The 61,973-nt window shown below is 39.9% G+C and overlaps 7 protein-coding genes across 9 annotated transcripts in view; 2 read left to right on the forward strand and 5 right to left on the reverse strand.

Annotated features, from left to right (window-relative positions):
- The window catches only part of phldb2a (pleckstrin homology-like domain, family B, member 2a), a 17,034-nt gene extending 13,840 nt beyond the window's left edge, over positions 1-3,194 (forward strand). For both annotated transcript variants that reach the window (XM_080041702.1, XM_080041703.1), the window contains exons 14-17: positions 36-182; positions 653-872; positions 1,054-1,139; positions 1,351-3,194. In XM_080041702.1, coding sequence (XP_079897828.1) covers positions 36-182; positions 653-872; positions 1,054-1,139; positions 1,351-1,491 — 594 coding nt within the window. In that variant the 3' untranslated portion in view covers positions 1,492-3,194. The remainder of the gene's footprint in view (positions 1-35; positions 183-652; positions 873-1,053; positions 1,140-1,350) is intronic.
- A 2,332-nt stretch (positions 3,195-5,526) lies between these two features.
- LOC307260927 (uncharacterized protein) lies at positions 5,527-9,703 on the reverse strand. The gene is made up of 2 exons (XM_080041302.1): positions 8,232-9,703; positions 5,527-7,154 (listed from the first exon to the last, which is right to left on the reverse strand). Exons 1-2 carry the CDS (start codon positions 9,588-9,590, stop codon positions 6,447-6,449), a joined length of 2,067 nt encoding a protein of 688 aa, XP_079897428.1. The 5' UTR covers positions 9,591-9,703; the 3' UTR covers positions 5,527-6,446.
- Positions 9,704-12,172: 2,469 nt separating this feature from the next.
- LOC307260293 (organic solute transporter subunit alpha-like) lies at positions 12,173-15,388 on the reverse strand (the record flags this gene model as incomplete). Its single annotated transcript, XM_080040493.1, has 8 exons — positions 12,173-12,333; positions 12,484-12,589; positions 13,105-13,251; positions 13,337-13,448; positions 13,644-13,802; positions 14,763-14,836; positions 14,924-15,075; positions 15,313-15,388. 8 exons carry the CDS (start codon positions 15,386-15,388, stop codon positions 12,173-12,175), a joined length of 987 nt encoding a protein of 328 aa, XP_079896619.1.
- A 3,296-nt stretch (positions 15,389-18,684) lies between these two features.
- LOC307260437 (palmitoyltransferase ZDHHC20-B-like) lies at positions 18,685-24,891 on the reverse strand. The gene is made up of 13 exons (XM_080040681.1): positions 24,768-24,891; positions 23,590-23,616; positions 23,376-23,470; positions 23,119-23,239; positions 21,805-21,874; positions 21,324-21,356; positions 21,089-21,209; positions 20,339-20,474; positions 20,118-20,244; positions 19,834-19,923; positions 19,635-19,717; positions 19,470-19,516; positions 18,685-19,384 (listed from the first exon to the last, which is right to left on the reverse strand). Exons 1-12 carry the CDS (start codon positions 24,883-24,885, stop codon positions 19,473-19,475), a joined length of 1,065 nt encoding a protein of 354 aa, XP_079896807.1. The 5' UTR covers positions 24,886-24,891; the 3' UTR covers positions 18,685-19,384; positions 19,470-19,472.
- Positions 24,892-26,103: 1,212 nt separating this feature from the next.
- Positions 26,104-30,802, reverse strand: LOC307261228 (choline-phosphate cytidylyltransferase B-like; the record flags this gene model as incomplete). Its single annotated transcript, XM_080041718.1, has 8 exons — positions 30,665-30,802; positions 29,345-29,444; positions 28,782-28,898; positions 28,377-28,528; positions 28,190-28,268; positions 27,948-28,090; positions 27,651-27,839; positions 26,104-26,328 (listed from the first exon to the last, which is right to left on the reverse strand). Exons 1-8 carry the CDS (start codon positions 30,746-30,748, stop codon positions 26,104-26,106), a joined length of 1,089 nt encoding a protein of 362 aa, XP_079897844.1. The 5' UTR covers positions 30,749-30,802.
- Positions 30,803-33,571: 2,769 nt separating this feature from the next.
- On the forward strand, positions 33,572-44,891 carry lipia (lipase, member Ia). The gene is made up of 11 exons (XM_080041615.1): positions 33,572-33,682; positions 34,233-34,319; positions 35,399-35,778; positions 35,869-35,977; positions 39,859-39,960; positions 40,080-40,169; positions 40,345-40,512; positions 40,717-40,806; positions 43,298-43,406; positions 43,524-43,697; positions 43,845-44,891. Exons 2-11 carry the CDS (start codon positions 34,262-34,264, stop codon positions 43,927-43,929), a joined length of 1,365 nt encoding a protein of 454 aa, XP_079897741.1. The 5' UTR covers positions 33,572-33,682; positions 34,233-34,261; the 3' UTR covers positions 43,930-44,891.
- Positions 44,892-48,769: 3,878 nt separating this feature from the next.
- On the reverse strand, positions 48,770-59,952 carry LOC307261200 (uncharacterized protein). 2 transcript variants are annotated; one of them, XM_080041683.1, is made up of 10 exons: positions 59,841-59,952; positions 55,286-55,347; positions 54,413-55,105; positions 53,426-54,064; positions 50,499-50,608; positions 50,274-50,373; positions 50,065-50,137; positions 49,601-49,672; positions 49,371-49,502; positions 48,770-49,263 (listed from the first exon to the last, which is right to left on the reverse strand). In XM_080041683.1, exons 2-9 carry the CDS (start codon positions 55,324-55,326, stop codon positions 49,380-49,382), a joined length of 1,851 nt encoding a protein of 616 aa, XP_079897809.1. In that variant the 5' UTR covers positions 55,327-55,347; positions 59,841-59,952; the 3' UTR covers positions 48,770-49,263; positions 49,371-49,379. The 2 variants fall into 2 exon arrangements, with proteins under 2 accessions (XP_079897809.1, XP_079897810.1); XM_080041684.1 differs by having other exon boundaries at positions 48,770-49,285.
- Between the last annotated feature and the right edge of the window lie 2,021 nt (positions 59,953-61,973).

Here is a 61,973-nt window from a genome sequence, read left to right on the forward strand (position 1 = left end):
TGTAACTTACACTCCATCTACACTGGTATGTGCAGGAGCGTGAGATGGAGATGCGCAGGCAGGCTCTGGAGGAGGAGCGAAGAAGAAGGGAGGATCTGGAGAAACGACTGCAGGAGGAGACGAGCAGGAGACAGAGACTGGTAGAGAGAGAAGTGAAGCTCAGGGAGAAACAACGATCACAGGTATTCACATTGAAGGGTGGAGTCAGCGATTCAGGAGAACGCTTGTTGTTAAAAAATAGTTTTGGTCGAAATCAATGAATATCTCCTCTGGATCAGTTACCTGTCCTTACTGTGTGTGTGCTGAAAATAGAATCCAGTGTTAATACACAGCCTATAGGCTCTGTAAGCGGGCATGTTTTCTAGCTACGGTGGCCCCATTTGTTTAAATACTCCTTATTTATATACCTGTTTACAGAGCCTAGGCTGTGTATTAACACTGGATTAATTTCAGCGCGCACACACAGTACAGACAGATAGCAGATTATTCACTGATTTTGACAAAAAGTGATTTTGTCAACAAGCATTCTCCAGAATGGCCGACTCCAGCTTTAACTGACGATAATTGGTTGAAATCTGATGTGTGTGTTTCATGCAAATCCTTCCTGGACAATGTTTACATTTGTTATTTAATTTCAATGCTGTTTCAATAGTCCCGGCTGTTGACTCGCTACCTCCCTGTAAGAAAAGACGACTTTGATCTTCATGGCCATATCGAGGCAGCCGGACACAATCCAGATGCCTGCTTCCATCTGGCCATCACTGATAAAACCTGTCGAGGCTTCTTGGTCAAAATGGGTGGCAAGATCAAGACGTGGAAGAAACGCTGGTTTGTCTTCGACCAGAATCGCAGGACGCTCACCTACTATGCAGGTGAGTAGCAGCTCTGCCTCGCAGTTCTCTGTTGGAAAATGTGCAGTTCAAAATGGGAGACAAAGTTACTGCAACAGTGATGTCACTTTCAAGCTATGCCGGGATACTTTGAAAGGCCAAGAAGGAGCTTTGATCACAGTGTCGTCATTCCAAACCGTTCTGTTTATATTCACCGCTGCAGACAAACACGAGACCAAGATGAAAGGAGTCATTTACTTCCAAGCCATAGAGGAGGTGTACTATGACCATTTGAAGAATGCACACAAAGTAAGTCATGTTATGTGCGTGTATGTCTGTGATTTTTTTTTGTGCATGTGTCACCGTCAACACATTCCCCATTTTCTTTGAATATTGTTAATATATATTTTCTTTTCTCTCTCTATTTGTCTTTCTCCCTCTCTCACATACACCCCTCTCCCTTCCATTCTCTGTTATTCCACATTTTGTCTGCAAAATTACATTCACCTCTGCACCCAAGAGCCCCAACCCCTCGCTGACCTTCAGTGTGAAGACCCACGATCGGGTGTACTACATGGTGGCTCCGTCGCCTGAGGCCATGCGTATATGGATGGATGTTATGGTTACAGGTGCTGAAGGACACATGCATTTCATGGTGTAACTGATCACAACTGATCAGGGTCCACACAACTACATTTATTTGGTTAACAGTGCGTCGTATTAATGTGTCAGCAAAACGCCCATTGTGTTGGGCTGAGATGGACATTCATCAGGTCAACTAAAAATGTACCTCTGTTTACACTATATAGCCTTAGAGGACAACACATTCTCAAAAGCTCACTTTATGATGTAATCCTGTGTAACAGATCCAAAGAATTTATATGCAAGTCTCATAATTAAGCTATTTTTATTTTGTTTATGAATCGTGACTGGCCGAAGGATCACAAAATATTGCAATATTTTCAATCTTTCAATTCAAACTGTCCCCTTCTTCATACAAAATCTCTGCTTGTCTAAGATAGAACCCTCTCTGTTCTGTTTGGCAACATCTGCTACACTTCTAAACTGCGGTACACTGTGATGCTGATCCTCTAACAGCTTTCACAAACTGTAGTCCTTTGTATCCGACTGTTAGTTATAGATCCACCTCTGTTTCTTTGCCTTCTTCTTCCGGCCTCTCTACTTCTGGTTGGACTTGTTTTCTTATCGTCAGGCTGAAATGCAATTCCTGTGTATCAATGGGTCACACAATCTTGATGCTCTTTTCCCTGGAATGACCATTCCCTCTGTATTTGTAATTTCAAGAGTGCACATTAATCCTTAATATGTCTATATTTTCAGTAATATTCAAATGTAACTGAGTATTATTTTACATTCTTAACTCAAGCATGTTGATTGCTGCTGCCAAACTACCAGCATAAGCTGGTCTTGTCTGTTTATTTAAAGCAGACCTGAATGTCTACCATCAGTATTCCTTCAAAGCGTATACATCTCTCTTTGCATAACATTAATTGCATTGTCTTAATTTAGATTTTTTTTCGTTTTACAAATATGCATTCTTCATTAAAGAAGGAGAGATGTTTATAGGCACTATTTACAGTTAATTGTTTTTGATTTACTTGTAATTGATGGCAAATATACTACTCATTATAGTGAAAATTTGCCCAAACCAAAATGGTACTGTCTGAGGCCTACCACTGTGCGGCTAGCTCCGTCTGTCTGTACTAAAGGCTGCAGGCCTGTTATGATGAGGCCATGTTGTGCAGCAGTGATGCTGAATGTACTGCATCACAGCATTTAATTTCATTATTTCACCAGCAGAGGTCCTCAGTGCAGAGTCATTGCACTAAAAATGACGTAATGGTCTGGCTGGTCCATACTCACTTCAACAAATGAGCATTTACTGAAAATATGGAGCGCCAATGATAAATATCTTCTGATGCTTGTACATCAAATATGAGCATTTGTGCATGTTAACACATTTATATCAAGCTAAAGATTGGGTCTTTTTAAGCAAATCAGAAATCATCCTGTTTATGATCATGAACACAAATAGCTTTAATTAGAGATCTTAGAAGATCTCTTTAACAGTATAGCTGTTGGTTTACAGACGGCAGAGTGCAGATCAGGCTGCAGATCTGAGATTGGTGCAGATGAGTTGTTGCCTTTGATGGATGCTTCTTATGAACAGAGGTCCACAGTAGAAGACAAAAGCCTTGAAACCAAAGAAATTGACACAATTATATACATTTGTAACACATTTTATATTTTGTGAATGAGCAGTGGGTTTTTTATGCTACAATAATTTGTAATGACCAATTTCATGTTTCTATATGATTATGAATAAATCATTTTGATTATGAATCCTATTCGTGAGATGTTATGGTTACTTTGTTGAACATTATGTTTTTGTATGGTAAATATGGGCTTTGCTGAAGTTTTGCTTTGTATGTTGTAGCTCTGAAAAGAAGCATTATGAAGACTGTGGCAAGAGGATGTGTAATGAGTACTGTAGCATTAGTTTTATAGTTAAGTAATGGATCACCATGGTTATCAATAGCCTTATTATATAGGGCTGCAAAAACCCTTGAATAAGTACATCTAGATATTTCCATCAACACTCTTACAAAAGCTGCCCTTTATTTATCTTACAGTGGCTTTCCTATGAGTCAATTCCATCAGTACTCTTGCGTTTTTTTTACTAAGTTGTCAGCTCCCAGTACATCTGAAATGTCTTAGAAACTACCAAAACAATGTAATAATATCTACAGCGCAGTTTGGTGCTGCCTTTTTAAAACAGGCAAGACTGGTAAAACCACATTTTGACTGCATATTCAATAAATACAACTCTGTAGCTATCATTTTTGTAGATGTGTTGGATGAATGTCTTTTGCTTTGATAAACAGTTTCACAGGTCAATGCAAAAACTATGCTAGAAGAAAATTGATAATGTGTGTAAAATATTTTCTAACATTACAGCGAAGCATCATTATGGTATAGTTGTATGACGTTATCACTGCATGGTCTTATTAACATGAGTGAGCAAATTAAGGCACTCATGTTTAAAACTCCTCCTCCTGAAAATCGCAGCCTTTCATTGGTTGACCTAGTGGGGTTGGCATGGAAACACAGAATGAAGCATGCTAAATTAGGTTCTAAAGAGGCACAACATCTCTCCAGAGGCAGAAGCAGACACAAACACATACAGAGCATAAAAAGGCAGGGTGGCCTCAGTGCATTATGGGTGCTGTCATTTGAATAACATATTTTGGGCAAGGGGCTGGCCTTAAAGACAAACAAACAACCTATAAACAGAAGTTCTCTTTAGCAATATTGCTCAGACGTTTATTCCAACATCTTTTCTGGTTGTACTTTGCTCATGGCTGTTGTCACTTTTATTTATAAGCATGAAAGCCACATCTCTGGGAAATCATGTGAATGGATGTTGACAAAAGGCAGCATTCACTGAATGTGCCTGTTTCCTCTTCAAAGCTGCAGAAGTCATATTCATACCAGCAGTTTCTTGTAATGGAGAGCATAATGTTATTGATCACGCTGCGGCCCATTGTAAGCCCTCACAAAAAAGCCAATCTGCTCTAACAGGTGTGATTATAAATCTACACGCTGATAAAGAAAAAGGTTTAATGTTTTAATCCAATATCACAGGAATCGCTAAGGAAGAAAACCTGTGTTGTGTCCGAGCCCCAGGGGGCAATTGCTCTCTTCTCAGCGAGATAGTTTTTTTATAGCCGTATCAACACCTGATGTGAAAATTATGAGTCTCTCTTCTCAGCTTGTAGCCTATGGCTTCCTAGAGTAAACAGAGATCTTTTTGTGTCACCTCCGCAATGCCTTTTTTGTTAAAAAAAAAAAAAACCCTCCTTATTCCTAACTCCAGGCTCCTCTTAACATAACCTCCTGACTCAGATCAGCCTTCCATCCTTAACCTGCAGTTTACCCTCACTGCTGTAAGGTTTTAGATTAGCTTTTTAGTTTTATTTCCTACATTTTGGGCTTTTCTTCTTTAACATTTACTGTAGATTGTTTTATTACTGTAATTTACATCAGTTATTCTGATAGCAAATAAGTATGAACTAACCAACTAACTAACTGCAATGATGTCAAACAAATACTAAATGTCAAAATGAAAGGATCCACTCACTTTCAGGGGCAATATTCAGCACGGTGCATTTCATGCTAAGAATAGCAATGGCACACATTCTCAAACCCTTTTCCTGATAATAAGGCATGCATGTTAAGTGTTTTCCCTTGCAGCTGATTGGCCGGCCTTTGCTGACATTCATGTGCTCACTATTCAGGTCACTGAGCTTGGAGTGTGGATGATGTTGGATTCATGTTCCTGAGGACACTCTGAGCCCAGGCTGTAGTCAGATGGTGTGCCTCTGGGGATTTATCACTGAAAATATAAAATGTTTGTAATTTCTCTTTACTCTGTCTTTTGCTTATTTAACAGTAATGTGATATCATTCCATTTAAGATTTACTCCAAAGAGTATGTTTTCCTACTTAAAACAGAGCCAGTAAGTCTTTTATATGCGCCCACAATTATTTTCCGTCTGCAAACTGCAACAATAAAGAAAAATGGATATAATTCACAACTTAAACAGATCTTATCTTGCTAAGTATTCATATTGTTTATTGATTAAATAGGAAACAGAACAGCATAGATGAGACTTTACACAGAGATAGATATTGATCTCATCTGACTATAAGTGGGATAAGGATAGGGATGTGCCAGTGTACAAGTTGGAAATCTCATCTCAGCATCCTCTCTGTCTCGCTCGAGTGTCAATTGTGCCATTCATAATGGCTGCTGTCCACTGTCCATTTCACTGGAATGAGTTATTTCCATTCCACCATCAAAACCAGTCCTTCCCATAGTTCACAGTGAGATCTGATCATGTTACATATGAGCAGGGAGCGGGTGGACACACGCTGTACAGTTCAACACCTTGTGCAAAAATTAATGGCACATTTTCTTCTACATAACATCCAGAGATAGGTGTGGAATGTGAATTTGGTTCTTGCATTTATTTGAAGAGCTTCTCCAGACATAAATAACACCTAAAGGGACTGGTTATTATCAAAGAGACTTGCTGGAAAGAAAGACAAAAAGGTTTGACGGTTCCTACAAAAAGTGGGAGTAACAAAAGTTAAAAGTACGGTAGAAAAGACGGAACAATTTCTGAGTCTGTAGGAAAAGCACCCTTAATTACAAAGGCACTAGCCCATGTTGTGTGTGTGACTGCGTTCCCAGAAGACCTCTAATCGTGCTTGACCTTTGTTACTGATGCTACTGTGTGTTCAGGTGTGACCCTGAACCTTTCCTGAGTGCATGTCCAGTTGGCTCAGCACCAGAGAGCCAGAATTGTTGCTGTGGCTCCCAGTGGAGATGTTTTGTGCTTGAGGGCTGTCAGCCGCCTTGACTCTGTGAATGTTACTTATAGTGTTGTGAAGCCAAGAGATGACAGAAAAACAAGTCAAGAACTACTGAGATAGAAATATGATTCAAAAAAAGAGTTGCCATGTAGTTATAGTGGAAAGAAGTTGCAGTCAAAGCCATAATCTGTATTGTTGATTCATTCAGTTAGTTGTTTTATTTTCTCATCTGGGGGATGCCACTCGTAGCTACAGGTTTATTACCAGCCCTACGGACAGGAACCTTCGACACTGGAATCTTGGTGCGTGGGGGCCCTACAGCGTGAGGGATTTGTGACGCAGTCTGTGCCCCATGCTTTACTGGTATCTTTGAGTCACGCGGTAAATTGGAGAAGACCTTCGGCTGGGGAAGCTGCTGACTCTCCCCTTGGCTGTGTTTAAAAGCGGGCACATTAGCCTCAACATCACTGATTTTATCTTTTCTGCCTGCGTCATGCGAGTTGAAATGGGGCCTTTCTTCTTCTAGCACAGGAGTAGGTGGGTCCCTGCTGCTTGCCTCTTCATCATCAACGTGATGACTTTCCCGGACAGGTAGCTTGCCTCCTCTGCCCCCTCCAACTATAGGTATTTTGCTAAGACCTGATGATGCCTTTACTGGTGGAGTCTTCCTCTCTATGGGGGTGGTGCCCTGGAGGCTTGTTCTTGACTCATTATGTAGTTCTTCTAATGTGGAATCCACGATCTGGGCCCCCTGGGCAATGTTGCTCCTTGGACTAGCCACTGGCCTGTCCACTGATGCCTGTCCACTTCCTCTTATCTTTGCTGTGGCTGGGGCCTCACTTGGCCAAGGTGAAGAGGGCGGAGAAGTAACAGAGCAAGGTGCAGGGGAAGGTGCAGGAGGGGCTTTAGATTGAGAAACTGGAATCTGAGCAGAAAAAGGAGGGTCTTTAGATACAGTAATTGGGATACGAACAGGGGCAGGAAGGTCAGTAGATACTGAAACAGGGATATGAGCAGGGGCAGGAGGAGCTTTACATGGAGAAACGTGAACTGAAGCAGGAGCAGGCAAATCTTTAGATACAGGAACATGGATTGGAGCAGGTACAAGAGGGGCTTTAGATTCAGGAACTGTGATTGGAGCAGGAACATGGGAGTCTTTAGACCCAGAATCTGGAATTTGAGCGAGGGCTAGGGGACCTTTAGATGGAGGAACTTGCACTGGAGTGGGAAGAGGCAGATCTTTAGCTACAGAAATTGGGATCTGAGGAAGAACATGGGAGTCTTTAGACAAATAAACTGGATTTTGAGCAAGGGTTAGGGGACCTTTAGATTGAGGAACTTGCACTGGAGGAGGTAGAGGCAGATCTTTAGCTAAGGAAATTGGGATAGGAGCAGGAGCAGGAGGGGGCTTCGATTGAGAGACTGGGATCTGACCCAGTGGAGGAGGTGTTGCTGTAGAAACGACAGCATGAGTGATAGGGGCTGGGGCTGAGGTTGGGGTTGGTGTGGGAGCAGGGGGCCTCTTATCTGAAGAAGTTGGAGATAGAATTGGAACAGATGCAGTGCTGGGTTGGGTTGTAGGTGTGTCTCTGGGGGAAGATGAAAGACAAGGATCTGGAAAAGTAACAAGGGATGGAGGGATCTTTTTAAAGTCCATCGGGCTTGAGCTGACTATAGGCTTGGAAAGGGCTGCAGATACCGAGCTGGTAGTTGCGGCTGTTGTGGGAACTGTTGTCATCTTTGAGGGGATAGGTGCAGGAGAGGGTGGTTTGGTTGTAATGGTACAGGCCGGTGATACTGTGCCTGGGGCTTTATAATCTCCTGCGGTTGAAGTTAGGGAAGGTTTGTAGGAAGTGGAAGTTTGAAGGTTCAAACTGCTAGTGGGATCCAATTTAGCAGGTGGATCTGGGGGGGAAACAAAAGGGGTAGGAGGGCTACGGGTTACTGGTGGAGGTTTAACTGGCGCAGGAGGGGGAATAGCTACAGGGCTATATTTACTTACTGAAGCACTAGTTGTAGGAGCCTTGACTACAGCGGCTGGGGTGTTCGGAGGAGCTGCGGTAGCAGCAAAGGTGGGGCTCTGTGTGAATTTAATTTCCACTGAAGGGGAAGACTTTACGGGAGCAGAAAAGCTTGTTAATGTTACAGGGCTAGCTGAAGATTTTGCTGTGGTGGCTGTAGGAGTTGATTGAATCTTAATGCTGGTAAAAGGCTCAGACGCTGGAGTAGAGGATGAGCTTAGTTTGACTGAGTTAGTAGTCAAAGTGGAAGATTTGGTCAACGTTGTGATGATGGAGCTTGGCCTGGCCATGGGAGAAGAGGTTGAAGTTTTCTTTGGAGGAGAAGTAAAGTATTGGGTCGAGGCTGTTGAGGGGACGGTGATGGGAGATGGTTTTGACGCTGCAGCAGTGCTGAAAGAGGTGAAAGTTGACAGAGGGGAAACGGTGGGTCTGGAGAAAAGAGATGTGGATAATGGCGTGGCTTCAGTCTCCACAGCATTGATGGCACTGCTGGCTTTTCCCCACTCGGCCTCCATGTCAGCCATTATGTCTCCTCCCCCTGAGATTGGGTCAAAGGTCAGGATTGATGAGAAGTCCGCCAGCAAGCAGCTCAGGCTATTGTCGCCAGGTATCAAGGATAGTTCAGAGAGGGGTGAAGGCGGCACATTATTCACTGGGGGAGCTACGGTCTCTGAGGGGATTGTGGCTGCACTGTCCGTTGTTGTTGAGCTCCTGACAGGCTCACAGGTATTTGAGCTGTCCAGAGAGCGAGGCTGGGTTTTGGGGGTGAGGGGGAGGTCCTCTTTGATTATTTCCACACTGTTGGCACGGGACGACATGAGGAGTGGGCTCGGAGGGGATCCCTCCTTGTCCTCTTTATCTTTTGAGCGGAACTTAACATTGTTAAAGAGACTCTTCAGCCCACGACGTTGCCGAGCCACCGGCTGGGACACCGTTTGGACTCTGCGGTCCCCTGCTGCTCTCCGGCCGCCCCTCATTAGCGAAAGGAAGCCGAGGGACTTGGCTGAGCAAGCTGAAGAAATGGAGTTGCGTGCAGGGGCAGAAGCAGCCAACACGCCATCTTCCTCAAGCCGTTCCTCCTCTGCCTGCTCGTGCTCTCCTTGACTCTCCTCCCGTCCCTTTTCCTTGTCCGGCTCCTGCTCCGAATCTGGTGAAGCAGTCTCTGATAATCCATCAAGGGTTTTGCTCCTGCTAACAGGTGATTTGTTGTCCCCTTTGCTCCGAATAGAAAATATGTTACCTGACTTGCGTTTTCCAAACAGCTTGAATCCTTTTCTGATTTTTCCACTCGGCTGGGTTTCACAAGGCAGGGGGTCCATGTTGTCCGTTTGTACATCCATCTTCTCTGTTTCCCCCTTTCTCTGTATCCTCCAGTCTCTATATCCTCCAGTCACACAGTGCAGTTATTATTCCCCTCTTCAGCCAATTAGGCATTTATATCCTTATCTTTATCTCCGTCCGTAGCCTTGCTTCACCTCTGCTGCTCACTGCCTTTCTCTATCGGCTGTCTGTATCCCACCCTCTTCCTATCATTCCCATCCAGCCCTTTCTCCTCTATTTCTCCCTTACAAAAGCCCCTCCCATTTGCCTCGTTTTTGTCTGGCTGCGCTCCCTGGTTGCCATAGCAACTGAGGAGCTAAGCAGCTTTCGTCAGCAGTGCAGAGCCAGAGGCTGTCATCAACCCACCCTGAACACAGCTTTCTCTCCGTCTCTCTCTCTCTCTCTCTCTCTCTCTCTCTCTCTCTCTCTCTCTCTCTCTCTCTCTCTCTCTCTCTCTCTCCTTCTATCCATCTGATGACTCTGTTTACATGAACAGTAAAGACAAATAACCCATTTATAAATTCTGAATTCCGGATGATCTGGTTTCAAAATGATCTCATCCAGATTAATGCTATGTACCTTTACATACAGACTAATCTTTTAATGTAGCAGATTTTATTTGATCAAAATAAAAATGGTCTTCATATCAAGTGTGATGTAGTAGCACGGTAACTCACCCAAGGCTGTTAAATGTTATAAAATCCTATACAATTACAATAGTATCAATAGTTATCAATTATGTTATATATTTGTGTGAGCTTTTGGAATTAAATCCCATCATCGAATCTATTAGGGAGATAATGCATGTTTGTGCAGTATTCTCCTCTTTCAATCTACCCATTATTGTGCCTATTACTGCAACAACCTATGATACATCTTGATGTTACTATTTTAAAAAGCAACTAGGGACATGCCCTTTTCAGATCTTAGCAGAGTCAAAAACAGACAATTGAGCCATTGAGAATGATTGCATAACTGTAAGTGAATAAATGAATAGATTTTATTTTAAAGGGTAAACATTTTATTAAAAAATACTGGGTATGCTCCTAGTGTCTGGTTTTGTTAAAATTATTTTAGCTAAATGTTCATTTGAGCATTGCTTCAAATGATAGCATTCTGTATAGAGGGGAGATATGGTGTGTAGGAAAATAACATCAAACACCATTTTTGTATCAACACCATGTTCTAGCCATCATTTATTTTCACACTTTCTCATGGTCATGTTGTTAGGGGATGTTAACAGTCATAATTACATGCTATCAGTGTATTCTATTTGGTACAAAGGAAAATGATTTCAAATTAGATTTACTAAAAAAAACTAAAAAACAACAACAACATTCAAGCTTTATTTTTGGACAAAATGTATTCTCTCTAATAACTGTAAAATGACCGTCAATAAAATCTGTCCTGTGAGTAATGGAGAGGTGAATGCATGTTTATTTTTAATAATGCATTAGTGTCAAACAAGTACGGCCTCTTGTGGTTGCTTACAAAACAACACTGTTGTTGGAAGTAAAAGGTACACTGACACCGAAAATTAAGCTGCTGTCTCCTCTGCATGTGTACTCCCTGGCCTAAATAAGTCTGACTAAGTGGGTCAGTAGGCTAGTATCCAAACAAATCAGTTATCCGCGATGTGATAAGACACTATAGGAGGTTTATACGTAGTCAGTCACACTGTACATTTGTAGAAATATATAATATTAATTATAATTAAAGTGTTATAATATTAAATTTAATTGTATTTCCTCAATCTAATGTATGTAAATATGTTCAATGCACATAAATGATTGCAGCAGCGATGGATGAACACTGTTGCAAAGACCTCCCTCATGCTACAAGAGAGAGAATAGATTATATTTATTAAATGTGTTGGTGGTTCAGTGTTTGGATCTTCATCATAGTTTAATACATGCAACCTAGGCACTGTTATGATGAATACAAATGTCAGTTTCTGCTGTCCAATTTATTACAAAAATACATCGGTTGTCATAGGATTCACCTGAACATCTTAGTCACCATTATTGGGATGACCACACAAACACATCACATGCAACAATACAAATAAATAGATATTATTCCCTGTTCTGTAAGTAAATGTAAAATGTTGTTCTTCCACACATTCTTAAACCTGCATAAATTTTTTACTTTTATAGTATCTACTACCTGTCAAAAGGTATCTGCACAAGTTTTGAGATATCCGTTTTTGACAAGTCTGCCAACACTCTCCAGCACAATAGAAGTGAATGAAATTTCTATTATGGAGCTCAATCCATTGGAAACCACATGAACAACTCCACAGTCAACATCTCTGTTCATTATGAATGTCCCTTTTACTCTGGTCAAATAACTACAGTTTCTCCTAGGGAGAAAGTAGTACTTTGGCTTAACCAACTCTTTAAGTTACCTACAAGATACAGATATTGACAAAGTCACGCAAGTAGGATTGATGAGCTCGCCCAACAGAATGAGGTTAAATGTTATACAAATTGAAAACAGTTTATCAGACTAAAGTCTTACTATTTGAAGATCCCTGCACTAATATGACCTGATGTAGCATTAAAGAGATGTGTTGCCTTGGACTCCTTTGCTGTCTCTTCTCCTAGACATCATGCTCCACAAGAGCGGTTTGCATGGCAACCTGGGCGTTCTTGTCATTGTCACATGCCTCAGAGGGAAGTGGATCATATGTACGACGGTAAAAACAACGAGTGACCAGAGTGATGATGAACATCTCCATGATCATCATCTGCTGACTTAGCACTGCAGGACAGAGAGAGAGAGAGAGAGAGAGAGAGAGAGAGAGAGAGAGAGAGAGAGAGAGATAAAGAAAGTCCATGTTTCAGATGAATTATTACACTTTTCACACACGTCAGCAGTGGATGCAGAGAGACATTACGAGAAGTTTCTTACTGGATCCACGAGCTTGGGACGAGAAGGGAGGAGCACAGGCGATGGTTCCATCCAGTGCCAGGATGTTAATGATTGATGTCTGCAGCTGACTCAATACAAGTACGAGCTAAGAAGAAGAATACTTGATCAGTTACTTACTCAACAAACATTCCATTAAAGGTGCACTGTGTAGAATCTCTAAGTATTAACCTTTTTCAGTGGGAGTTTGGTGGTACAGCCCCAAACAAATGCAACTATAGCCAATGGGATTGAGGTTAGAACTCTATGTCTGATAGGAATTTGTACCCGTAGTTCTTATATTTATTTTATTTAAACTGAGACTACATTTCCCAGAAACCTTGTTGCACATTCTTATTTGCTTCACTAAATAGGATGAACCACTGAACGGGACTCCTCTATCTATTGTTGTTAATCTGATTGGTCTTTGTTTCATTTGTTTTCAACTGTGTGATTGATCTAATGTTCAAGCATCTCATTAATTTAAAAATGCTACACAAAGCAGCTTATTCTCTTATTTTCAAATGTGTGTGTATTTGTTGATAGTACCATTATACTGAGAAGGTTTTGCCTATATGCCAGGTAAAGACATGCAACTGTACTAGTTTATTGCAGTTGACTCACTTGATACATGGCATACTTGGGTATCATTTTGATGCTGCGTAGAAAGCTGTTAGTGTTCATGAAGATGATGGCAACTGGCCAAAGGGAGGTGATAGTGAGAACGCCAATGAATGGGTTAATCCAAATGGCTGTACCAGTGATCTCTAGCTGAAAGAGAAAACAAAGTAATATTTGAAACGTAATGTCATGGTTATTTCCATATTCAGTACAATCAGATGTGTCCTATCCTTACATCAGCGAGATCAAAGTTGCCGTTTGTCCACAATATGATGGAGAGGATAGAGAGCACCGTCTTTAGAATTGCATACTGAAGTGCACCCAACTTCAGCCAGAATAACAATCGCCTGAAAGAACCCACCAAAAATGTATAAAAAACCATTAAACAATGTGCAGTCAGTATAGAAAGAGTATATTATATACAGAATATAAATCAGAGCATGGGGATCTCAATTTATGAGCCATAAAGATCCAAAGGCTTGAATAATTAGAGCCAGAACAATAATACCCAGACTGTATTTGTATGGAACGGGTAGAAATACCGTGACATGGGCACACGGGGTAAACAGGGGCAGCAGCAGCAGCAGGGTCCAGTGCTGACCTTGAAGGTTTTACCAGAAAAGCGCTCCAGAAAATCATTGGTGCCCCCAAACTCTTGAATCATCAGAACCAAGATCTTATACACAACGACCGCAAAATAACTGCAGGGACAAAGAGAAGGAGGTGTTTAAAAAAAAATAATAATAATAACACTCTGAAGTGCTGAATTATTTTGCATACCATGTGATACAAGCTCCTTCAGCAATGGAGACAAAAGTCACATTTAATTGATTTACTACATCAAATTTCACCTACTGTTGTTTTAGGGCAAATCAAAAACAGCCCTTGTAAATGGATTTGGACACACCCCGGTTAGTCATGTTGTACTGTGTGTACTATAAATCACATAAACCAGAAAGCACATAAAATGTATCTCTGCTGGCTGCAACATCCTGTAAAGAGTTCCTGCATTTTATTGGGGTTGAGCAGTTGCTGGTTGGAGATGGTACATCCATTTCTGTGGGATTCATCATGTGGTTTACTGTACACACTTATAGCCTCCACAAGTTGTCAGGGCATGTCATATGTTTAGTCTTTTAGCTGATGCTGAATTCTCGACATAAAGTGTGTGGATGGTTTGTCAAAGAAACCTACATTTTTCATACAGTTTTTTCTGTGACTTTCATGTAGGCTTACTTACAATGACAGCCTGGCTGTTTCAAAGCATGTAAATCTAAATTATAATGAAATAAGTTACTGTACATGGAGTGAAATATAATAAAGTGAGATATGGATTTCTATTATAACCTGGAATCTGATATGTCAATCAAAATAATATGAGTGAGGAGTTCACTGCAAACTGCGACCAAATATGCTGCTATAAAATAACTGACATGATCCAGGCAAAAACTGGTCACTGGTAACTTTTGTTTTTTAAGAAAAAGATAACGAAAAATAAAAGAAAGCAAGTGCAGATAAGAGAGTATCTAGAAATACAGATGCTTTTGTTTGCTTTGACTCCACTCCTACGGAATAAAATATTAATATCAGTGAAAGAAATCCTGTACTCAAATGATTTGCCCTGTTTATTAATTTAGTTGTGTGGTTGAGAGAGAACGTACCAGTTAGACGTCATGTCCGTGAACATGACTGCCCTCGGGATCCACATCCCAAAACAAGACATGGTGGCAATGACCTGAAATATAGATATACAATTAGGTGCTTAATTTTTTTTTTAAATAATCAGCATAATATAAGGTCAAAAAAGAGCCTGAATGCTTACTGGTGCTGCACCATTTATCCAAATGATGGTTGTCTTCTTGGGGTAGGGCACTTTTTTATAAATATAGACACACTGCTCCAGGTACAGTAGCAGGGTCACACAGGACAAGAAGGTGAGAATGGAGTATTGGCAAAATCCAAACAAATCCAGCTCTGATTTAAAAGGGGGGAGGGGGGGAGTGAGAAAGGGGTTCAGATTATTACACCAATTTGTACTATATATATATTAGTCACAGGATATTATCTAAAAAGAAACCAATTTCATATGGCAGATTCAAGACTGTCAGACACACAGACGCACGTTTGAGTGACCTGATAGTGTCATCACCTCAAACTGGTTGATAAGAAAACATTATCAGCGAGCAGGATGTGCTTATGTTGGTCACTTACGCTTTATGATGTCGATAGCCAGCGGGGGCTCTTGTAAACATGCTGGATCAATGGTGCTGTTGATGACTTCCTCCATGGCATGCAGATCCTCCATGGCATGCAGATATTCCTCTAGAGAAAATTCACTAACAGACTTGAATGTTGAAAAGAAATGGTCGAGACAATCACAATAAAAAAAAAATTTAATTACAAACGTCTACTTAAATAATTTGTTTTCCCTTCACATGGCCGTGTGAGCCGTTGGAGTTCAGTAGCAGACTGAACAGCAAGCCTACTTTACCTTTTAGGTGACTTTTAAGGAGTGAAGGTGGGTTGACAGGCTGAGAGCTTACAAGTTTATGAGGAAATTTCAATAAGTGACTGTCACTCATTCATTCACAGAGTCACAGTAATTAAGACAAAACAAAGGTCAGAGTTTATGTTCAAATGCGAGAGCCATGAGTGAGAGGTGAACTTTGACAGGGTGTGTTGGGTCCTTCCTAGTAAATATAAAAGGACATAAAAAGATAAAGGAATGACGTTTAAGCTTGCACTATGAGTATACAATTTATATATCTGTAATTCAGTTTGACCGCCTTTTGAACAAGGGGTTGGTGGGGTAGTTGAAAAAGCTATTAACATCAGTCGACCATACAGTATACAAGAAGAACCACTGACATTAAATAATTTTGTAAAGATGTAATCTTATTTTTAATATAGAATGTATTATTCAAATACATTGAATTATGTTATTATTATTGTTGTTATCACTCTAGTTCTTTATTTGGTGTACTGTGGGGTTCAAATAAAAATGACTAAGCAATAAGCAATCAATAGATTAATACACATTAAAACAGTGCCAGGGGGCATTGTATTGCGTAATGAGTACCATACTTTTACCTTTGTTACTTTAATTGCTGATAATACCTTAATAATTAATGTAAGTACAATTTGGAATCTAGGGCTTTTACTTTTAGAGCAGTATTTCACAGGGTGGTGTTGCCACTTACTTAAGTAAAGGATCTGTAACTACTAAAATTGATACAAATGATATAAGTTGAAATTAATAAAATGTGGTTGGTTGCAGCATTGTTGCATTCATGTAGTTCTTAAAAAAGTTAAAAAAAAAAAGGAAAGAAAAAAGGATTCACTCAATTACATCCAAATCATACACCAAAATGAATTAAAAAATTTAAACAATTGATCATCCAGGATAATTCTAAATTATGTATTTAATGAAGGGTTCAAAGGGTTTACTTTTTCTCATAGTAAAGTGGCGAGTTGAGATTTCATCTGTTGCATTACATAGAGGTGAATGGCACTGAGGTTGTTCACCTCTCCCAGGCTTTCCAGAGCTCATCATGTTCTGGCGCCAGACCAAAACTCACAATGTTCACACAGAGAGTTTAAAACATTCTGTTAAACGTGTACCTGTACATCAACAGCACTTACACCATTTATTGCGACATGCAGACTTTTTAAATGTCAAGTTGAGGGCTATATCCCAAATATGATGGATATAGACTTAGATTGGATTTCCTTCCTTAAAAAGGTAAATTTTCATGGAGCTGAGCTGACGCCTCAAACTACCATTAAAAAGCACAATAACATGTTAATGTGTAGCGGGTGTAATGTATAGCCAACCATGTTCACAATTGTTTTGCATTTGTGCATACTTACATTCAAAATTAGCCAACAAAGGAAAAAAACATATTTTATATATTTCGTTGAGTGTCACAGGAAACACAAAAAAAAACAGATATAACCCCTTGACAACTAATTTTAGATATTGTAAAGGCATCAAACCCATCATTTAACTGGAATTTGGCTAAATCTATAGTTTTGCTACTTATGATAAACATCTGAAGGGATATGGCTGTTCTCCACAATCAGTCTCCTGCAGATTTGTTTTAAAGGCAAGTAACAGTTTAAAATTCCTCTCATTTGTTGCGCATCACAGCACATTACTAGCCTGGTTCTACCAGACCATCGTACTTCATTTCAGGGAAATTAAAATTGAGCGGAAGTAGTAGGCGGGCGGTGCCAGGCTAGCACATTACTGTTTAAGATGAAGAATCACAGCTTACAGTTTGTTTCTTACATTACATTTATTGTTACAGAACAATTGAAATCACCCTGTATGAATCTTTTTGTCTCTTTAAAACAGCAGTTTTAATTGGTTCAGTCAGAGGGGTTAGTTGTCAAACTACTGTTAGGTTCTGGGAGTTCGTTCACCTTTAGGCCACTCAGTAAATCACAGACTCATCATCTACAAATGACTCAGTCACTCCCCACAGTGTGTTGTGCATCGTTTCCTACAACCGGAATGTAATATAATGAAAAAGCTGCCATGAGTACAGAGAGGAGCATTATGATGACACTATCTTATTTTTTTCTATATACATAAAATCCACTTTATCTATCCTGATTTGTGCTCTCAAGGACACAGTGGATCAAATGTCCCTGAGCCATCTAGCAATATCTTTTAATGGTTTTATTGAGGTTTCATTTTGTGCTTACTTTCCAACTTTCAAATGAATCTCATCATCAAACTGAAAAAAACAAAAGAAAAAGAACACATATTTAATCCCTGGGATTAACACTCAACAATGATCAACCTTAAAAAAACAAGTCGACGGTGAGAGCAAAGGATTGATCTTGGTAGTGAAAATGTTCTGTGGACTTATGAAGAAGACAAACATGACACTTTTTTTAAATAATATAAATATATCAAATAAGACATTAAAGTAAAATCAATAAACACTCAAATACAATGTAAATCATTTATAAAATCTTGAAAACAAATAAAAAATATTTATAGTGCAATGAAAACTGGCATTCTCATTTGTAATTACCCTGCATTGAGATCAGTTCTAGACAACAGTAATTTGAAATTATATTTTACCAATAGTAAAACTGAATTTGGTCTTCACATGTTAAATGTATAATCTATAACGTCTGTATGTTTGACCATAGTATAAAATCTTATACGTAAAAAAAAAAAAAACATGAAAACAAAAAGACCTTTAAATATTTTCAATCATGTTAAAGGCCTACTTTACCGGTTTGAATATGAAGGTGTATTGAATTCTGAGATCCTATGTAGTATAAATGTGCGAAAAAAATTGAAATCGGTTCATCCTAGCCTGAGAAAAGGCAGAAAGAGTGTTTTTTTTAACCCTATATTTCTCTTTCTCGTGACATCACAGAAAGAGAAATATAAGGTTAAAAAAAACGTACTTTGTAAATATTACTGTGATGTCACAGTAAAAGACATCACAGTAATATTTACAAAGTAAGTTTTTTTTTAACCCTATATTTCTCTTTCTGTGATGTCACGAGTAAGAGAAATATAGGGTTAAAAAAAACACTCTTTCTGCCTTTTCTCAGGCTAGGATGAACAGATTTTAATTTTTTTTTGCACATTTATACTACATAGGATCTCAGAATGCAATACACCTTCATATTCAAACCGGTGAAGTAGGCCTTTAACTGTAAACTACAGTAGATAAGATCATTTGACAGTCGAAAGTCTTCATAATTGCACAGCGCATGGAGTTTAAAAACTGCGAAATATTGCGCACACTGTGTTTTTATGTCATTTTGTATGATTCATCATACAAATCTGGCCTAAGTGGCTCCCATCTCTACATCAAACAAACCCAGATAGAGGCTTAGTTATTAATTAATACTGACAAACGATTATTCTCTAGTTGAAATCTGTTATGTTATGAATTCACGTAGATAAAACACAGACAAAGTCTCAGAGTTTTTCCAGATGAAATAATAAAAAATAAAAATAAACATTTGAGTGTCTTTGGCTCAAACCAAAGACGAAACCTGTGAATAACCTTCAGACTGGTGCAGGTCGCTGTATAGTCTCTGTTGACACCATATTGCTGTGGTGCTAGTTTAAAGCACGCTGGATGAAGGATGGTCCCTTAAAAAAAAAAAAAAAAAAAAAAAGCTGTGGCTTGAGGCTGCACTGTCAAAACTCAAAATGAAAAGGTGGAGGATGGCTCCCGTAGGTGGTGCTGATGCTCCTGGTTTAAGGCATCCTAATTGATGAGTTCTTTACTGGTATGCCAGCAACCTGCGGCGACAGTCAACAAGGTACAAATAAACACAAGAGTAGGTCCAACCAGCACAAATTTACAGTATTCAAAGTTTTGTCATACCTGCTACGGCTGACCCTCAATGCTCACCGAGACCGTCTGGCCTGCATCTTAAAAGAGACAGCGAAGACACAAGAGACATGTCAGGAGAAGTAAAGGGTCGCTTTTTGAGTAGAAAAGTAGTTATAATTAATAATCCAAAACATTTAAATGTAAGAAAAATCATACCAATTTTCTCCTTGCCGTCATCCACTGTGTGTTGTTGTATATTGTTACCGAGGACACTTGTGTTGGTCTCCCCATTAGCCATGCTGTGATTGAAGAGGAGAGAGAGACAGAGAGATATATATACACACACACACACACACACACACACACACACTGTATATATTTATAGACGGTATATATGAAAATACATTATACCAACCATTTGCCATTTTGCTGTGTGAGAACACTTTGTGCTTGTTCAGAATCTATGTGTACCAATCTGGTAACATAGGAATGTCCATCTCCCTGACTAAATAAAAAGAGATAAAGACAGCATAAATAAACTGTTAGCATTGGAAGCATTAAGAGTTAACTGAATCTTTGGGACTAGTCTTTTTACTTGTACTTTGCACTAATGATATATGGAGAATACAGTATAAACATATCACTGATGCTGCCTACTTATTCCTGGTGGTTGATAGTAGCAGTTCAGAGTAGACTCACCTTGATAAAACAGGAAGCAGCCAGTACTTCCCTTCATCTCCAAACACCTCAGCTACATTCCGACTAAATCCTAGAGAAAAGCCATTTTTGTCTGGACCGTTTGGGAAGACGGGTGCCCTAAAAGCCTCTGAAAATGAATACAAAAAAATAGAGTCAATGTACACTTTTTTTGAAGGATATAATCAGATGTTGAATTAAGTGACATAGTTATTTAGAGCTACCTATGGTTGTCCTGTTCTTTCCCACAAGCCACAGATGGTAGCTGAGCAGTGACATGATGCTGATAAAGAACAAGGCCGCCACGAAAAACAGAAACAAGATGTGGAATTTGGCGTGGTGCGCGTCAGGCAGCTGTTTCTTTAGAAAGGAAGAAGCAAAAGAACAGCCTCATCAATCTGCAAGATTATACTAATACATGTTGAGTCAACATGTAAACAACACCAGCAACTATTGTCTCAGTATTTTTGCTACAATATTCTCCTTCACTGTTGAACTACGTGACAGGAACCATTGTCTTATGCAGAGCAGTATGCTGAAGAGGATCCGCTGATAGGCGATCACATGACACTTGTGCTCCACAGAGACACTTTTGTGAACCATGTGGTTGATATCATTGATAGCTGATCACAAGCCTCACCACGGCTGGGTGCACTTCATTTAATTCAATAAAAAAAAAAATAATAATAATAATAATAATAATAATAATAATAAGACTTGTGTTGTCCAACATCTCTGTAAACCTAACTGTGCTGTACGCTGATCTTAAAACATCCCATTGTGATTGGGTGGGATATGGGTGGGATATGTTCGGGAGGGAAAAAATTAATAATCCATTGTATTGCAGCTGTTTGATACTTTGTGATTTAATAAAAAAACCTTTGAAGGAAAACATCCCACAACCAAAGCTTTAATAAACACAGCAAGAATTCACATGAAAGAGCATTCAGATCAAGTGACGCTTCTGTACTTACAGTCCAGAATTTGATGAAATATTGGATGACTGTTGCGCATAGTACTGCGCAGTAGAGTGCACCGTAGGTCAAGAACAAGACGAAGAACTTGTAGTTTGAGAATCCAACACAGTTATTCACCCTGGAAGATGAAAGATGAGGGGAACATGGGAGAAAGTGAAATTATTTTTTTTCTTTCTACTTTTCCTTTACAAGCAAACTTGTGAAGGGGCAAAGTTAAATGAGAAGAACCTACCACGGGCAGTGATGGTCCATTTTCAACACACACCTTGAGAAAAAGGAGTACAGGAAAAACAATACATCCTTTTAGCCCAGAGTGGTAGACATGAACTTTTTAGGCATTTTGCTGGACTAGTTATCCAGAAGAAGCACTAACAATGCATGACCATACGAAGGCAGCAGCATAGGGAAATACACAGTGCTCAATATTTAAAAAATAAATAAATACAATCAGATAAATGTAATATGTTAAATAAATAAAAATGGTGAAGATCCCTTAAAAAAAAATTCTGAATGAGATTTTGGTTTACGGCCATTTGCAACAAAAATCACATGCTCTGTATTTGCACATATTTTGATTTCCTCCTCAGTTTTCTTATTGGTAACGGTTTCTTGCTGTACTAACATACAGGCTCCTTTGGGGGAAAGGGAGTGTGAAATGAAAACAACAAGCCATCATTTTACAGTGTGCACAATAAGAAAACAAAAACACTCACATCTCACACGTTGAGCAGTGATGGCAGCGGTCCGGTTTGATTACCTGGCAGGATTGGCAATACCGGATGGCTATTTAGAAAAAAAATTGAAAGCGGAATTAATTAATGTGCTTTACAGCTATTACAACAGCACCATCAAGACAGTGAGGTAGACTTTTCAAATGTCCCTGAAGGTGAGCTCATGATAGTTAATGGAGTGGAAGATTCAGTTGCGGCCATTAGAGAGAGCGAGAGAGGTGCACCTGAGCCCAATTAACCCTCCGGATACATGCAGTCATGTAAACACACAGAGGAGCCTGATATGCATTAGCAATAACAGCTAGTATTACACGGCACTGAAAAATGCTGTGTTCTGTGTTAAGGATAATTCACCATTGCTATGGACCTACAGGCATTGTTCTGACCTATTACTTCCTGTCATATCAAACCACTGGCAGACATCTATAAACAGTTAGGCCAACTACTCCTTTAAAAAAAACAATGGAGTACTTATTCAACATTACTTTGGATGTAACAGTGGAGCAGGGAACTTCAGAGTCATGGTTAATGCCTGAAAAGTTATATAGTTACCTTTGCTATAGAGGAAGTTCCCAACGGAATATTTTTGTTGTACCGTAAGCAATAAAAGCATTTCTAAAATCAATCAAACCGAAACAATATTTAGCTTCAATTTATTTATTAATTATGTTAGTAGCCGTGAAATAAATGTCGGGTCCCTTTGCCTTGTCTGTCTTTTTTTGTGATCCATTCCCTATACATTATCCTTTTGCCCACATATATTCTTTATTTTTTTTAATATGTTACTTTTTATCCAAAAGGGAGATTTGTGTTTATTGTTGAGTGATACACACATAAACAGAACACTGACCAAGTGTCTCTGGGACATTACTGCTTTGAATGAGGCAGCAATGACAGCAGTCAAACAGCATCCTGGCTGAGTTTTACTTTAAAGACCTACTTGACCAGTGGAAATATGAAGGTGTATTGAACTCTGAGATCCTATGTAGTATAAATAAGCAAACATTTCAGAAATCGGGTCATCCTAGCCTGAGAAAAGGCAGAAAGAGTGTTTTATGGTCTCACTGTCTAACCCTACATTTTCCCATGCGTGACATCACACATAGTAAAATGTTGGGTTAGGATTAACAGGACAGCTGGGCCAAGGACAGACTGAGGAAAGACTGAGGGAAGAAAAACCTAATTCATTATATTATAATAGCGATTTTATAATGACAGAACGCCGGTTTCCTTATCGGTGAAGTATTCCTTTAAAGGCAACTACTGAGTGTTTTTAAACAGTGATGAAATCCTCACCTCCTCCTGCCGTGCGTGTATACACGGGTAAGTTCTTCGCCACTTTCTTCAGAATCTCTTGCTGTGCCACGGCTCGCTCCTCTCGCTCATACAGCTCCTTCTCGGCTCTGGGCAGGCCGAACTGAGAAAGTATTGGAAATTCAGAGAAAGCCCAACAAATAATATAACATGATGAAAAAAGGAAGCGTTTTTTGAAATAATTTTTCTTTTTGTTTGGCTTCAGCCAAGAGTTTGACAGAAACAAACTCTTGACTTACCGCTTTTGAGGGGCTGGCTGGTCTGGACACGATAGTTTTCCAGTAAGACCATACAAACATGGTGAAGAAAATGTGAAAAATGACCAAATAGCTGACTGTTGAGAGAAAGAAAAAAATGGTTGATTTGCAGTTGCATCTCTGACATAATCTTTGCTATGAAATTGAATAACTGACATGAAGGAGAATCTGACTGTGGGGAAAGAGAAACACTTACTTCGTTCTGCATGGCCTGGGATTGTATCTACATGAAGCAAATAAAAAAAAAAAAATTATTGAGCAGTAATGAAAGGCATAAGAATTCACAACTACACATTCCACAGTACACACAAACACACACACACCCCCCGCCCCCCTTTCTCGCACCATGTGGCAGCAGCCTGGCACGGCCAGCAGTGACGCTCAGATAACAGAGAGCTTTGTTTGGGCAGCAGGGATGTCCCTGTCCTGACCACAGCCGCTGGGTTACACACATAACTACAGTACGTCTACATGCTGAGGATGGTACTATCATCAGGTCCATGCTGAAGAAAAATCTATGAATAAAATCAATCTGGTAAGTGTGTGGGGACAGAGTATGTCACAGCACACACAACTGGTGGTCAATATCTGTGTGTCAGAAACATACATCAACACTCATGAAAGCCGAAGCTCTTGCAGATCAGCAGACACTTTAAAAGTTTTACCATTTCCCTTCTTCTCCAGCCCTCACATTTTCCCCATTGACAACAATTACCATATGATGATGCAGCTTCCAGGGTGTGCTCATTCAATAACACTCACACAACAATTTAAGAACATAATTTAAAAGCGTTTCCATTTGTGATCAGTTGAAAATATCTTTAGAAGGCATAGAATAATGCATGTAGTCTAATGTGTCCAATAAAGGATAGAGGTTTACAGAAACATGGGTCCAAGTCCAGTGAGTTGACATTAAAAAAAAACTATATGTTAACTAATCTATACCCTGAAAACTATCAATAACATTATCTTTTAAGATTATCCATATATATTACAACACACAGCACATTTAGACAGAACATCTGATGTTATCTAGTGCATTGCAACTCTCGTGATTAAGTTATAAATCATTGACACATGATTTTAGCCTACTGTCTTTCCTCTCCCAATCTAACTGAAAAAAAGATGAGTAAATTAACTTTAACATACTTTGCTGCCATGAAGGATTGCAAGTATGTCAGTGGTTAAACAAACAAAAACTAAAAGATATCACCCCGGGCCCGAGGCTTTAAAGAACATACATTATGCAGCCTGGTGATGACTTTAAATCTCACTTCAACTAGCCTGTCAAAGTTGGCAACCCCGACGTAGTCAACGCAAGCCGGTGTCTGCCGCGCGAGGGCCGAATATTTAATAAAAAGGGAGGGTACTTACATACACAGAGCTCCACAACATAAGCGTAATAAGACCAACCAACAACCAGGTTTATAAACAACACAGGTATCCAGTTCAGAGCCCGTTTGCAGCACCTAAACGCATGAGAGGGCGCCATCTTTAATCCGTGTAGGACTTTTAGCTGACGCTGACGTCACACCCTTGGCTTTTAAACCAGCGACACCTTACTGCACATGCGCAGATGGGTTATAGTTCCCAATCATAGACTGTGAAAGTTCCCAATGTAAATTTGATATAATTTTGAATGCTCAGTTTATACATAACACATGTATTCATGAGTCTGGTTTGCCTCGACTGAATGAAAGCTTGATAAAGCCATGCCTGAGCAGGCATAGGCCTACTCTAAATTGCCTACCAACCAAAATCAAAGCAAAACCACAAGAAAAGCACCAACACAAAGTATTGTAGCCTAACCAGGACAAACTGTGGTCATAACATAGGCCTAGACAAAATGTAACTAAAACAATATTCATTAATTCAAGCAAAGTTATACAGTAAAAAGGCCTTCTGATACGAGTGAAGTAAATAAACAATTGAATCAGTCTATTCATTCATATCCCTTCATGATTTGTATGTTAGGATCATTGCGTATAGGATATATTTAATACACATTATAATTTCCCCCCCCCCCCCCCCCCTGAAAACAGCTGCCTAGTGCAGTCAAAAACAACTTTGTAGAGCGCTGAGACTGAACCAATACAGAATTGTTTTCTGGTCGGACAGGTAATGAACTGAAACTCATTTTAAAGCTGCAAAATACGGTGATAATTTTCTGTAGGTTCATTGCTACTAGCAACCCCTTTACATTGTTTTCAAATGATAAAATACATTGATATAATGAAAAAATTAATTATATTAACTTTAAAAACTCATAAGAGCAGCATTTCACCCATGCATACAATAATGTACTGTATGTCCATGTCAGACTGTGTAGCTGTTACCTATGGAGAAATTAAAGGATACATCACTTCAAAACTTTTATGGATTTCATACTCGATTATCAATTCCCATGAAGGCACTTTGAGGGTGAGCATGCATGATGTTTTGAGAAAAAAAATACGGAAGGGTAACAAATAACAAAAGACAAATCACATTCAAGCTACATTTTTATTTTAATATTTGTCCTAGTCTTTCAGTGAAGAAATACAGTATTATGTGCATACATTGTGATATATTGCATTTGAATAAACCAGTGATAAAATATACTTTCATTATATTTGTTGTTGATTACGATCAGTATCCTCCTTAAACCTGTTAGGTTACCAGGTTCATGACCAGTAGTCTGTGTAGATCATTAAAGATGAACAAAAGGTGATCAGCTGTATGTTGAGGCAGCTTTGCGAGAGCGGCGTGCCCCTTTCTTACGTGAGGAGGGAGAGGAAGGAGCGGAGAGGGAGGGGGGAGATAGGGAGGAAGAGGACGGGGAGGAGCCTGGAGAAAGTGAGCGTCTCCTTGTGGGACTGCTGCTGGGGGAGCCCCGGGGTGAAGAGTAGGGCGACAGGGCCTGGATCATGCGTCCACTCTGCTCCTGAATGGCATGCTAAATAAGGACAGAGACAAACAAACAAAAAAGAGTGCTTTACTGGGCTGTCAACATTGAGCTTCGCTGCGATGGTTCAATAGCTTATTTTGTGATGAAATGTTCTGTAATTGTTTGTAAGAAACTCAAACTGCTATATTTATTGTACAGCTATACTCTATGTATCTCACATTTTCCCGTTTTTATGATGTACTGTTTTAATGCTGTACTGAAACTATGGCTGTCGATACAACTAAAACATGTTTGATAAGATGTGATATGAAGGTATATTGATGGAGAGATGGGAGCACAAAGCAATTTTCCCCTGTTACTCCACGCATTGGCGCCTTAGGAAATTCCCATGTTGCTTATATCATGAACTGACACTGGATAAAAAGAAATGCTCTTCCTGAAATGTATGGTTTTGTGTTGTATGAATTTGTAAAAAAAAAAAAAAAGTCTTGTGGTGGCAGTTTTTGCACATTATGATATATCTCTGGACTCAAATGTTGGAATACTTATTAATGCAATAGGAAACGTTTGTTATTATCTTGTATAGGCTTATAAGGATAATGAAATATATTGCATGTTGGTCCCCCCCCCCCACCATCCTCCCTCTATCTCCCGTGTGGAGGGAGATTTGCCAGCCTGACTATACATTTGAAAGAGGACAACGTTCCTGCAGACAGCCTCCTACTGTTCTGGGTCAGCCTGCCCCACCCACGATTATAATATGAATGTATATCTCAAACCTGTCTGCCTCCCAACCTGTCTCCCCCTCCTTTCCCCCACCCAGCTTTACCTGTCTACCTGTCTCCCCCTCCTTTCTCCCACCCAGCTTACCTGTCTCCTACTCCCCCCCCTTGCCTGTCTCCCCAGCTTCAGACCAACCTGACCCCTCCCATGTTTACAATAACAATGCATGTATATTAGAACTGTCTGCAAAACAGCCTGTCACTCCTCAAACCCACTGTTAGACGCCTCCCCCCCGGGGGGCAAATGTTCCTTAAATAATTGACCACTGAAGCTTAAATGAATAGTTGCACATTGTAGATTGGCCTTATATAGGCCTACGCTTATCTTCTATCTTTCTGCTGTTACCAAACATTCCTCCTACCTAAGTGTAAAAAAGGTGGTTTTATGGGGGTTATGTGCAGTCCTATTCTTTTTCCAGACATATTGAATTTCTGGATTCTCCACTGATTACCACATGGTAATTACAAGACTCAAGCAAATTCAGTACTTAAACAGGGCTAACTTAGAAATGAAAGGATTGAGCTGGTATGGTTTGAGAGGGATGGTTCCCTTCAGTCAGTATGGCTTAGTATAAAATGTCAACATACCCAGGCTCCATCGGGTCCAAAAAGCTCCAGGAAGTTGCTGATGAATTCTCGCGACTTCTCTTCCCACTTGTGGATGAGATCTTGGCTCTTCTCTTCCACCCGGTAAACCAAGCGTTTGGACTTCTCCTCCACCGTACGGACCGTCTCTTTCATCTTGTCCACGTGGTTCTGCAGCCGGTACTTCTTGTCCTGTCAGTGAGACACAGAGCAAGTGAAACATCAGTTCATTTATCATGTACTGAGGAAGAGAACACCAATATTGTATTTCTTAAATCAAATAAATATTATTTCACTCACATTAATGAATCCAACGTTGAGGTCTTGGGCTGTATAGCCTCTCTGCAGGTTGCGCCGAACGTAGATGTCATAGTCTCGGACAATGCGGGTGATCAGATCGGATGTGGAGATGCCTTCTGTCCTCTGAGTGGCCACAAACATCCCTGACATTACAAACATAGATGATCGTAATCAACTGAAGTGAAATGACAGGGAACAGAATTCACTCTAGTGGCCCTTTATATGAATACTCATATCTTCACCTGCTTCCTTGATGTGTTTATAGACGTCCTCTGATCCAGCAGAGGTGTAAGGGATATCGTCGTGTGCCACGAAGTCGATCTGTTGGTGCAACATTACAGTGTTTAAGACTGATGGAACCCCACCATATCTTTGTTTCACTGTGTGACATTAATAAGCTAGAGTGTCCGGTGACTGTGGGATCTTTGCCTTATGTTTCTGAAGGAACTCTGTGGTAAGGGTCCAGGGGGCGTCACGCACCACCTCGTCCACATAACGGCAGTGTGTCAGGGCGTCATAGCGTTCCTCGTCTGTCATCACCGTGTAGCCCTTATACTTGTGAGTGAGTTCGTCACTGCAGACTGGGTACATAGAGGCAGAGAGGGCCTGTTACATGGATATACTGTATGTCTTAGACTAAGCATGAAGTTAAGAGTTAATCTGGAATTACTAATATCCAAAGAGCTTCTAGATTTAAGTCCTTTTAAAGGCCATTGATTGATATTCAGCTCATCAATGCCCATTTCACTCACACCTCACTGTCTAACTTTTCCAGTGTGCAGGTTTGGCTGCCTCGCATTCTCTTTGCTGCAAAGTATGGGATCTATACTTTACCTCCTACTATCAGGTGTGTGTTAGGAAACACATTTTTGGCCTGCATCAAAGCTCGAGCATGCCCCGAATGGAAAAGATCAAAGATCCCGTCGGCATAGACACGTACAGGACGATGAGCTACAAGATAAGGGAAAATAAACCATGTCTTTACATACCATCTTGACATTGCAAGACCTCACTTTCTTCATTCTGTTATTTATGGGATTTTCCTGACTAGGAATTCGAAAGCTAATTTCTTTCAATAGCTAAAGCTTATTCTGTTAATTCTTTAGTTAAATTAGGGTGAAATATTCCTTGAGAAAAATATGTAATAATACCAACCCTTGTTTCAGCCAAATGACTTTGTAAAAACACTGTTGTGCTAACACTTATTTTACTTTTTTTTAATTAATAATAATAATTCATTTTATTTATAGGCGCCTTTCAAAACACTCAAGGTCACCAGCTACAGCTGATATAAGGTGATACCAACATACTAAAGCATCTCAGGTTAGTAATTCTCCCACTAGCCTTCCGTTATTCCTTGCTGCTACTAAGATCTGAAGACGATTAAGAAGTGAAACCTGGTGTGCCTCTCCTGGCTTGGGCAATGGTTAACTTTTCCTGTTGGATCTCTGAGTCACAGCCTGTAGACTTGGCAAAAGCAGCTGGCTCCCGCAAAGCCTGAATACAGAGATAAGACAGGAGAGCACAGAGTGGTGAGAATTTTTTTTTTTAAGTTTGATCATCCATCTTCAAAACCACCTATCCTGTTCAGAATGTCAGCATGCGTTAGGTGAAAAGGTTAGGTTAAAAGTACAGTTTGCAGTTTACCCAACTTGCATGTATTTGGACTGTGGGAGAAAGGGGGCGTTATACTGTGTGCCTTCGCTGCATTAAAATAGCTAGCCAAAAGTGCGAGAAGACAATATACAGCATCAGTGTTTTAGCAGAATTGAGAATTCAAGCACTGCACTATAAACAATGCTGTTATGTTAAATGTCATAGATGTATTGTAGGTTTGGACTTTTTTAAGGTATGGTGTAGTTAAAAATGTAAATAATATAACAAAATAAAGGAATAAAAATTATCTTAAAGACAGATGTGAATAATCTCAACACTCTGACCTAATGAAAGTCTTTCATGGACTTTGTGTTGTGTGTGGATACATATGCACAGTTTTATCTGCTGTGTGGTTAAGTAGGCTACACTTTGAACTCTGTTCCAACACAAATGTCTGGTGTTTCTTATACTTTGTTATATTACTTTGTGGAGGGTAATACGTTTTAGCCTTCCTCCAATGCTTATAAACTGTATTTAATATTCTCCTTGTCCTTATAGTTGGCCATGATTTCCACCTGTACATCTTTCAAGTTAGTCGTCGACATGCACACAGGACTTCATATGTTTCCACCTTTGAGACAGTAGATATTAATGTTCATCTCATGCAATTCAATTATATGTTAAACTATACTATATGAGAATTATTTGATACATTTGCAATGATGAAAACGGATACCAATACAATAACTTTAGGTTAAAGATTGGCAAACTATATATACTTCTTTTTACCTGACCAAACGGCTTGATTTCAATAATTATCAATTACCATAATAAATACTGAAGATTGAGTCATGGCTATATATCGCCTCACCCAGTTAATCAGTTACCCTCCACTCCCAGGCAAGTCAAAAAACTACAAAGGGGGTAATGTTTAGCTCTGCCTGACACTTAAAACCCCAAGTGATAAGTTGCACTTATACCTATATTCACCAAATTAAGTTGTAAAAAAATATACATTTGAGAAAAACTGAATCTCCTTGATGGGACTTTACAATTATTATTTCAGGTGTACATGAATAAACACAATGCTACACATTCCATATTGCCTTGACAGGACTTACCCTGCGAGCGGCTCCTCTTTGGTTCTGTTGAGTTTGCTGTTGCTGGACATTGTTGTTGCCTCGGCCTCGTCTTCTTCCGGGCATTTTGGATGTTCTGCTGCTCTTTGTCTGCTAACTGCCCCCCACCTGCAGCTCCTCTCAGCTGGGCTTAACTACTCTAGGGAGGGAGACGTCTAAAGCCTGTGAGTGTGTTATTAGGTGTGCATCCCCTTCGGCCGGCCTGACCCTGATGACGGCAGATTGTAGTGAGCAAAGTTCAAGCCACCCTGGTAAACGTATTCAGAAGAGTAGATTGCACTTGTCATCAATACTGAGCTTGTCAGAGTTTTTTTTTTCTTTTTTAAATAACATTGAAGAAATAGGATGGTGTATGCCAATGTTACTCTGTTAGCAAAATCCATGAATAAAATGCAACAATCCAGCTAGAAGAGAATGTGAAAAAATGCTAATGTTTTCAGATGTTTCTCACAGATAAAACTTTAACATTTGGAATAGGATCTGCTACACAAATGAATATGTTCCCAGAGCCTTTGCATTAGCAGATTTTGGAACCACACACAGGGGGGGGGCAATGGATTGCATTTCCAGCATTTCACAAATCTGTCACAATGCTCTGCTGGATGTTATGTAATGAGTGGTCTGGGAATATTGTAAAATCAATTCAATGCTACCCAGCCTTAACCTTGTGAGATAAACCTGAGTAGATTACGTTTTTGACACGGGCTGTTAAAATTCAAGCACTAGCTACAGTTTGTAAAAAGACAACATGATTCATACACACGTTCACCGTCTAAATAAAATCACAAAAAAAGCATTGTCATAATTTTTCAATACATTTGCAAATATACTTTTTAAAATTGTATTTATGCAGAAATATATATATATTTGGATTTTTTTTAGCAACACTAGCGGCTATGGTACTGTGTTTGGTTGGTTCACCATGTTAAGAAATGTCATAACTACCATCTTGTAGGGTTTCATGGTTCCCAGAGGATGAAGACTATACTGACTTTGGGGAGCCCTCTAAAAAACATAGGTGAAGTGTGATGGCCAAAGCAATGGCTACACAGTTGCTGGACTCCTTCACTCACACTTTTTAATTTTACTTATGCAGTTCTTTTGTCTTAAGCTGGTTTATATAATTTTTTGGACATAATATATTATATACATACTGTAAATGTTTTTTTCAATGCTTGTTTCAAACATTTACTTAAGTACAAATCATTTACAGGATACATGGGTTTTGTTTCACACACATATACTTTATTTATTAGTTTGACAGTTTTGACTAAACTATCATTTGTTGTAGTGTGCACATTCAGATACTGGACAGTCTGTTTTTCTTGTAACGTGTATTTCTTTGAGCTCACCAGTGTCAGTGGCTCCACACACGCCTGGAAGGGTTCCTTGCAATCTGCTTGGCAAAAGGGAGGCACCTGGGGAGACAGCTGTTTCATAGGGGAGGTGGCCAAATTGGACCCTACCACTCTCGCCATATCTTGGGGGAGCTTCTTTCTTTCTTTAGATATGTGTTTGGCCAGTTGTATCTGAGACTGTTGTATTTGTTGCATTGGGAGCTTTATAGGAGCTTTTGTCTTGTCTGTTACATACGTCTGTTTAGTTGACCGCTTTAACGGGCCCAGAACTTTAACTTATTTTTTAGTTTTTTAAAGAGTTCAGTTTGCTATTTTTGGGTATATTCCTTTATTTTGAAAATGTACCTGTTACTCCTTTTGCCTTCCTGCTTGGTCCCTCACATGGAGTCTCGCCATGGCAATCGGTTCTTCTGTGTAATAATTGTAGATACTAGGCCTATTTTGCATTTTTATTGGAAATATTACAAATTCATTATAATTTTTTTTTTCTTTTTTTTTTGGCATTTTCAAGCTTTATTGGGTAGTATAGAGTTGAAATGGGGAGACAGAGAGAGAGGGGGGATGACCTGCAGTAAAGGTCCCCGGGTCGGATTCGAACCCGCGACCACTGCAACGATGGTACGCCCTCTATCCACTACGCCACCGGAGCGCCCCATCAGAGACATTTTTATCACAAAAAGGACACACACATTTGTAGAATATTCCATCTCTAAAGATAAACAACTCGTGATGTGCGACATTGATCTTCATTTTATTTTCATCTTACATTTTTTTCTTGTTTTCAGCATGACACTCTATACAAGATTCACTCAACACTTATATAATCTGAAACTCACTGACCACAACTGAAACAATATCACTCTTTAGTTTTAGAAGAAGAAGAATATAAAAATATAATGAAACATAATAGGTGTACACAAAGACATTCACGTACACTGTATACAGATACATTCTTAGCAACATGTTCTCAGTTGAAAAGGAATGTTATAGCAAACACTTGTACAGGAGAGGAAGGAAGTTAAAAGCTAAGGGGAAGTCTGTTACAACATCTCCCTAAGCTCAAAAAAATGTTTCACATTCTTCTACCATTATAGGCTGTACGCTTAACTATGTAGAGTATGATGTGGGGACGTATTGAGTTGAAATTGAGGTATACAGTTTGTCGTGCAACTTAAAAAAAAGTCGGGAGTGTTTTTTTTACTGACTCCGAGCCGGTAATAGCTAATAGGGTCAGAAGAAGATTGATTTTTTTATTTGGGGGTAAAATACAACCTTAACCTTTCTATAAAAAGGCAAAATTAATCAAATGTTGCATTTTCACTCTTATGTCTTGCACATGGATAAGAATGAGCTCAAGAGACAAATTCTAGGCTGTCTTCTAACATTCAGGTCAGGAAAACAAACGCATAACCGGTTGGGGTAGAAGAGAACCGGGAGTGACTTCACCTATGAACATGACCAGGGGCAAGGGGTGTGGTTATCCTTGTGAATGCATGCGGGGCGGGAGTATTGCATTGCTGTTGCTTCTTCTCACTTCCTGAAGTGAACACAGGCCAAATATGTGGAGTTACAAACTGTGGATAACCTGTGATAGCCTGGACCTTTGACACACCACACCAGGAAATAATATCCTACAGTCAAGGTAAGATTCTGATAACAATCAATGAAGACATGTCATACAGAACTTTCTCATGTGTTAGTTGATAGTGTGTGAAGTTAAACCTAAGGGAAGACACTGAACAAGTCAAGCAAACTAAGCGTCTGCTATAGTAGAAGAGTTAAGACACAGACAGATCAGATTTCTGTTTCACTTATAAGTATAATTTCATTGTTTAAAGTTAATCACAGTGGGTAGAGCAAGGAATTCATTTTCACCCTTCACTTTCAAATATGTTTTCCCCACTCATGTATGACCAGTTTCATTCTACTATATGGTAAGTAGATAAGTAACTGACCTCTTTTCTTTGCTTTGGTCCAGTGAGATTTGCACCTAGTGTCGTTCCTGTACTGGCATAATTTGTAGCAAAGTGTCAGAGAAACGTCTGAGGGTTAGGACAGTGTCCTCTTTGTGTTGCTGCGTCTGTTGTGTTTGCATGCATGTGATATGCTGTATTGTATCATCATTATTATGGATCAAATAATGTCTCGACTGATCATATTTTCATGTGATGGTGTGACAACTGTCTTTACAGATAATTAGTTCTACCTGGTGTAATAAAGCATGTTCCTGTGGCAATATCTCGCACTGCTCCTGCTGGTAACTGTTCAAATATGCAGAGGTAAACGCCATATCATAACACTCTGAAATGTAAATGTTCTACACAAACGTGTGTGTGTGTGTGTGTGTGTGTGTGTGTGTGTGTGTGTGTGTGTGTGTGTGTGTGTGTGTGTGTGTGTGTGTGTGTGTGTGTGTGTGTGTGTGTGTGTGTGTGTGTGTGTGTGTGTGTGTGTGTGTGTGTGTGTGTGTGTGTGTGTGTGTGTGTGTGTGTGTGTGTGTGTGTGTGTGTGTGTGTGTGTGTGTGTGTGTGTGTGTGTGAGAGAGTAAACGCCTTTGCTGTGGTTGGGAAAAACTAATGACACTACGGCGACTCTCTCATGGTCTCAGCTCTCAGCTGATGTACGTATATGCATTTCATATATGCACATTCATATCTATTGTGTCACAGGTAGCTACTAGGAGCAGCTGATGGCATTTCTTGAAAATGACGCTAATCTTCCACCTCAAAAGAACTGAAAGTGAAACATTGGTAGCAGCCAGGAAACAAATCAATCTAGATATCACACTACCAGTTCAGAAATCAGGATCTCACTCCCACCTCATTTGTTTTACAGACTCTAGAAGAGACAAGATGTGTTGAGTTGTATCTGAATGCCTTTGTTGTTGTTTTTTGCTCAATTATTATATAACAGTGTCTTTGGTTTGGGTTGTTATAGGCTCTATTTGGTCACACCACATTTCTCCACTCATCTTCCACACATGATTGGTTCTAACACGAGGTGTGGTTGCATTCATGGTTTGTCATAACCACATCTTCCAATATTCTAAGGCTCTATGACTGACTAAAGTCATGAATTATTGAAAGGTTACGCAACCTTTCTTGAGCAATGTGTGTTACGATATCTTTTTCACAGTGTTTTACATCAAGGTGACATACTGCATATCGAAGCACTCCATTTAGATTGTTGCGTTTTCAAAGCCCAACAATTAGACAAGAAAAACAAAAAATAAAAGCAACCGAAATACAACAAAGCACAACCAGACAAGTGAAAATATAAATCAAATAAAACAATGATAAAAAATAATATCTATTATTATATGAATGATAATTTAATTTTTCTTGTTTTTATTTCTCACCAGCGTTCCCAGTCCACAGATGTGAGGAGTTCACAAATCTAAGTTTCGGCAATGCATTTTTTGGAACCAGCCTCAAAATCAAGTTGTTGCTATACACCAGGGAGAACGCCACCTGCGGTACAATCTTGTCCCACTCCAACCTGTCTGCCAACCCAGAGTTCAACTTGTCCAGACCGACCACCTTCATCATCCATGGTTACCGGCCCACTGGCAAGCCGCCCAATTGGCTGAAGAAAATTACAGAGCAGCTGTTGATCAGGAAAGACATCAATGTCATAGTAGTGGACTGGAACCACGGAGCTGCTAACCTGAATTATTTTAAGGCGGTGGAGAACACACATAAGGTGGCCGACAACCTCACTGATTTCCTTCAACTGATGCAGGTATGACATGTACTGTACCTGATGCTATCTGAATACCATCTCCCCTTTTGTCTTGATAGCAATGTTATCTAATGTATCTAATCTTTTCAGGAACGTGGGGCCTCTCTGACGTCCATTCACATGATAGGAATCAGTCTCGGGGCTCATATAGCAGGCTTCGTAGGTGCTCATTTCAACGGGTCCATTGGAAGAATAACAGGTTATTTTTTCTAAATCCCTTTCACCCTCTTAATATTAGTGCCAAGTCTGACATCTGGCCAAAATTCACAGTCCTTGTTTTGAAAATTGATTCTGAATAAATGTATTCTTTTTCTCACATCTATGGATTCAAATTCCATTCCTTGCCATATTTCATTGCCAAACAGCACAGTATCATTATCAGATTCCTATACCTCAAATACAATTCATTTAGTTACACAACCTTATCTTCTGCGTCAGGTCATAAACATTACATTTTGGGGCACTTAACTAATAACACAGTGGCAGTGCCTTTACTTATAAAGGGCTTGTCAGATGGTGCAGATAAGGATTTTGGCCATGGAGTCGCAGCAACAAATTTACAGATCAGGTTTTCCGGGCAGGAGTCAGCATGAAAAAAGTGTGCACCATCTTGGTTAATAAAAGTGGAGGGATTTTCTGGATTTTCTTTTTGATATTCTGTCTATCACTGTTAAAATAAACCTAGCTTTAAAATGATAGACCGCTCATTTTTTTGTAAGTGGGCAAACTTACAAAATCGGTGAGGGATCAAATACTTATTTCCTCCACTGTATACCGAAGGCAGAAAGTTGTCTGCACAGTGCCTGCAGTGTCAGTGACAGATATCAGGTCAGCACTGCTGGAAATAAAAATCATTATACATATGAAAAAAATAAGTAAAGAAAAGACAAATTAGCAAAAAGTTTAATCAAGTAAGGCAGGCATGATGTTATCAATATTCATATTTGAGAGGAAAAGTAATAAAATTAGTTTGGGAAAAAGCAATATATGGAAGCCAAGAACAGCCATTTCTATGTATTAATTAATGCAGGTAGGCCTTCCTGGAGGTATAGTTAATTATCTTGTGATCTCGATAACAGAAAGATAATATTTCTGGGATAATGAGTTGTCAATTTGAAAAGACAGCCTTTTCTCAATATAACGGATAAATGAACCTGTTATCACAAGGTTATAGCATTTATTTATTTTTTATTGCAAGCCCGGCTGTTCGGAACTCCTGTACAATACTGGTTTGTCAAATGTTTTTCCAGCATTAGTTCGACAATAATCAAGATAAAGTGTAGAGCAGCAATGATAATCTGGAAAAGGAAAAGGCCTTGAAAATGATCTGAAACTAAGGGTGTATTCACACATGCTGTGTTTAGTTCGGTTGAAACAAACTCAGGTGCACTTCCGCCTTCGGTGCGCATCTTTCAGGCAGGTGTGAATACAGCAATCGCACTCGGAGGCGGACCAAACAAGCGCTCCGAGACCCGGCTGAAGAGGTAGTCTCGGTGCGTTTCCAAACGCACTCTGCTGCAGTTCGTTTGTGGTGTGAATTTGTCCGGACTCGATCCGACCCAAATGCAGGAAGCACTGTGCCTTTTTTTTTAATAAATTGCCGTCAGCTTCACATTATGGGAAAGTGTTGTTGTTGCCATTGTTAGGACGATAAGTTGTGGTTTGACCGGGAGCCCAGAACAATATATTACATTTGATCGAGAGGACGTGTAAAAATGCTGAATGTGTTCAGCGATCAGATGAAGGAGAGGGGAGCATCTCCAGCACAGTGCCAACAGGTTCACGCTGCGCAAGAAGTGTGTGTTTTTATTTTGCTTCCCATGTACGGGACCGTCAATATTATCCCCTTGTCAGTTTGGAGCTGAACTGCGCAGAACTGACACGGGAGCAGCTGATACACAGCTTAATCGGCATGAGCCTATTCTTCTCGCGAGCCGCATGTCCAGCAGCAAAAATATAGTAAAAATTATGTTTCTCATCGTAGACTACTAGCCATACAGTATCTCACAAAAGTGAGTACACCCCTCACATTTCTTCAAATATTTCATTATATCTTTCCATGCGACAACACTGAATAAATGACACTTTGATACAATGTCAAGTAGTCAGTGTACAGCTTGTATAACAGTTTAAATTTATGGTCCCCTCAAAATAACTCGACACACAGCCATTAATGTCTAAACTGTTGGCAACAAAAGTGAGTACACCCCTAAGTGAAAATGTCCAAATTGGGCCCAAAGTGTCAATATTTTGTTTTGCCATCATTGTTTTCCAGCACTGCCTTAACCCTCTTGGGCATGTAGTTCACCAGAGCTTCACAGGTTGCAACTGGAACCCTCTTCTACCCATTCATGACGACATCAAGGAGCTGGTGGATATTAGAGTCCTTGCGCTCCTCATCTCCCGTTTGAGGATGCCCCAAAGATGCTCAATAGGGTTTAAGACTGGAGACATGCTTGGCCAGTCCATAACCTTTACCCTCAGCTTCTTTAGCAAGCCAGTGGTCGTTCGGAGGTGTGTTTAGGGTCGTTATCATGTTGCAGTACTGCCCTGCGGCCCAGTTTATGAAGGGCGGGGATCATGCTCTGCTTCAGTATGTCACAGTACATGTTAGAATTCAATGAACTGTAGATCCCCAGTGCTGGCAGCACTCATGCAGCCCCAGACCATGATACTCCAACCACCATGCTTGACTCTAGGCAAGACACACTTGTCTTTGTACTCCTCACCTGGTTGCCGCTCCACACTCTTAACACCATCTGAACCAAATAAATGTATTTTGGTCTCATCAGACCACAGGACATGGTTGCAGTAATCCATGTCCGTAGTCTGTTTGTCTTCAGCAAACTTTTTGTGGGGTTTCTTGTGCATCATCTTTAGAAGAGGTTTCCTTCTGGGATGACAGCCATGCAGACCAGTATGATGCAGAGTGCGGCGTATGGTCTGAGCACTGACAGGTTGACCCCCCACCCCTTCAAGCCCATCAGCAATGCTGGCAGCACTCATACGTCTATTTTCCAAAGCCAACCTCTGTGTACGACGCTGACCACGTGCACTCAACCTTCGTAAACTGGGCTGCAGGGTGGTATTGCAATATGATAACGACCCCAAACACACCTCCAAGACGACCAGTGGCTTGCTAAAAAAGCTGAGGGTAAAGGTTATGGCCTGGCCAAGCATGTCTCCAGACCTAAACCCTATTGAGCATCTTTGGGGCATCCTCAAACGGAAGGAGCGCAAGGTCTCTAATATCCACCAGCTCTGTGATGCTGTCATAAATGGGTGGAAGAGGGTTCCAGTTGCAACCTGTGAAGCTCTAGGGAACTACATGCCCAAGAGGGTTAAGGCAGTGCTGGAAAATAATGGTGCCCACACAAAATATTTACACTTTGGGCCCAATTTGGACATTTTTTCTAAGGGGTGTACTCACTTTTGTTGCCAGCAGTTTAGACATTAATGGCTGTGTGTCGAGTTATTTTGAGGGGACAGTAAATTTACACTGTTATACAAGCTGTACACTGACTACTTTACATTGTATCAAAGTGTCATTTCTTCAGTGTTGTCCCATGGAAAGATATAAAGAAAAATGTGAAGAAATGTGAGGGGTGTACTCACTTTTGTGAGATACTGTATAACGTGGCATTGTCATAGGGCTTCATATAACCATATGAAACAACAATAATTTTATTTATAGGCTAGATGTAGGCCTGATATTATTTTTAACCCCATATTATATGATATATTTCGCAGTTTTTACTTCGTTCTTCCTGCTTCTCTCCACCCCAGAATGTCTGTCCAATGAATGCATGACCTCAGATCACATGTGGTTTTGCTTCGTAATGCTGGTTCACTTACAAAAGGGGTAATATGAAAGTGGACCACACCAAACAAAATAAATCTAAACTCTATTTGGGCTGGACCAAAGCAAGTGAACTAGTGGACTTTCCCTGTGTGAATACACCCTAAGTGATGCCAGAACCTTTATATTGAGGGTAACATTCCAATCGGCCCAAGCATGCTATGTCTTCAGCTAAATGTTGGATAAGCTAAAAGTTTCGCTGGTGTGATGTTTGTGTGCAGCTTTAGATCCTGCTGGTCCTCAGTTCACTGGCACTCCTCCAGAGGAGCGGCTGGACTCCAAGGACGCCCAGTTTGTGGATGTCCTTCACACAGACATCGATGGTCAGTTCAACTGAAATACTGCAGAATATTTGATGAATACTGTTTGTATTTGTTTTACTATATCAAATGTATTCTGTCTATAATTGTCTATTGTTGTTATGTGTCGACTGTGTCTACAGCCCTGGGCTATAGAGAACCACTGGGTCACATTGATTTCTATGCAAATGGTGGAACAGACCAACCTGGCTGCCCAAGGACCATCTTTTCTGGTAAGCAATTTGAAATGATGGGTGGAAAAAAATCAAAAACACAAAGAACACCATCAAACTGATAATCATGGCAGAGCAAATGTTAGATTTATAATCACATTGGCTCACTTGTATTATTACAAATGGAACAATACTGTGCGGTTAACGATCCCCTTCCTGTCTTACCCTTCTGCAGGAAAAGACTATTTTAAATGCGACCACCAGAGATCAGTGTTTCTCTACCTAGACTCTTTGAATAGGACTTGTGCAAGCAGGGCCTTCCCCTGCTCTTCCTATAAAGACTTTCTGGATGGTAACTGTTTGGACTGTGGCCGGTTTGGAGCTGCTGGATGTCCCGTCTTTGGTTGGTACTTAAATGATCTGATCTGATGATGAACACAAGTTGCTTTTATTTTCACTTGAAATGACATCTCAAACTGATGGACACTTGTGAAAACTTTATTCACACATATTGTCATGGAAGAACTCATTGTGGTTATGTGGTGGTGTCAGATTTGACTGTGTTGGCGTTGTAGATTTGACGCATGGTGTTTGCCTTCAAATCCAGGTTACGACATCACAAAGTGGAGAGATGTCCTGCTGAGGCTGAACCAAACCAAAACTTACTTCACCACAAATACAGTCACTCCATTCTGCAGTGAGTAAACTAACCCTTAAAATATCAAGCACACATGCACACAGACATAGACACATATCTGGACCCTGTCAGTAATGACCTTGCTTCAATGTGTTATATGAGTAATGATTAGTGGGTAAAAGGGAATGCAATACACAAATTACAAACAATACACAAATTACAAACTTTTAATCTTTACAGTTTGAATAATTTGAGTTACTTCACACAAAAACATAATATTTTCTTTGAGGAAAGAGTTAAATTATTTCACATGAAATTGTTTATTTTATAACATATCAGTTATGTTTAGGTAAGCAAAAATAAATGAAAATCAGAAGTTTGCTTCAATAGATACATCTTTTTATTTTATATTTTAATGGTAACATTTCCAAATGTAATATTTATATGTGTAAATATTTTATAATTGTAATACAGAAATCAATTCCCGTAATGTTGGCATTTACTGTAAGGATGCAACTCTTGTGTTTTTGTTTGCTGGAAAATTTGTAGGGGAGAGTGGCCTAAGTTGTGCCACTTTTTACTCAAAGTGACTTTAAAGTGAGGCCTTGACAGTACAGTCTCCAACTCAAAAATATACATATATTTCAGGGTGTTGTGCATCCCTGGCAATAAAAACTTTGGATCTGGAATAAACTGTTGAAGAAATATAGCTTTCGGAAAAAAAGTTGTCTTGTGGCACAACTTGCCCCCAGTGTGGTGTAAGTTGTGCCATTGGAGAAAATACCATGGGGTAAATTGTGCCATTGATATATATCTCATAAACTGTAATGCAAGACAAATCAATTAGACAATCACTTATTTAAGGTTTATTTAAATTAAATAAAGTAAATATTTTACAAAGATTGAAGGTACATTTTCTTAAACAAGGCCGAGCAGATCTAGGTGGTTTTGCCTGCAAAGCTCACAATGACAAAGTCACCATCATCATCTTTCTGGCCATCTGAACTCTCCTCAGTGGTGTCGTTGAGTGGAATTGAGATGTCAGTCTCTTCTGAGCTACTGTAGACAATCACTTTCTTTTGGGGACCAGCGTATACAGCCATGCCAATGGCACAACTCTCAGAAATGTACTTTCTGCCCTTGTAGAACCAACTGCCACCTGGCATATGCGATTCCCTCTCCATTTCTGCCTTTAAATCATGGCTCAAAACCCATCTGTACACCCTGGTTTTTCCTCCCCATTAACTATCTTACCTCTGCACTACTATCTTTGTTCATATGTGGATGTCTGGGCTTTATGTCTTTTATTTTGGTTATTGTTATTTTACCTTAATTTTTTACGTACTGAATGCACTATGTAAAGCACTTTGGACAGTGCAAACTGTTATAAATGTGCTTTTATAAATACATTTTACTTACTTACTTACTTATAACTCACCTAGGCCCTCTGGCACAAATCACCCCATCCCCAGAATTTTGGATAATAAGCATGATGCAGCAGTTTAGGGCTGACATCGTGCTAACTATATAGACACAAAGTGTAGCATACTAAAGCACTAAACATGTGTCAAATGTTTTCAAACGTGTCTATAATTGTTCAGACACAGTAATCAAAAAACCTTGATCATGGAAATGTTACTTTGAAAGGCAAAAAGCTTAAATTAGCTTAAATGTGCTTATATCTTATTCCATGTTTCTCCCTTCTTTACAGGATGAGTTTAATGGATGGCTCCTCTTAAATATGTGGTCACATTTCCAATTTCTTCTATGGTTTTCTAGAAACAAGGGGTGGCACAACTTGCCCACCGGCACAACTTAGGCCACTCTCCCCTATTACAGATGCAACGTTAGATCTTTGCAGATTGGGTTGCACCCTAAACCCTGCGAGAGACCATGATTCACAACAGGGTCTATCAGTGTTGCCCTTACTGTATTTCATCAGAAAATACAGCTCTATGTCTACTAGGTCTTCCTCAACACATCCACATTTTTGAGCTTTCCCTATACTGATACAGTATGTCCACTAACAAGTCTAAAACAAGACACCTTCTTAGTGTTTCAGTTGAAATTACAATCCGCAGTGTTTGAAATGCACTAGGCTGAAATCAATTCTGTTTTGAATGTGTGGTTTACAGTTGTGACAGCAGTGTCTTAGCATTTGAAAAAAGTGCTGGAAATCCACAGTTGTGTGCAGGCTGTGGTTAAGCCATGTGATAAGAGTGTAGAGTTTTGAAATTTGTGTTTAAGCAATGATAAATTAGCTAGTGTTTGGTCCACATGAACTGCCCCTGTGCATACTGTTGTTAGAGTTTTGCACATGTCGCTCGAGTTGTGCCCGCTGTGGTTTAACGATTGAAAAAAAACTAGTATATTTTGGTGCATTATGGCACAGAAAAGCTACAGTGAATTTCTCAAATAACATGTAATGCGAAATTTGGCCTAAGTGCAGGGTGTGGTTTCGTCAATGGTCATACATAGCTAAGAAGAAATGTTTCAAAATGGTCATCCATATATAATATATTTGAATGATAATGTGAACATCCTTTCTCAGTGACACAGTACAGGCTGGACGTGGTGATATGGAACACGGAGGAGCGCTGGGGATACATTACTGTTAAACTGCACGGTAATGGTGAAGAAGCAGTGGCGACTGTTGACCAGTAAGCCTTTAATTCATTTATCAGACATTCTGTATACTGCCAGTAATCCACCATTGCTTTTCCTGGCCCATCTGCCACTGCTTTCTCTCACTAAGTGTTTTTCTCTTCTCATACCAGTAAAGCAGCACAATTCAAGAAGTACACAGAGACCAGACTGCTCGCCCAGTTCGACAAAGACATCCAGTCAGTTAAAGAGGTGTCTCTCAAATTTTCCACCAGTAATGTGTTGAAGCCCAAATATAAGCTCCGTGTTCTTCGAATACGTCTCACACATCTGGGACACCAGGAGAGGTATGCAAGCACACACTGTACTGGTTTCTCAAGATCTTTCGTATATATTTATTTCTATTTTACATCATTGTAGCTTTTTTTCTCTCACTTTGTAATCAATTACTCCCAGCTCTAGATTAACAGTCAAATTGATTTTATTCTTCGCAGGCCTCTCTGTCGATACGACATCCTTCTGGAGGAGAACAAAGAGGTCACCTTCAGGCCGCTCCCCTGTGAAGAGTCCAACTTCTGAGACCAAATGGGATCCTGCGTCAAAAACAGTTTCACTCCTCTGTATCTCCAGGGTTGCACAGGAAAATAATAAGGACCGTCTTCAGGAATAACACATCAAAAGAACAAAAGTACTGACATTGATGTGATCATTTGTGATCTGAGAATCAAATGTGATATACCACATGATGTATTTTTTTTAATATACTGTATATGTGTGTGTTTTTATTGTTTTTTATTCCCGAATGCATTTTCCTTGAAAAGGGAAATTCATCAGTTGGATCCCCGACTTTCTTTCCATTAAAAATACTAAACAGAAGATAATTCAAACATTGCTTCTTCTTTTTTCTTCTTTAGTTGCCCATTTGGATTCCTCCTTTATTGATAAAATCTCATGTCAATAGTGGACGACATCTTTAATGAGTTCACAGTTATTTGTGCCATCAAAAGGCAAACTATGACATTAAAAAAAAACAATTGCACATAAAGCACGGCGGAAGCTGTTTGAGCCTCTCCATCACATTAATATACAAACTACAGCTAATCGTGGCCACAGATGAACTGATCTCTTTACATATCGTCCCCTCTGCATGTTTTCACTGTCCAATGTTTCATTGCACGGTTGGATGAAGGGATAACAACTGAAAACCAGGTCAACAGTAATGATGTCATATTCAGTACAAATCTGGCTTCCCGGGGGTAACAGAAAACACATTTTCCTCTTCATGCTAACCCTTAAGAAAAGCTTTCCCTCCACCACAGGATGCTTAACTTGCCATCTACAGAACTATCCTCAGTTCTCATGTCCAGCACATTCGGCAGTACAAACAAATAGATAAATAAAATAACCCCTTAAGATGTCAATCAACCACAAACAAGGATGATTTTTTTTTAACTTAGAAAAATAAATATCAGCTAAGTGTACATCTTTCTTGTCAGTATTTCTTTGTCTTTAGTGATGGTGGTGTTCCCAACCAAGATCATTTAGACATGTGCTTCTTCATGCGTTGAATCTCCATCTAAAACAAAAAAAAACATGGTATTTGGTCTAATATTCTCTGCATTTCATTGCATCAGATGCTGTATTTTCTCTGTGTTGGTGTTGTTTGCACCTGTAAAGTCAAGCGAATCCTTTTCTCCTCGTCGAGCTCATTCATCAGCAGTTTCATTTCTTTGCTGGAACACAGGACAGTTGTAAATTTAAGCGATCCAAAAAGAAAAACTGTAATAGACGCATTGATGCTGGGATCGAAAAGTAGTAAAAAAAAAATTTAAAAAACAGATGACATTACTTGTGCTGATTCTTCATCTGATCAAATTGGTCCCTCAGGTCTCTCATCTCAGTCTGCAGTCGCTCCAGGTCGGGTGAGTGAGTGTGAGTCGGGGAGTGTTTCCCTGGATGTCTGCTCAGCCGATGGTCTGAGTTGGGGCCTGGGTGCGTCAGATGTAGCACGGCAGAGAGAGCTTTTGGTAATATGGATGAGAAGGACTCTGTAGGCACACTTGTGGGCACTGCTGCCTGTGGAGAATGATCAAACATTATTGTCTGGCAATGCAACAGAAATCTGAAGAGCTATTTTACATTTTTTCAAGTATTTCTTTCACACTTACAGACTGGGCAGACCCATTTTGACTTGTTTCCTGAGAGTTTTCCTGAAGTGTTGAAGAATCTGGCCCTTCACTCTGGCTTTCTTTCCTTTCCTCCATCAGGAGTGTTACCTGTAAGTGAAGCCTAGTTTGAGACATCTGATAAGTAAAATACAAGGGGACTTCAACCCTTGTGGGTATTGAAGAAAACTGTCCTGGCTTTCGTTTGTTGTCCCCAAAGAAAATCTATAATATATGGCCTAAAGGTCTGAAACATTTGATTACAGTGTTGGAATCCAGAACATAAATATCAAATTACCCATTCAACCCTGTCTTAAAAGGAGGTGTTAAAGCTGATATCTGTCGCTGCTCTACGTGACTGTGTGTATGAGGCAGCTCAGAAAAGTTAAATTTATCCCAAGGGCAGATGGGACACAAACAGACAAGGCACTATGCACTGTTTTCAAACAGTGAGCCAAGGTATAGTAGCATTTCAATGGATACTATAACTATCATTAAAAGTGTATACTTCCCACAGTCTGTAGCTCTGACTGTAATCTCTCATCAGTAGCGTTCAGCTTCTCCGCAATTGACATAATTGAATCAAACTCTTCTGTGTCTTTGAGAGAGACAGAGAAGAAATGTTAAAACACGACTGAATGTGGGCTATTTTCACAGCAAGAAGCCTAACATTCCTTGATTCCAAAGCCTGCATTAACTCAACATTCAGCCTGTTCAACATGCAGCATTAAAGCATGGTAGTATTTCAGATTATGTTGCAACAGTACTAGTAGTTTGCCAGGCTTACCAGGGACGAGGGCTGAGCTATAGCCGCCCATAGCGCCAGAGAGGAATACAAGTGCAAGACAGAGAAAAACCTGCAGAGCCTTTAAGTCTACATCTACAAATGACAGATTGGAGCAAATCAGAGGAGCAGAGATCAACAGAGAGATCAGTGCAATCTCACATCATGCTACTGCCTTCATCATTATATAACAGCAACTTCAGTTTGAACATTGAACTGAGACAATGCTTTGATCAAAGTGGTGGAAACTGGGAATGGATCTGGGTGGTGCTGTAGGGGCAGCTGTGTCTCTCATGCCACTGCAGTGAACAAATGTGCAACACATGCTGAAAGGGGTTGCACAGAAAAGGGCACACAATCATTAGTAAACAGTAATGCAATTACCACACTTTTGTCAGTTTACAGCCGAGGTTCACGCTCACCGTGTTTTGCCAGAGTCACTGGTTGAGATGAAGTAGCATCTGTGGTAACACAACACCCTCCATTGTATCACAGAGTGGTCTGCCCAGTATGTTATGGTGAGGAGTGAGCAGTGTGGGGGGGCTAAGTTTAGCTCAGGACAGTGTAGTGAACAAATATCACTGGGGCAGAGAGAAGGGTGTTAAAGACTGAAGGGCAAGAGTGGTGTTTAAAGGGAAACAGTTATAGTAGAGATGGTGTTCAAACTGGGCAAAAGAGAATAATTTAATTGAAGGAGAAACCTCCTGAGCAGTCTTGAATGGCTTTACTTAGCAATTTTCAGTTGAGGGGGATTTGTTTACATGTGCAGAGCCTCCAGTTAGTTTACAAAACAGTGTTGCTCTACATGTAATTCTTAGTATTGAATTATTCTATAACATTAAATCAATACAAAATTATTTTGAGGCACCTTGAACCAAACGTAAGACTAGCATATGTTGTTAACAAAACGGTGGGGCCTGGTGTTCCTGTGAACAATAGTGAACAAATTACTTTTCAGGAAGCTTTATAATTCAAACAGAGTTCCAGGGATCTAATTTTCCTGTGATGAAAGTTTGTTTATTCAGTTATGAGAATATTCCTTTACATGTTCACTTCTCTGTCCCACACATTTAACGCTTCCGAAATATAACTTAATGGTCACCTATTGTGCGAAATGCACTTTTTCATAGTTTTTCAACATTAATAATATGGATCCCTGGTGGGACGAGAGACCCTTAGTATGAGGGAAAACTTATTTTTATCTATCTTCACCTTTCTATAAAGCTGAAAAAACCCAGTCAGATATCTCTCACCCTTATGAGAAGCTACACCCCTTCATTACTGACTTAACTTAGCACTTCCCTGTGATCAGCACACCCCCAGATACACCTGACTGGGCTTTTTGGATGTGGGGCTCAAAGCTTGGGTGGAGGATTTGGGGAGAAAATGGCAGTTGGGATAGAGATTCGAATCCAAATACCTCAACCGCTCCACTTGTTCTCTTTGGTCCCTCCCTGACACGCTCTACACCAACAAAGTTGTGCCAAAGTGAATGGACAACAGCCCCAACAACCAATAAGAACAGAGAATCGGAGCATCGCTCTGATTGGTCAAACTGTCAGCTCATGTTAACTTTGACCAATCAGAAATCATATACCCCAGCTTTAAGACACCTTATCTAAAACTAAGGTTGCGTTCCGAATCGCATACTTTCTACTATATAGTATGTAGAAAAAATATTTAGGATGTCCCGATTCTTGTGGCCAGATTTAGGATGGTTAGAAGTACCCGGATGTCCTACTTCATGCGGCCAAGATTGTTAGTGTTGAAAAGTGCATCCTATTTGGGCGATTCTGACCCACAATCCAGTGCGCACGTGAAGTGACGTAACATCGACGAAGCCTCCATATGAAAACAAACAGGGATGCGACGGATATAAAAGCAAGAGGCAAGAACAAGGCGCAATGTTATGATGAAATAAGAGAGAAAAGTATGTCCCAATAGTATGCCTACTGCATCCTAACTAGATTCTTTTTATCGTCGGATGTAGTATAGAAAAAAGAATGAGTATGCGATTCGGAACGCAACCTAAGTGTTTCAGAAAGAGGCTGAAAAGGGGAGATTCAGCAATGGCAGAGTGAGAAAAATAAAGGTGTATAGGTCACTGCACCGCGAAACTAGCCTGGAAATCCAGACCCACATCTAGAACGATATAGGGTCTGGCCACGATCAATAGACCTTTCCAACTCATGGGGCGGCTCCTACTCGTGCATATCAAATACAACTGCATGCAATTGAATAGCACTACAACCAATCAGAGGTAGGCTAGAAACGATGCCACAGCTGCATAAATATTCCAAAATCTGGATATAATTATTTAAAAAAAATTCCCTTTAGATCACTAGTTTGAGGCAACATACATTTGAGAAACTGGGTTGTAGGTTATCATAGCATTAAAATAGCATTATTGATGAAGTGATTTTCCTTTTCCAATTCTACAAGAAAAACCAAAACAACTCATAAATAGAGCAAGTTATATCTTTTTTTATTCCAAGTCTGAAACAAAAACATGTGATTTTACAATTTTTACAAGTGAGTAGCTAAGTGTCATTCGACAAACCGCGCTTTCTAATCAAAAACACCCATTATTAATCGAATAGGACATCATCTCATGAAGTTGTCTGTACAAAGAACAAAGGTGAAATATTAAAGTAAACATTGATTGGACTTAAACTTGATAGCTGCTGGTCAACAAAAGAAAAATGCTAAAACTATTTCAGTAGACTGTCAAGATTCCAAGCATTTATACACCAACAAAAAGGACAGTATATTGTGCTGGCATACGTTACACACACACTAAAAAAAAAGTACTGCTAAGTACTTGTACAAGAGAACAAATGTAAGCAACAACAATTGCACAATTTACAGGCAGGCTAGAATTGTAATGGGAGTAGTGTTTGTGCAGTCCATCCAGCAGAGGTCTTGATGAAGTTTTTCCAGGATCATGCCTGCAGAATGTGGGACCTGTGCAGAGATCAAGGAAAGTCTAAATTAACTTAGAGTGAATAAATAAGAAATATTGCAAACAAGATGCTGCCCTCTCACAGCCCATCACGATCATTTAAACTTACCTGATCTTTTCACCAGCGCTGTCCTCGGTTGAACGGTGGACGCTGTCTCATGGTGCGGTATTTAGACATGATACTGTTTGTTTTTCTGAAGACTGGCCTCTGATTGGGGAAGGGACGTGGCACTAAGCTCTCCTTATAAAATCAAAAGAAAGGCATTTATTAGTAAATCCTTAATAAGAAAAAGCCAGGTTAATGATGAGCACAGTGATCTATTGAGAGGGTTTACATACCATGAGTGGTCTTCTAAAATTTCCAGACATTTCAGGGCCCGTCCTCCTTGGACCACCAGGGAACCTGGGTCTCTGTTAAACAATGGCCAAGGTTGAGTACATACATTGAGCAGTTTTCCTTGTTTATTCATAACAACTATATACACATTTCTGAGGCCACTAAACATCCAGGAGGCCGAAACGCTGTTTATAATAACAGTGTTAATATTTGAGCCTCCAAGATATTAATCTAAAATCCATTACTACTATTACAGGATTTAGCTGCAATCTTCTACTACCAGTTAAATCTTTAATTTTAGTTTTTTTTACTTTAATGTGATGAAACATTTCAAAACTACTATATACCACTCAATTCAAAAGAAATATGTACATTTTAATTATGACTAAAGTACATTTACTTCTGTAATTCCTGATGAATTATCACATACTCCTCTGCAGAGTCTTGCAATAGATGTTTGGCTCACCTGCATGGGTCCTGGTCCTGGTCTCCTGAAAGGCCTCCCTGTTCTATGGCTATCCTGCATCATATTAAACGGCCTGCAAAAGAATAAATAACAAAAAAGGTACATCAAAAAAAAGGACACTCAATAAAGATTATTTTAACTGATGGAAAACACTGCACAATCAGTGCTTTGTTCCAAACAATGTTAAGAACCGATTCTTTGAAATTCACCTAAAATTCCTCTTATCTAGAAAGCCCCGTCTTCGGTCTTCAGGCGATGATCTGGAATCACTCGTCTTTGAGAGACCACTGTTCCGCGAATCATCTGCATCTGAATAACGTTTGACAAATATGGAGACGAGACAATGAAGCGTGTAGCTGAGGCTTAACATTTTAAAACTACAGAATAAAAAGGAATGTAAAATATAGAAAATATAGGAATTAGACTAGTCTTACCGGACTTGGGGCTGCGAGTTTTCGGAGGGGAGACGTCCTTGGAGGAAGAGCTTGGCCCAGGTGGCCAATGGGACAGAACAACTAAGTCCCGTTTCTCTATAGGAGAAGATCTGGGGAGAGATCAGTGGAGGCAGTGTTAATAACATCAGCCTTAGTGTTCCATCATCATGTGAGATTCATGTTGGCGTTTAAACATCTTAATTGTGGCCTGGATACACGTCAACATCACATCATTGAAGTTATTGCAATGTTTAAATGATGATAATCCTGTCAACTCTAAGAAGTACTGCAATTTAAACAAGTAATGAATAGAACTGTTTTGCAGGCAAACAAATGATTATAATGCCAAGCATTACACATCGGTACTTACAAAACCATGGAATGTCCATGCTTCTTTACTCCTACTTTTGTACCCTGAATCAATCTGAGCTCTCTTCATTCAGTGATTGCTAGAACAGGCAAAATCTTGGAGAGAACTTTTAGATATCGATCACATCACCAAATCTTCTCAGAAACGGAGGGGACCAAGCCTTGTTTCACTGTCAGACTGATCTTTAGAGGGTTTTGTCATCAGGTCATTCCTTGTTGATCCTTAAATTGTCATCAATCATTTATCATCCAAAGGGTTTCAGAAAATGGACTTTAGCGGAGATGGACATTAAAGTCACAAGTTTGAAGTGTTGTTGTGAAGTAAATGGCTGAGCACATCCAGGTTGGTGATTATGTCACTTTAACAGCTTCTTCTCAATAGCTGCTTCTTCTCCACTGCATGTCCAAGCAGTTGGTTTAAGAGATGATCCAGAATTCCTCAAGCCACAGATTCATGTTTTTAATTTGGCTTTACAAAAGGCATTGCGTTGCAAATGGTGAGACTTCTATTCCTTTAGACCGCCTACTCTTCTTACATTTTGGAATCCTTTGCGTGATTTTGGAAATGGGAGGGCTTTCATAAAGATGATCATCTGATGGTGCTGCTGTTATTAAAGTGCTGCATTTTCCTCTTTGTGTAGGAGTTTAAAGTTACACTGGGATAAAGTGCAGAGCACTGATTGAAAATCTCTTTTGGCCATGCCACTAGGCGAGGCCCGTCTTCGCAGGTTGGCAATGTGCAGGTTCGTGTTTATAGACTTTCAGTGAAATGGACTTGGTTAGATCAGTTTTTATAAAGGGGCAACTGAATAGTACTTATGGGTCACATGTCAGATTAGACATACAAACAAACCACAGCCCATGCTGACCTGTGGGTCCAGCCTGATAAGAATATATGGCACCTTGGTATGGCAACACTGCAAAGACCAAACGGATCTTGCTTCTTTTTCCACACAATATCAAGTTGTTATTCTGACCACTTTTCACCCCATTTTCAGTTCATTTAAATCCATTTTCCTAGGTCTTGTTTCACCATTTGCATCTTGTCCTTTAAAGAGTTTGACTTCTTTGGTGTTCTCAGCAGGCAGTCAATATGATTCAAAATGGAGGTGGTCGTATAGTTGCACTATCGTCACAGGTTTGTTGTAGCTTCCCCGGTGCATTTCATCTTCAAAATTAAATTCAGGATATTTCTCCAGCTTGGTCATGGTAAATGCTTGTTGAATGTCTGAATGAGTACTTAAAGCTCTTGATACTTCATAGAAGAAGAAACTCCAGTAATTAGATGCACTGTACAAAGTATTTGGCTATTTGTTCTTCTGATTCAGATGGGAATAAGGCATCATCATCCACAAGGTTTCTTGCTTCAGGTGGTGAAGAAACTTGTATTTGATTCTGAAAATCCAATCCTTCTGACAGAACTTCACATACTGCAGGACTTTGATCTCCACTTACAAATTCCACTTCTGTGTAACACACAAATGAGGCATTGGTCCAGTTCTGGTTTGCATACGTACACATAGCCATGTATCTGATGAATGCTTGAAGATTGTCTGATGAATGCTTGAAGATTTCCTGATAGTGGTGACTGACTTGCTCGGACTCCAAAAATACATATGTTGGCCAAAATATTTGTTCTGGGTTTTAACTTGTTTTCTTTGCTTTGCTTTTACGTTAAGTCTATATTCAACTTTGGAACGTTTGGAATTATTGGTAATTTTGTGCATAAACAAGTCAGAAATTGAAAATCAGAAAAATGAAAATAGGTAAAATGTTATGTCATCCAACTGATGGTGGCTACTATTGTCCTCCAGTTCCTCTTCATAGTTGAGTGGCTTTGGTCATCTTTTATCAGCAATAATTAACCATCATCCATATCGTCAGAGATTATCTTCAAAAAGTTCAACATGATCAAACATGGCACTTGACTTGTAACTTTGCCATCTCATTTTTTTGATTTTTTTATATTCATTTGATCCTTCTGATTTCCCAAGGTCCATGCAATTTTGCAAATAATTAAAGAAAGGGGCAGCATGGCTATTTCAGTTTAGGCCATGTTAAGTGCGGTCCTCTTCATTTCCTAATTTTCATACACATATGGTTTTACACTTCCATGTCACTTCAGCTTCAATTTGCTTTTGTTCTCTATCAAGTATGCAGGGGTCTTCAAAACGTGCTAAAGAGCACTTCACGCCTACGACATTCAATGTTGATTAACTGAGGAATCCTTCCACAACACAGGTAAACTTATTTTTCCACACCTCATCAAGGGCATTCAACGTGTGTCAGGTTACAAGACTGCGTATCAAACGGTAGAATAGCACGTTCTCTTCAACTCACTTGACAGGAAGATATTTTGAATCGTATGGGGTGGGCACACAGTGAGGTATTTGAAAACCTTTGCAGCTTTTCATCAACTGTATCAGTGTTGCACATTAAGCTCATCACGACATCTCCATTTTCCACAGCTGGCACTCACTTCACATAGAGACATTCTTTCTTGACCTCTTAATGATCATCAAGCCCCTGCGAATAGTGCTAGAAGGAAAATACCGTACCTGTGTGTGTTCGACCGGCGAGACTCCACCTGTTCTTTGCTTGTGTCAGAGTCTCTTGAAGACTTGCTTGCATTGCTTTCATCTCTGGGGGGCGTCTTTAGTGGGCCAGCCTTCCTCGGTTCCAGGATTTTCAGGGGAACTGCATTTGACTGGAAACGCTTCTTTCTGAGAGCAAAAACAGAGCTGACATTTCCCTGTGGGCCAGAGTCGCCTTGGCCAGGCCTGGGTCTCACAGACGGAGGTATTCTGAGCCTCATGAGTGACCCCGCACGCATCTGCCTGTTCTTAACCAGGAAACTTTTATCCCTCAGAGACAAAGGCTTGCCACCAAATGGCCTGGGAATACTGAGCAGCTGAGGTCTCTCTCGTCTGGGGTTCTTTGGATTGCCATGCTCCAGTGCAGGGTCTGATGATGAGGGCATGCTGATGTCTGAAATCCTCCTCTTGCGGAATCCTGCCCCTTGTCTCTCCTGAGGGTTCCTGTTGTAGGAGGTGGACGGGGACGGGCCTCCTTTCCATGAGGGGCCTCTGAAAGGAGGCGGCTGAGGGACATCTTGTGCCCTCTCTCTGCTGTGGGACCTGCTGCCCTGCCTCTCCACCGGGCCACGCTGCCGCCTGGAGTCTTGCTCGGATGACCACCTGCATTTCCATCAAACAATAGAGAAATCATTACAATGACAGATCCATTGCCATGTTATGTGGGAGGCGGAACTTTAAACTTTTTTTTTATCTTAATGCAGCCCCTTCATAAAGCCATGACAGAATGAAACACGTAGGAGTAGTTACATTTTCAAAGGGCAATTACAGATGGAACACTCCTCTCAATTGCAGGGTGAAACCACATTTACATCAGAACCCCATAAATTCCCTTCTAATGAAAAAGAGCTGGGGTAGGGTAGAGGTAATCACTATGGGGACGACAGGGCCAGCTTCGGGCCTCCTCTTTAATAATTCTACCCAGCTGGGATTGTGGCTTGACTCCTGTACCTCTCTGGACATGAGCCTCTCCCATGCATCTCTCTGGGGCCCCTCTGTGATCCAGAGGGCCCGTGTTCTCCATTGTGTTGGTTAGAGAACGATCCGGGCTCGTTCCAGCGCTTCATGCCATGACCCGAGTGCTCATAGGGCCTTTCTCTAGGACTGTAATTCCCACGGGGGTCTCGACCTCGCTGCTCTTGATGCGCAAAGCCTGACTGACCCCTTCGGCCCCTGAAAGAGCCCCGGTAAGGTGGTGTAGGGCCGGGCCTCCGGTCAGCTGGGTGGTTGCGAAAATGTCCTGGGGAAGGTGACCTGTGACCTGAGGGTTGGCCATGGAAGGGTGGCCCCCTGTGACTCGGGGATCCTTGTGCTGGACTGCGGTGGGACGCCTGATGCTGGACATGGGGGGAGCGGTTTTGTCTAGATGGAGAAGGTGGCCTCCTCTGGTTGTGGTGCGGTTCCATTTTGGGAGGGTACGATTGAAAAGAATCCTGGTTGGGGGATCTCCAGTTATTGAAGCGGGGCTCTCGTTGCTCTCCCATCAGGGGGACTCTTCTGACCACAGGGGGTCGTCCTCTACCTCTGGAGTCTCTCCAGTTATAAGAAGGCTTTCCTTGGTAGCCCTGGTCATCTCTTCGACCTTTGGAGTTAGGGTTGTAGTTCCTCTCGTTCGGCCCATTCTCATGACGTTCTCCATAAGGTCTGTTGGGACACAATGATATCAGAAATGGGTGCGTTACAACACAAAATGCCACTTTTAAAATACCATATTTTTGCAAGCTAGCATCTATCTGAAATTAGTATCAGTAAACAAAGCAAAATATTAAACAATCAACATTAACACCTATGTCAGAGCAACTTGACATAATGAAAAGGCATTACCTGGACTTGAGGCGTGGTGGGCCAAAATGTGGTCGGACCATCTTTGGTAGTGAGCAAATAATCTATGGACAAAAAAGAAACTGCATTGATTTTTAACAGCTGTAAGCCTATACCAAACTTGATTCCTAAAACTGATACCCCGGTTTAAAACAGACATTTTATAATCTTAAACTCAGGCAGTTGTCCAGGACTCTTAGGATATTTGTGAACAGTCTTCTTGCACTTTCACTGCATAAAAATACATACAGAGTAAAACTAGGTCTTGGTTTCCCCTACGTTCTCTTTATTTCACTCAAATTAAAACAAGCTGGGTAGCTATTTAGTAAAAGCTGCGTTAAGTTAATAATTCTAAACACCATTTCAAGGCCTATAAATATGCAGTCAAAAACAGTTGAAGGTTTCATATTTCTACAAACCATATTGTCAAGGAAATATATTTCCTTATAGATTATATAACATTTATTGCTTAACATCCATGCTGTAAACTTTTGTCTCAGTAAACTTAAAGCCCAAGATTTTGGCCTCACACAGATATACGACTTGTTCATGTTCACAAGGTCAAAGGTCCATGAGAAACACTGAGAGGAAGAATCCCTAAGCATAAGTTGTTTGGACAGACTATGAATTATAGCACCTGTATCCTATGAGAGCAGTTTATGTGTAGCACTCACACATGTACACACATATGTACTCTAAAATAACAGCACACACAAACCTTGAGGATAAAAGCGTGTGCTATTTTTGTTCATGCTTCAGTCAATTGTGTACCACGTGTGTTGCATGTATTGATTCCTTGCTTTGCTAGCAAGTAAAAATCTACTGAATTTGAAACTGCCTGATTCCGATTCGTTATTGAAACTCCTGTGTTTTAATAAATGACAGGGTTTTTCCTGCATAGAGAAAATTTTGGCGCCCGCCAAAGCGGATTTATCTAGCACCAAAGGAAAATCAGGAGCGCCAAAATTATAAAGATTGAGAATAAATATAGCTATTTAAAACCTCTCCAAATTCAGCCCAATTTAAGTCATCCTTCTTGAGGGGTTGGGCAATAACTTGAATTTCATTTTCGATTACTATTACGGCTTCCCTCAATCATGAAAACAAAATAATCGTTATTAAACTATCATTGTTCCGCACGCCGGGGCATGCAGGCTGTTAAATGCAGCGAACCCTTTCAGCCGAGCGGTGCGCTCGCTCGGCCCCTCCCTCAACTGATAATTTAGCTATCGGCTGGTCCAGAGAGTAGGAGGGAGATGTTGCGCATTGCCGGGTGTTTTGAAAAACTTCTAGATTACGAGATTAAAAAGTTAAAACTAATTGTGTTGTCTGAAAACACTTCGGACTCACAACAAACTAAAATAATGTGCAAGATTTGTCACGCGCGAGTAACGTGACATACGCGACCGCGAGAGAGAGACAGAGAGAACAAAAAGGTATACAACCTAATCTGCACCTCTAAACATCCCGACCAATTTGTTTATTCACTTTAAGTCGAATCATAGTGGTCTATGACCAAGCAATCACTGAATAAAAAACACAGTAAGTTTAAAGCTCCTTGACTCCTGCCACCACAACTGTCAACACTACAATGCAACTGCCTTGACATAAATAAATCATGCCCTTACATTTAATGCCATCAAAAGACGTGCCCTATCAACACCATTTACAACGGATTATTTTTATTTTGAGATATTTATTTTATTCAATTATTAAAGATATGTTTCACTTATTTAGCTTATTTCTATTCTCCCTGTTTTCAGTTCAATTAGGCCTTTGTTTAAAGTCCAAAGTCATGGCGTTATTAGAAAAAAACCTTGTTAAAAGTAAATATGCATAATGTTCTTAAATCAATGATTAACTGTCTTTAATAATCGTTCGTGATAACACAATGTGATTACTCAAAATAATCATGATTATGATTGTTTCTTTCTTCTTGCAATTTCCATGGTTTAGATCCATTAGAAACAATTAAAGTATTAAATAGGCAGGCCTAGTCATTATTAGTATTTTGACTTCATATCTACAGGTTTTTTATTGTGATTTCATAAGTGTCAGTGAGCTTCATGGTTACGCAGTGATTGACAGGCTGACTGAAATGCTCTTGAGCTGGACAGAAACTCCCCTCTCCCAACCCCACACCCTCTTAAAATACACAAACCGTTTGCCTTTACTGTTGCACAGTCGCGACTCCAAAAGAAAGTCGTCGCGTACTGACCCCCCAAAGGCCCATTCTGAGCCAGGAAAAATATTGAATTTCGTTAACACATAGTAATATTTAATCTAATAAGCAGAGAAAAGATAAGTCAATGCTAACCTAATCAGTACAGTCAAAGATAAGGGTGATTGATTACAATGTACCAGCTGCCCTCTTCAAAAGCGAGAGGCACCTATTTGCAGACACATGGGGAAACGGAGCTCCACCGGAAATACGAAATTTCTTCTTCGTTTTTTTTACTGGCGGCGATCACCCGGCATTTCTTCTTCTTTTTGTTTTACTGCCGGCGTTCACCTGGCGGTGAATAATAACAAGACACAGTTTCCACCGATTATGGTGCTAGTAGACAGTAAAATAAGTCAGTTTGTTAAGGGTCTCAAGTGGCCAGGACGGTGGTAAAAAGTAGATGTTGAGGTAGAAGATGAATGAAGCAACAAATATCAACTCTTATAAATGAAACACAAAAAGTTGAACTTTTATCTTAGAAGTCCTAGAAACAAATGCTTGTCTTTTCCTCTTAAATGAAGCTGTAAATAGCCTTTACGTAGTGTCAGTTGGAGCCTTGTTGCAGCAGTGCAGGCTAATGCTAACTGTGTTCAGATTAATAAACCTATTGTATTGTATGTAGCCTATCTCATTCTGCGGCTGCACGCGATCGTTACTGTTCACTTGCGTGATCACAAAGTCACAGACGAGCCTCGTTAAATAGCCTAATATGAATATAGAAATTATATAATAATTAAAACTGTGATCACTAGAGGACAATGGGTCTGGTAATAAATCAATCAGGATCTACAAAGGAAACTGTCACTCCCCATTTTTTAAAATGTGTTGTTTATTTTAATGTGGTGGCACTTTTTGTGTTTTATTTATAAGAGTTTATATTTGTATGTGATTGACCTACTTGTGATAATTGTGAATTAAAGAGACGGATTTTGGAAGATGTACACAAAGCTTAGTTGCTTCATTCATCTTCTACCTCAACATCTACTTGTTACCACAGTCCTGGCCACTTGGGACTCTTAACAAACTGACTTATTTTACTGTCTACTAGCACCATAACCGGTAGAAACTGTGTCTTGTTATTATTCACCGCCAGTAAAAAAAAAAAACTAAGAAGAAATTTCGTATTTCCGGTGGAGCTCCGTTTCTCCATGGGTCTGCAAATAGGTACTCTTGTCAAAAGCACACAGAGTACAGACAGGAAGCGGATCTTGAGGAGATATTCACCGATTTTGACAACAAGCATTGTCCAGAACCACTGACTCCACCTTTAAGAGGACACTCCTATATGTTGATTAGATCAGCAGCATCTTTACACAACAAATATAAATGCTCTAAATTACAATATTTCTATTAGAAATTTAGGTGAAACATTACAACTAGTAGGGCGCCCTTAGCTCAGTTGGAAGTGTCTATACATTTTTTCAGATGTGTGTGTGTGTGTGTGTGTGTGTGTGTCAGATTCCTATTTCTGTTGTTGTTATAGCAACAATCGCCCAAACAGGGAGTATTTCTGTCCTCGGTGTTGTGCAATTCTTAAGAAACTAGAGACTGGTCACTTCGACAGACTATGCTGGTAGGGTTCCCCTAAGTACGTTGTACTAACAATATCTAAAAGCCTCAAAGCAACTAGAGTCGGCTAATAAACCGAAAAAAAAAACACATTTCCGTATGCTTACGTTACGCGGCTCCGACGATTTTACCTTGTGCAGACGGTGTCCGAGGTACTAAATATAAATTCAGAATGGCCTAGCGATACACGAAGCTCCAGACAAGACGTCAATAATGGAGTCTACAAAACATGCAAAAAAACAAAAAACAGTACGACGCCGACGATTAGACCAGAGGATAAAATGAAAAGTAAAGGCTAATATTTTGAAGGCGCTACATGTTTGAGTTAATACGTTTCCAGGGTTCGTCACCTGTTCACTTTCAGTGCTGATCCTTAAATCCTAGAGAAGGATCTGGGCAGATCGTGCTACCATTTTTGGTATCAGCCACTGGCAGCTGAGACTCAACACCACTCGGTCATTATTAGGTTTATATTTTGCTGTGGCGCAGTAAGTATAGCAGAGACGTTCAATGTATCGGTATGGTTTCGATTTAGCAAAACAAACGTGGAAACCAAAGCTAACGCAAACAGCTGTGTTGCTAAATGTGCGAAAGCCTGTAAGCTAGCATGGTTATTTCGCTAGTTTGGCACGCCTCTAGAAAAACAACATTCACCTTGTAAGTAATTTAAACAATTTGCCGACCAGCTAGAATACAACGAGTCACAAAAGGTCAAATGTATACACCAATGCATGTAACTCAATCATTTAACCTTTGAATACTCACCAAAGATCAACCGTCGATCAGGTAAAGCTACGTGCGTACGACACACTTCTGCTCTGTTCTGGTTCTTGCTGCCACAGAATGTAAAAGGTTCTTCTTCTTCTCATCGTAACGCCCTCACTCTTGAACACAGCGTGTGACATTAAAACCGTAGCGCCACCTACGTCCGCGGAGGTGAACTACAGACATAATGCTGGAAAATACTACAGTACTGTCTGCCTTTTCACAAACATGCTCGCACTATTTTAATCGGAACTTCGTTACATATAGGCCTATATAGTTTTAAATTGATTGTATGTATAACAAAACTAATAATGATTAAAAAAAAACATCCTCTCTTCCTTTCCTCTCTAATCAATGCAGTCAAATCTGTTGAAACTGTTTTGGGTGTTGATTCAACTTCAAGGTAAATTGTAAGGCATAGAGAGTTTTTTTTTCGATTTTTTTATCCATCCCATATCAATGAACATAGAGTTTTATAAACACCATCATTATACACTTCATTAAAGTAAGATTGTTTTGCAGGGCTTGACTGCATTAGTTGAAGTTGAAAGAAGAAAATGCTACAACGAAACAATGATGGCTGTTAATGTGACTGGTTTATTTTTCACATCTCAGTATCTACCTTCTTCCTCTTTTGCCCTCTCACTTGGTTATAAATATAATCAACTTTTCCCCCAAATGAATAGCTTCATAGACACATAAAACAACAACACAGAATTCCCAGTTTTACCTTTTATTGTTTCAGGTAACATTGTTATGACCATGCTAACCATGCACAATGTCTGCAGTAATTACATAACTTAAACAGTTAAGCTGACTGTTTTGAAATATGGGTAAGAGCGGATTTAAATACTTTTTAAAGTGGCTGTATATAATATTTATTCTCATTTGCTTTTCTTAAAATCACTCGAAATTTGCAAAACATAGCCTACAGCAAATCCAAACTCTCAACTTCTGTATATAATACTATGTGTATAAATGTCTTTAAAAAGCATCTGTTCCAGGCGATGTATTGTCTGAATAACACAAATCAAAATGTACTTTGCAAGTAACATTATAATAATGTGATCAAGCTGTTGGCATAACTGTTTGCATCATGGCAAAGGAGATGTGGTTCAAACCCAGGTTCAAGTATTACAGGTCACACGCAACAATCCATGTGACCAAACAGAGAAGGTAGAATAACACAGTCAGCACACTGGGAAATGGTTAGCAGTTAGCACACAAATCCAGTAACTGATCAGTCCCTCATAAGGAATCTCTACTTAAATAAAATGGAAACATGACAGAGAATAGGAAAACAGTGCAGTTGTTAGTCACTGAATGATATTTAAGGAGCCCATTGGATAATGTTCACACAGTACGGCATGATTGAAGGAGAAAGACTTTAACCGCATCTTTATAGCAGCAGGGCATGATTACAAGTTGATTGTTAAGCAAACATTCCTGTCACAGTGCACTTAAGTCTCTCACATCAATAGTCAGATACCTATTAACTGGATGAAATGTATGTTACTGGTTTTCTAAGAGATTAATGTGCAACCCTTAACATAGCAAGGCACAATACAGACAAACTCCTTAAACAACATGAAGTTGCTCAGTTGTCGGTATTTTTATCGCTGGCAATCCATTTCATTACTGGAATCATTGCGAAACGGGAGCCTCGCCAGTGAAATAAACTTTTATGAATGGAACTATATTTGCAATGGAAGTCCAAGTTAGCGATTCAATCTAGACTGCAGCAAACCATCATTTCATTTGATGGCATGATTTAAAAGAAAAATGTTCAATAACATTCAAGTCGACAGCTTTGAAATCAGCTTCCTCTCTCACGTGCAGTTAGAAAGGGAAACATCTCATTGCCATGAAATTAAAAATGGTAACAATCCCACGATAAGACCTCACTCGGTTAGAGAGAGAGGACTGCAGTGGTCCTGAGACGGTTGTAGCTTGCCAGATATAAATCCCTTACATTTCAGCCACATCAGGCATTAAAACATGCTAGAATAATATTAACTAGAGGCATTACAAAATCTGCTATCATGAAAATAAAATAGCCATGCCTTTCCCATCAAGAAACTGAATTAGATTTAAAGGTTGGAAAGGCAGAGGTACAAATCATCAATGCTCTGA

This window comes from Ammodytes marinus (genome assembly GCF_949987685.1).
Source record: "Ammodytes marinus genome assembly, chromosome: 14".
Lineage (NCBI taxonomy): Eukaryota > Metazoa > Chordata > Actinopteri > Uranoscopiformes > Ammodytidae > Ammodytes > Ammodytes marinus.

What these genes read in the sequence shown, in the direction of transcription:
- lipia (XM_080041615.1), top strand. Translation starts at nt 34,262, where the DNA reads ATGTTCCTGTGGCAATATCTCGCACTGCTCCTGCTGGTAACTGTTCAA. An exon ending in ATTTCCTTCAACTGATGCAG is followed by an intron (nt 35,779 to 35,868) that starts GTATGACATGTA and finishes TAATCTTTTCAG; the next exon opens with GAACGTGGGGCCTCTCTGAC. An exon ending in TGCTGGATGTCCCGTCTTTG is followed by an intron (nt 40,513 to 40,716) that starts GTTGGTACTTAA and finishes CTTCAAATCCAG; the next exon opens with GTTACGACATCACAAAGTGG.
- LOC307261200 (XM_080041683.1), bottom strand. Translation starts at nt 55,326, where the DNA reads ATGGTCCGACCACATTTTGGCCCACCACGCCTCAAGTCCAG. An exon ending in AGAGGCTCATGTCCAGAGAG is followed by an intron (nt 54,065 to 54,412) that starts GTACAGGAGTCA and finishes ATGGAAATGCAG; the next exon opens with GTGGTCATCCGAGCAAGACT. An exon ending in CTAGATAAGAGGAATTTTAG is followed by an intron (nt 50,138 to 50,273) that starts GTGAATTTCAAA and finishes ATTCTTTTGCAG; the next exon opens with GCCGTTTAATATGATGCAGG.
- LOC307260437 (XM_080040681.1), bottom strand. Translation starts at nt 24,885, where the DNA reads ATGGCGCCCTCTCATGCGTTTAGGTGCTGCAAACGGGCTCTGAACTGG. An exon ending in CCCAGGCCATGCAGAACGAA is followed by an intron (nt 23,471 to 23,589) that starts GTAAGTGTTTCT and finishes TTCTCTCAACAG; the next exon opens with TCAGCTATTTGGTCATTTTT. An exon ending in TGACGGCAAGGAGAAAATTG is followed by an intron (nt 19,517 to 19,634) that starts GTATGATTTTTC and finishes GTCTCTTTTAAG; the next exon opens with ATGCAGGCCAGACGGTCTCG.
- LOC307260927 (XM_080041302.1), bottom strand. Translation starts at nt 9,590, where the DNA reads ATGGATGTACAAACGGACAACATGGACCCCCTGCCTTGTGAAACCCAG. An exon ending in CTCCTACAACTAGTGCTTCA is followed by an intron (nt 7,155 to 8,231) that starts GTAAGTAAATAT and finishes TTTTCTGCTCAG; the next exon opens with ATTCCAGTTTCTCAATCTAA.